At 49.8% G+C, this 71,415-nt stretch overlaps 1 protein-coding gene across 6 annotated transcripts; it reads right to left on the minus strand.

The window, feature by feature from the left end:
- Window positions 1–5,057: 5,057 nt before the first annotated feature.
- On the minus strand, window positions 5,058–55,779 carry SLC25A48 (solute carrier family 25 member 48). 6 transcript variants are annotated; one of them, XM_082836994.1, is made up of 8 exons: window positions 55,599–55,779; window positions 51,399–51,442; window positions 47,884–47,955; window positions 45,645–45,903; window positions 29,653–29,910; window positions 26,991–27,124; window positions 9,185–9,314; window positions 5,874–6,019 (listed from the first exon to the last, which is right to left on the minus strand). In XM_082836994.1, the coding sequence occupies exons 1-7, from the start codon at window positions 55,642–55,644 to the stop codon at window positions 9,192–9,194; spliced, it is 936 nt and encodes a 311-aa protein (XP_082693120.1). In that variant the 5' UTR covers window positions 55,645–55,779; the 3' UTR covers window positions 5,874–6,019; window positions 9,185–9,191. The 6 variants fall into 6 exon arrangements, with proteins under 6 accessions (XP_082693118.1, XP_082693120.1, XP_082693121.1 ...); XM_082836995.1 differs by having other exon boundaries at window positions 5,894–5,981; XM_082836992.1 differs by lacking the exon at window positions 9,185–9,314 and having other exon boundaries at window positions 5,058–5,981.
- Window positions 55,780–71,415: the final 15,636 nt, after the last annotated feature.

Raw genomic sequence — 71,415 nt, forward strand, 5'->3', positions numbered from 1 at the left:
TATGGCAGACAGGAACCATATGGCCAGGACCAGATGGGAATGAAGATGCTTCCACAGAAGCCACCATGGAGGGAAGGCCATGCCCCAGGACTAGACAGGAAGAATGCTAGCACAGGATGGAGCATCTCCCAAGAGCAAGACGCCTCTCCGTATACCCCAAACCCTGAGAATCTAAAGTCACCCCAGGAGAGGGCGAAGAAGGAGAAAATCCTGAACTGGCTGTATTTAACTTGGAATTTCTGAGTTTTACATCTGAAATGGCAAAATTACTTTTTTTGCCACCAGGTAGAATGGAAGCTTGAAAAAAACTAAATTAAAAAAAAAAAGCAAGCTTCTTTTATTTTTTGTACACCTGAGGATGTGGCCGAGTCAATCAACAAACACCAGTAAAGCACGCAAGGAGTGCCAGGTGCTGGGCTTGGCACAGCGGTGAGTAAGACACAGTGGTATCTTCATAATCTACAGGTGTGGAGGGGAGTGACACCCAGCACAAGGCAGTTAGGGGTGGGTCCTGTGACTGGTGAGGGTGACTGGGCCCAGAGCACGCTGGCCTCTCCCCACTCTCCACCAGCAGCCGGAAAAAGCACACATTCTCTGGATGGTTTTTCTGGCTCCCAGGTGCTCACGGGTTGGACTCCTCTGCTTGACCAAATGTTTCCTGGAAACTTCATTGATATCAGCCTGTCATAGAGAGGCACTGGGAGTCAGAACCCTGGAGGACTTGAATCAATGACTCGACAGATATCCTGGGCATCAGAAAGGTCACATCAGCATCTGCATCCACCCCCCACAAGCATGCATATCGGAGGTCTACTTGGGGGTCCAGAGGCCTAGGAGCCAAGCATCTGTAGAAGTCAGAGTTTTAGAGGCAGAGACAAGGCTCAGGGACCACTGATGCAGCCACTCTGTGTCACCCCATGAAAAACGCCAACAACCCAGACTCAGAGAGAGGAAGACAGCCTGAAACTGAAACAGGAAAAATCACAGAGTACCCAACCTCCACCACATTCCTCTGACCCCTATGTTTAGCACTTCACAGTTTAGAAAACCACTTTAGCAATAGAGTCTTACTGAATCCCTGGAAGATAGGTAAGGGAGGTCCACCCAGTGTGGCCACTTTACAGATGAGGAAACTGAGGTCCAGGAGGGCCAAATCTTGCCAAGTTCATGCAGGTAGCTGATTACAGACCCAGAGCTGGAACCCAAGGCAAGGTTTCCCTGGTCTGAAGTTAGTTCCACCACAGAGAAGTAAAAGAACAATGACAACAACGAAGATGATGAGACCCAAAAAAACAGGAAGAGAAGTGTCATGGGCCCCAGATGCTCTAACCACTGAAACCAATGTCACTAGGTAACAGAAGTCGCGACCTGCGGTGCATTTAGTTGACCTCTGCTGCCACGTAGTGGCTATTCTACAGTTCATCAGCCGAGAGCGCTTTTGGGTGACTGATTTTGTTTCGTAGAGCAGGAGTTCTCAAAGGGAGACCCGTGCTCAAAACTGTTTTCATATGACACCAAGATATTATCTGCCTTTTTTATCCTCACATTATCACAAGCTAACAATGGAGTTTTCAGAAAACTACATGGCAAGGGATATCGCAGCCAACCGAAAGCAGAAGCAAATATGGGAATCCAACTGTCCTCTGTTTAAGCCAGACATTAGGAGATTTGCAAAACTGTAAAACAGTGCAACTTTTCTCATTATTTATTTTTGTTTGGAAAGAATAACTGTTTTCATTAAAATATGTGTGCTAAAATGTAATGGGCTTATTATACTTTAAACAAATACTTTAAAAATTCTCAGTTTTTAGATGGCTAAAAGGTGTTTAACATTACTAATTATCAGAGAAATGCAAATCAAAACTACAATGAGGTATCACCTCACACCAGTCAGAATGGCCATCTTCAAAAAGTCTACAAACAATAAATGCTGGAGAGGGTGTGGAGAAAAGGGGACCCTCCTGCATCGTTGGTGGGAATGTAAATTGGTACAACCACTATGGAGAACAGCATGGAGGTTCCTTAAAAAACTAAAACTAGAGCTACCATATGATCCAGTAATCCTATTTCTGGGAATATATCTGGAAAAAAAACATGGTTCAAAAGGATGCATGCATCCCAACTGCAGTGCTGTTTACAATAGCCAAGACATGGAAGCAATCTAAATGTCCATTGACAGAGGAGTGCATAAAGAAGATATGGTACATACATACACTGGAATATTACTCAGCCACAAAAAAGAATGAAATAATGCCATCTGCAGCAACATGGATGGACCTAGAGATTATAATACTGAGTGAAGTACTGATAAGTCAGACAGAGAAAGACAAATATCATATGATATCACTTATATGTGGAATCTAAAAACATAGTACAAATGAACTTATTTACAAAAGAGAAATAGAGTTACAGATGTAGAAAACAAACTTATGGTTACCGGGGGGAAGGGGGGGAGGAATAAATTGGGAGATAGGGATTGACATCTACACACTACTATATATAAAATTGATAACTAATAAGGACCTATTGTATAGCACAGGGAACTCAATACTCTGCAATGACCTATATGGAAAAAGAATCTAAAAGAGTGGATATATGTATTCATATAACTGATTCACTTTGCTGTACACCTGAAACTAACACAACATTGTAAAATTTCTGTTTTAATTTCTGTAAATGTTATAATCTACATAAACAAAAATTCCTCGCGGCCCTCCGTAATTTTACAGAGTGAAAGGACTGCTGTGGAGAGCCTCTGCTGTAGAATAATGGTTATTGGTATTCTTTTTGCCGTCCCCAGAAAGGCAAAAGGGCACGTCTGAAGTTCTTCAAGACCAGGATACAGGCACCAAACCTGGTGCTTAGCATGAAATTCTGTTCTGTCTTCAGCCTCTCTGAAAAATGGAATTCTGGGGCTTCCCTGGCAATCCAGTGGTTAAGACTCTGCAGTCCCAATGCAGGGGGCACAGGTTTGATCCCTAGTCGGGGAACTAAGATCCCACCTGCCGCAAGGCTCAGCCAAAAAAAAAAAAGAAAACAAAATGGAATTCCATCTGTAAACATATTCCTGATGATGACACAGATCAGCCTGCACGAAGGTTCCCGAGGGCAGGATCCCTGCCGTGGTCACCCAGCATGCCTAGCACAAGCACCTGGTACAGAGTCAGATTCAACACACATCTTTTGGGTTGAGTGTATGACGTGTGGACTAAGGAAAACCCCCAAACTGTTGGTCCCAATTATTCCACAAGATTATCTCCTCCAGGAGAATCTAACAGGAAGTGGGGCCATTGCTGGTTGACCCCTCCCAGTACTGGCTACACATGAGGTTTGTCTGGGTTGGGGTCGAGTGCCTTCATTAAGGTTGAGGCCCATCCTTTTGCTGTCCAGGTGTTCCTGTGTGTGTGTGTGTGTGTGTGTGTGTGTGTGTGTGTGCAGAAAGTGTGCTGCAGGCTGTGTATAACTGGCATGGGGGTGGGCAGGGCAGGCAGAGGAAGGGCTGTTACTTAGAGCCTGAAGTTGGCCTGTGCAGCTGAGCCAGCGGGAGCCCGAGAAATAAGTGCCCAGCATGGAACCCAGCTCTGCAAATAGATGTGGCTTTATTTTTAAAAATTATAAAATCAATATATGCTCACTCTAAAAGATTGAAACACTATAGTGGTGCACAGAGAAATCACCATCATCATCAAAGTAGAAATTGAAAGCCTTCCCCCAATTCCATATTCCCAAAATAGCCACTATTAAGTTTGGTGTGTATCCTTCCAGATTCTTTTCAATATCTATATAATTATGCATAATTAGAATATATTTATATAACATATATATATTTTAAAAATTAATTTATTTTTATTTTTGGCTGTGTTGTGTTGCTGTGCACGGGCTTTCTTTAGTTGCGGCGAGAGGGGGCTACACTTCGTTGCAGTGTGTGGGCTTCACGGTGCCTTCTCTTGTTGCAGAGCATGGGCTCTAGGCATGCGGGCTTCAGTAGTTGTGGCTCACGGGCTCAGTAGTTGTGGCATGCAGGCTCAGTAGTTGTGGCGCACAGGTTTAGTTGCTCCGCGGCATGTGGGGTCTTCCCGGGCCAGGGCTCGAACCCGTGTCCCCTGCATTGGCAGGCGGATTCTTAACCACTGCGCCACCAGGGAAGCCCCAACATGTATATTTTTAAAGGAGTAACAGCACACATTTTAACCTTCCACTTCATTTTTGCACTTAATATACGGCCAGCAACATATTTCCATGTTAACTTACCTCCTTAAATCACGCAGAGGAGCCAAGATGATCAAAATAAACTGGGAGAGGTTCTGACACCTGCAGAAGGTTGTTGTGGCTCTCAGCTCATCAGGAGCACCCAGCAGAAGACCCCACCTGGCCTCGTGAATACAACACTCTTCTGAACAAACTGGCAACCAGCAGCAGCGCCAGGAAATGGTCTAGCTGAGGAGGACTTAAGAAACATGTTCTGGGTTGTGCTATACAAAACATCTCAGGTTCCCCCGGGAATGAACCAGATGCTAGTCAGCCTCTCTTCACCAGCATCCATAGTGCCCGCCGGGCCCAGCGATGCATGCAGACCCATCTCTCATGTAAACAGAACCGTCTCTAACACGCCAGAATGGAAGTACCACAGGGGCCCCTCATGGCTGTCCCCAGCATCAAGGACAGCGTCTGCATGTAGTAAACGCTCAAAAATGTTTGATGACCGAAGGAATGAGCAAACATCCTGCTGCTAGCGGGGTGAAGAGTTTAGACCACAGCCTACGGAGCTGCCCGGGGACCCCGCAGTGCCAGGGATAGTAAAGGAGAAAAATCAAGGAGACCACACTGAGGGTTTTATTTCAAGCAGGGAACCCTTTGCTACAGTAACAGCATAAGCTGAGGAGACTGAACACTTTCAACTCGGTGCCAGAGCCATGCTTTGTGTTGGTGCTGGGTCTGCTGGGGGAGGGGATTGTCAGAGACATTCTCCAAATCACTCAAGGGGGATGGGAGACAGTGGAAAAATCAACGAAGACCCTTTCAAGGGGGAAAAAAGGGGTGGTGGGGGGGGAATCTAAGGATATTTTCCCCCCCAGGATTTAAGCCAGGAATAGATGCATCACGCGGGCTGGTGGCGGCTTCCCAGGGCCCTGTGTTGAGAAGGATTCGGGAGCTGCATTCAGCTCACGAGGAAGGGGCTGTATGACTGATTAGGGATGCTCTTGGGGGCGTGGAAGTGGCAGTGACATCATGGACACATAACAGCAAAAGAGCAGTGGCCTCCCCACGTGGTCCCAGGGAGAAGAAAAATTTAGATTAGTGACATCATAATGGAAATCAGACTGTAGACAAAGAGTTCATTTTGTTCTGTTTTGTCCTCCATGTGAAAATAAGGCCCAGAGAACGCCCACCCAACCTGAGCTCAATGCCACCATCCCGGAGACGTTGCAGCCGCGCATGTCACTGTCCGGGGAAGAGAAACCTGCTACAAGGCTTCCCCGCCGCCCTGCCCACCTGAGGCAGCTGGGGAAAAAGCAGCGAGCTCGCCATCTGAGTTCCTCTCCTCACCTGTGTCGAGCGGGCTCCCCTCTGGGCAGGTGACATCCACAGGGGTCTAAGCAGAGGGAAGAATGAGGGTGGTCAGTCTCTTGGAAGCCAGGCGGAAGCATCTGATACAGAAATGTTTTTATTTGGGAGCTTCGAGACAACTCCAGCTCCTCTGTGAATTCCCAGTGAGTTTACAGCAGTCTTGGGGGCAGGGTCCATTTGATCCTGCTTGATATCAGGTGCCAGTGAGGATCTGCAATAGATGGTCATGAATCAAAGGTCCTTCCAAGGCAGCAGCTCAGCGGCCCCAGCCCAGAGGTGAGGAAGAGTGCTTGCAACTGGGAAAGCAGGGATTCCGGAGGTGAGACCGGTTGGCTGAGGGTCGGCGGGGAGGCGTTCTTTCTCTTCAGTAAATTCGCTACCGCAGGTTCTAGAGATGCCGCCATCAGTATCAGCTGTAGCAGAATGAGGCCCTGGTCAGGTGATGCTGGCTCTGGGAAGAAAGAGGAAAGGTGAGACTTTCATCTAACTGGGGTTATCAGTCAGCGAGATCCAGGAGTCAATCCATCTGAAAACTGTTTTAGTGAAGCAACACTGGGCAAAGTATCGCCATGAGAACAGACTGGGGAAAGGCTATGAGGTTGTCCGGGGTTATCTGTACAAGTTCGATAAAAGATATTGTAGGAAAACATGTATCTTCCTGCCTTGAAAGATGAATTTTCCTGAAGTTGAAAGTGGGCCAATGAAGTTTGAATATCACAGCAGAGGGCGGACCAGCATCATTCCAGGAATTCTGGGGGCAGGGGGTGCTGGCGGGCCGGTGGGGATGGTGCAGTTGGATTCACAGGCCTCGGACCTGAGAATTCAGGTCAGTGCTTGGATTCACAAGCGCTGACCACTGAGCAGTGGTTGGGACCCCACTTCTACCACCAAAGGTCATCTTCCTCGTACAGTCTGATCCTGGTTTCTCCATGTGAACAGACAAAACTAACCACATCACAAAACCACCACCTTGTGCGGTATTTACTGGGTTTCAAATGATCCTTGGGTCACTCATATGTGTGATCTGGGAGCGAGATAACTGAGTGGATGAGTGAGAGGGAAGTGCTCTTCCTTCCCAGGACTTCGTGGGAGCGGGGGTGGGGGGGTGGTGGTGGGGAGGGCTCTGTATACAGTGGTTGGAAGGGGGCTGGAGCTGTTTGGGGCTAGACTCTATTCCCTGCAGGCACCTGGAAACAATTCCACGCCGTTCCCACCACCTGTGCCCAGGAATCGCGATAGACAGCGTCCCACCACTTTTTAGGCTCCCTAATTCTCTAGCTACCTCATCCCACTCTGTCCTCAGTCTAGGTTACGAGGCGGGCACTGGCTGCCTTGTCTTCAAAGAGTGGGTTTTACTGCTGCCTGGGGCATGACCTGCCCGAGACCTCAGTGCGACTTGATAAATTCAGATCCAGGACTCATTAAAGGGCTTTGGTGTTCTTGGATTAGAGGAGGAAGTTGAACTTGGGTGAGGCTTGTTCAAGACGAGGCTCCGGAAGAGTCACTGGGAACGCCCTCCTCCACCTGAGAGGCACCAGCCCCCTTGCCACCCCAGCAAAGAAAAGGCACACAGACAACTGTGCCCCTTGTCCTATCAGAGCGCTTTCAGAAGGAAAAGCTTCCAGTTGGGGCACTGCTCCGAAAGGTCAAATCCAGGACAATCAGGATGGGGCTTGCTAGCAACGCCTTCTTCCCTCCTGAAGCAGCCAATCACCAGGGTGGCCACAAGTGGCAGGGTGCCACGGCTCAGGCAAGCGTCCAGTGACTCTGGGATCTGTGAAGCCTTGGCATTAAACCCGCTTTGCGGCTGAAGATTTAATGACATGGAAAAATGGTCCTGAACTAGTAAATGGGAGGAGTGAGTTATAAAATACTGAGTAAAGTTGGATCCCATTTGGGGGATAAAAAAGTTGGAAGAATATTAACAAGGTCATGAGATTACAGGTATTTTTATTTTGTTCTTTCTGTTTATTTGTATTTTCTATTTTTTCCTACAATAAAAATGCATTGATTTTATGATAGGATTGTTTTAAAGTCACTTTCATCTGTTAAAAGGGGGATGTGGCCAGTATCTGAGCACAGCTTTAAGAACCAGACTTCTCTTCCCTGTCTTGGACATAACCCAAGTTCAGTGACTCTTTACCCAGGATATTTAATTATGCAAAATGTGTTGCTGCCCTTTTCCTTTAGTAAGAGAGGGCAAAACGCCAGCAAAAGCTGCGGATATAGGTGCTTTAGTGAAAAGCTCAAGCATGTTATTTAAAGCCAGCGTCCAGGGCTGGGTCTGGGCTCATTCTCATCCATCCTTCCCTTGGCTCTAGGGTCTGGCCCCATCCATGCATCCTAGCCAGACTCTGATGCCCCAGGGCAGTCAACAGGGAGGTTGGCTAGACCTTCCTAATGAAGACAATCCTTTCTGAGAGAATTTGCAGTCAGCACGACTGAAGCAAAATGGTCTCTTGTTTTCTAGAAAATTCAGTGACTCATCCCACTTTGTCTTCTGAGCTCTGCACACAACTAGTTTGGGGCTAGAGAAGGAGAAACAGGGAAGGAAAAGAAGGGGAGGAATTGAGGGGATATTGGAAGTTGATCATCCGTCTACTCAACGGTGTTTCTGAGTGGCCACTTGTGTGCCAGGCTTCGTGAGAACCACTAGTGATACAGAGGTGAAAACATAGTTACAGCTCTCCTGGGACCTTCGTGCTGCCTGGGGAGTGAGGAAAGTCGGCAGGCAGTTATAATGCAAGGGCACGTGGTAGGGACACAGCAGAGCCTATAGCAGGCACACATCCTCCTGGCTGAGACATCAGGGCAGGCTTCCTGGAGGAGGAGACCTCTACACCAAGGCTTGGACAACAAAGAGGAGTTGGTGAGGCCAAAAACAAGAGGAAGGCCTGAGAAGAGGGTGTTAGGCAAGGGCGGCATGCACAAAGACCCAGAGGCGAGAGTGAGGATGGTATGTTTAAGATGCTGGTGAGAACGAGGCTGTTAAGGACCGAAACATAACCTAGAGGGCAATGGGAAGCCATTGAGGACACTGGAGCAAGGGAGTCACTTGTTCAGATTTCTGTTTTTAGATCCCTTTGGCTGCAGTGACCTTTCTACAATGAGAACAGGAAAAGGAGAGGGTGAGGGAGGCAGGGATGGTATAGCAGAGGCTGTCCTCTAGAGCTCTGGGAGCCTATCCTCAGACCTAGACTGAGTTCAGTAGGGAGGTGGGGAGATGCTGCCTGTGTAACAGGCTGTGGGTACCCTGGTTCAAGTCCTCAGTCTTGAGCCTGGGTTATTTAAATTGTACAGTGAAGCTAAACACGTGTCTCTTCAAGGGCTGTTGAAGCTACTGAATGGGAAACAAGATAGGTGAGCTCACTATAAACAGGTAAGTTCTGTGTCGACCTCAGTTACTGAGCGTCCAGCTCACCATCAGCCACAGGTGGGCATTTCAGAAGGGCTTTTTGATGACAAGAAGGGTGGCAATTCTAGCCCAGAATTAACATAGATTAAACAGGAAACAAATGACAGAGGGATATTTCAGAAGGCCACACCATTTTCACCTCAAAGAACAAAGTTTTAAGCTCCAGGAGGGCACAAGCGGCTGGGAAGGAGGTGCACTGACCTTGCGCTCAGGGGCTGGTCGCCACGTGGTCCCCGCGGATCGCCTGCAGCGAGAGCTCGTACCCAAGGAACATGGCCGCGCTCATGGGGAAGCCCCGCACGGCATTGACCGTGATGCCTCTGAAAAACACCTTTGGCAGGAGGCGGCGTTATCACAGGGCACTGACCTGCACCTTTCGCAGGGCTGCTACCGAGGGCAGAGCCAGGGCCGGCGCTGCTGCCCACCCACACAGACCCCGGTCCCAGGCTGGACCCTACAGAGCCCAAAGGACGGGGAAGGTGAAGACCCTCCCCGCTCAGCACACACACACACCAGCCACGCCCCCGCCCTCAGCCACGTCACTTCTGAAGGCGCGTTCCTTCGCAGGCCCGGTACGCATGCGCTACATACGATGCGCCCACAGGTGAGTCCCGCGAACACCACATACACTCTGCTTAATTGTTGCGCTCTCTCGTGAGCATGCGCACACATGCTCGGTTCTCGGGACTCTGCAAGTCAGAGCTCCACACGCTTTGCAGTGGTAGAGCCCCCGGCCATGACCAACATCTGTGACAGGTGCTTCACAGGATGTCCCCAGAGGGGCAGGGTAGGGGGAACTCAGGCCCTGCTCAAGGTGACACACCTGGAGTCCAGGTACAGTTTGCCAGTTAGTAGCTGTGTTACTTGGGAAAATAGCAAAGTCTCTAGAAGTCAATTTTCCCAACTGTCAGATGGGGGTGATAATACCATTGACCTCCTACAGTTTTTGAGGGAATAGATGAGACGTTGCTTTTAAAGGCATTTTCACAGTGCCTGTCCAGCAGTAAAGCACTCCTTAACTGTTGACAATCACACCACCATCCTTATTATCAGCAGTCACCACTTCATACAGAGTAAGCACTCCACTTCGCTCATTAGTGCTGAGGTGTGTTAGTACCAGTGGCCTAAACCCGGCCTTTAGTACAAGAAGACTGTATTTGTCTTCACCCCTAGGGAATATGGTAAGATGCTTTCCTTCCACCCTGAATCTTCCTGCCTGGTGCTGGGTAGACACTGATCTCTGTGATGTGGTTCCAGCCCTTGGGAAGTTGATAACCTACTAGGGAAGATAAGCCCCATTCAGGAGTAACTACAGCATAACTTAGAACATGATGAGAATAAATAAAGGCCTTGGTGAGGGGTGGAATGGGGAGGAGCTGTCATTAAATGTCTTCTCTGGGAAGAGATCACGTGTCTGAAGGCAAATCACTACCCAAGTGTGAATGACCTGAGAACTGTCAGGTGTAAGATGTAAACTTGTTTATTGATGCCTGTATAATTTACTGTTTACGGACTAGACCTGGTATTATAATTTTCAGAAGGTAGAAATCCCTTACATGTCCCCAATTTTCTTAGTTGTTGGACACTGTGATGTCAGGGTAGGTGCAGGCCACTGTCATGGGCCAGGACATCAGGCGACAGACATCCCTTCAGGAGAGGAGCCTGCACCATGGCACTCGTGGCAGCCTGGGACATGCAGCTTTGTCAGGAAGGAGAGAGAAGGCCCTCAGTGTACCTTGGGGGGTGAGGGAGCCTTGGCCCCAGGGAAGGGAGCTTAAGATCCCCAGAGGTGAGCAAGTGGCCCAGCCTAACCCTGGAGCAATTCAGGTAGGGGGCAGGAAGGCTCCTTGTAACATTAGGACTCCTCTCTAATGTCTAACCTTTATGGAATTCCACAGGCTCAGCCAGGGTGACTGAATAGCAGCAAGGAACTGGGTCAGCCTCTGAGAGGAAAATTCCATGCCGGGTGCACAGAGAGGCTCCCGTGTGCACCGGGGTTTGGCTCTGCAAGGCGAGGCAAGCCAGGCAGGACGCAGCTTGGAATGTGACCCTCCTCTCCCATAGCACTGGGCCGTGCAGGAGCCGTGGGCCACTTCAGGCAGCCAGAGTTCATGAATGCATGAACGAACGAACTCCTTGATGTGAAAAAAGAATGGTCTCTGGGGCTGAAAGCATCCTGGTGGTGGTTGTGGTAGTGGGGGATTTCTGGAGTGGAGGGAGGCCTTCAGATCCCCCGAGTGGCAGAACCAAAGAGTAACCAACACTGGTGCCTACTTACCCCTAGCTATGGCCTGCTCTGCTGTGAGGCCCAAAGATGGCAAAAATAGTGCAGAGCTACTGGCTATCACCTTGGCTTTTGGAACACAAAAACAGTAGACAGAGTCTTTCCTCATGAATCCTCAATGGCTCCCCACTTCCCAAGGTCAAGTCCATACCCTTCCCTGGCCTGCCAGGACCCACATGCTCTCTCCTTGCACTGCTCTGAGCTGCCTCTTACACTTGACACTGTGGGCAGTATATTGGCCTGCCATTCATTCCTCCTAACAGGCCAGCTCTCTCTCACCACTGAGCCTCTTCTGGTCCCCTCTGCTGGAATCCTCCCCAGACTCGGCTATAGCCTCTGGTAGCCCTGCCATGGCCACCCCAAGTAGGATTATGGCCCGCTGTCTTCTGTGCCCTCAGTATCTCTGCCATCACAGCACTTCTCACACCATCCTCCAATCACCTATGACTTGTCTATCCCTTCATTAATAGTCCCAGTCAGAACTTCCCTGGTGGCGCAGTGGTTGAGAGTCCACCTGCCGATGCAGGGGATGCAGGTTCGTGGAGCGGCTGGGCCCGTGAGCCATGGCCGATGAGCCTGCGCGTCTGGAGCCTGTGCTCCGCAATGGGAGAGGCCACAACAGTGAGAGGCCCGCGTACCGCAAAAAAAAAAAAAAAAAAGTCCCAGTCAGAGTAGTGACAACAGGGCTGTGTGTGTGGCTCACATCTGAATCCCCAGCATCTGCACGGTGCTTGGACTAGAGGATCCTCTATAAATCTTATTAAATGAATCAATGGATGGATGGACAGGCAGATGAATGAAGGAGTGAATGAATGAATGAATGAATGAATGAATGCATGAACGAACAAACTCTTTGATGTGAAAAAAAAAATGGTCTCTGGGCTGAAAGCATCCTGGTGGTAGTGGGGGATTCCTGGAGTAGAGGGAGGCCTTCAGATCCCCCAAGTGGCAGAACCAAAGAGTAACCAACGCTGGTGCCTACTTACAAATGGTCCCCCCCATCTCTCCTCAGAGTCATCCAGTCTCATCCCACTGTCACAAACCCCCTCACAACAGTCACCTCTGTGGAGCTAGAGGACATCAAGTCACTCCTCCAGCCTCCTTATTGCAGATGACAGCTCTCCAAGTGTGAGCCATGCTCATGTGGTTTAGGACGATCCTCGCAGCAGGCAGAGAATGGATCCAAAACTACCCCACTTTCTTCCGTTCTGACTTGGGAATGCCCCAGAAGTCCATGGACTTACTAGTTCCCCTACCATAAAGACTGCTTTACTGGTAATCACTGAGTTACAAGGGGCTACTAAGATTGGGTACCACTGCCATTATTTCACTCCTTTCCAGTTCTTTACTATCACTGAGTTCTTCTTCCATAGGGAAGTGAGAATAGGTTGCAGCCTCAGTGAGCTGCAGTAAAACTGTTTGGGAATGCGTACTCCACAAAGCCAGCACTCAAGCTCACTAGGATTGGAGCCATCCCTCGGCCTTGGGAAAAGATGCTCCACCTGCCGCAGCTGGGGATCTGACTGTGAGACCACCCAACTTTCCAGGGCTGTATAAGACTATTTTTTTAATCATGTTACTATGTATGTTTATATGCAAGCACATATACAAACATACATAAATACACATACACACATATATGCTTGCATAGGCTGTGAATATTTTGAAAATATATCACAAGAAACTTATAACAGTGATTGCCTTTGAGAGAAGACTGGCAGGGGGTCACAGGAGGGACATTTAGACAGTATATCCTCTTATACCTTTTGAAGCTTCCTATGTTCACATACTACCATTTTTTTTTTTTTTTTTTTTTTTTTTGCGGTACGCGGGGCTCTCACTGTTGTGGCCTCTCCCGTTGCGGAGCACAGGCTCCGGATGCTCAGGCTTAGCGGCCATGGCTCACGGGCCCAGCTGCTCCAGGGCACGTGGGATCTTCCCGGACTGGGGCACGAACCCACGTGCCCTGCATTGGCAGGTGGACTCTCAACCACTGCGCCACCAGGGAAGCCCTACATACTACACATTTTTTAAGCAACTAGTAAAAAATAATTTCAGTTAACGATGTGGTTAATCAAGTTGAATATTGCTATCTCTGCTTAAAACCTGTCTCTGACTATAAACTTTGGGTCAGACACTTTTGAGGTTAAGAAATCAATCATCTGACCTCAGTTGTTTTCTAGGACTTTGCTTTTAACAGAACACAGTAAATTTTTGGAGGAAATAATATCAGCAATATATTTTGCTTCTACAGGACTTATTGGAAAAATGATACATTAATATTTGGGGAAATAGAAAAAAAATCTCAAATAAAAACTGAGCATCTCTTTTGAATCTCTCTTATGTGTCACTCTGTATTTGTTGGTTGAATCACAAACTGTGCTTCTGCTAAAAAAATACAAAAGACAATTGATTCAACATCTATTTATGATAAAAATAATAAAGGTCATATATGACAAGCCCACAGCTAACTTCTTAATCAATGGTGAAAGGCTGAAAGCATTTCCTCTAAGATCAGAAAGCATTTCCTCTAAGAAGATCCACTCTTGCCACTTTTATTTAGCATAGTATTGGGAGCCCCCACAGCAATCAGAGAAGAAAAAGAAATAAAAGGAATCTGAATTAGAAAAGAAGAAGTAAAACTGTCACTGTTTGCAGATTACATGATACTATACATAGAAAATCCTAAAGATGCCCCCCAAAAACTACCAGAACTCTTCAATGAATTTAGTAAAGTTTCAGGATACAAAATTAATACACAGAAATTTGTTGCTAACAATGAACTGTCAGAAAGAGAAATTAAGAAAACAGTCCCATTTACAACTGCATAAAAAATACCTAGGAATAAGTCTAACTAAGGAGGTAAAAGGTACTTGGTAAACTATAAGACATCAATGAAAGACACTGAAGATGACACAAACAGTTGGAAAGATATAGCATGCTCATGGATTGGAAGAATTAATATTATTAAAAAGACCAGGGGGAAGGCGGAAGATGGCGGAAGAGTAAGACGCGGAGATCACCTTCCTCCCCACAGATACACCAGAAATACATATACACGTGGAACAACTCCTACAGAACACCTACTGAAGGCTGGCAGAAGACCTCAGACCTCCCAAAAGGCAAGAAACTCCCCACGTACATGGGTAGGGCAAAAGAAAAAACAGAGACAAAAGAATAGGGACGGCACCTGCACCAGTGGCAGGGAGCTGTGAAGGAGGAAAAGTTACCACACACTAGGAAGCCCCTTCGCGGGCGGAGACTGCGGGAGGCGGAGGGGGGAGCTTCGAAGCTGCGGAGGAGAGCGCAGCAACAGGGTGCGGAGGGCAAAGCGGAGAGAGTCCCGCACAGAGGATCGGTGCCGACCGGCACTCACCAGCCCGAGAGGCTTGTCTGCTCACCCGCCGGGGCGCGCGGGGCTGCGAGCTGAGGCCGGAGCGCAGGGAGAGGACTGGGGTTGGCGGCTTGAACATAGCCTGAAGGGGTTAGTGCACCACAGCTAGCCGGGAGGGAGTCCGGGGAAAAAGCCTGCACCTGCCGAAGAGGCAGGAGACTTTTCCTTCCCTCTTTGTTTCCTGGGGTGTGAGGAGAGGGGTTTAAGAACGCTGCTTAAAGGAACTCCAGAGACGGGCGCGAGCCGCGGCTAAAAGCGCGAACCCCAGAGACGGGCGCGAGCCGCGGCTGAAAGCGCGGAATCCAGAGACGGGCGCGAGCCGCGGCTGAAAGCGCGGAATCCAGAGACGGGCGCAAGCCACGGCTAAAAGCGCGGACCCCAGAGGCGGGCGGGAGACGTTAAGGCTGCTGCTGCCGCCACCAAGGGGCCTGTGTGCGAGCATAGGTCACTCTCCACACCCCTCTTCCGCGGAGCCTGTGCAGCCCGTCACTGCCAGGTTCCCGGGATCCAGGGACAACTTCCCCGGGACAGCGCACAGCGCGCCTCAGGCTGGTGCAAAGTCACGCCGGCCTTTGCCACCGCAGGCCCGCCCCGCACTCTGTGCCCCTCCGCCCCCGCCGGCCTGAGTGCGCCAGAGCCCCCAATCAGCGGCTCTTTTAACCCCATCCTGTCTGAGCAAAAAACAGACGCCCTCCAGCGATCTACACGCAGTGGCAGGGCCAAATCCAAAGCTGAGCCCTGAGAGCTGTGAGAACAAAGAAGAGAAAGGGAAATCTCTCCCAGCAGCCTCAGAAGCAACGGATTAAAGCTCCACAATCAACTTGATATACCCTGCATCTGTGGAATACCTGAATAGACAACCAATCATCCCAAATTGAGGAAGTGGACTTTAGGAGGAAGATCTATGATTTTTTCCCCTTTCCTCTTTTTGTGAATGTGTATGTGTATGCTTCTGTGTGAGATCTTGTCTGTATAGTCTTGCTTCCACCATTTGTCCTAGGGTTCTATCCGTCCATGTTTTTTTTAAATTTTTTTTCTTAATAATTAATTTTAATAACAATATTATACTTTACCTTCGTTCTTTCTTTCTTTCTTTCCGTCCTTCCTTCCCTCCTTTAGACAACGAATCATCCCAAATTGAGGAGGTGGTCTCTGACAGCAAGATTTAGGATTTTTCCCCATTTACCTCTTTTAGTGAGGGTGTATGTGTATGCTTCTGTGTAAGATTTTGTCTGTATAGCTTTGCTGCCAACATTTGTCCTAAGGTTCTTTCCGTCCCTTTTTTTTTCTTTCTAAATAAGAATTTTTTAATTCAATAACTTTATTATACTTTATTTTATTTTTACTGTATCTTCTTTCTTTCTGTCTTTTTTCCTTCTTTCCCTCCTTCCTTCCTTCCTCCCTCCCTCCCTCCCTCCTTTCTTTCCTTCTTGCCTTCTTTCCTTCTTTGCTTCTTTCTTTCTTTCTTCCTTCCTTCCTACCCTCCTTTCCTTCTTTCTTTCCTCATACTTCTACTAATTCCCTCTACTTTTTCTCCCTTTTATCCTGAGCCGTGTGGATGAAAAGCTTTTGGTGCTCCAGCCAGGAGGCAGGGCTCTGCCTCTGAGGTAGGAGAGCCAACTTCAGGACACTGATCAACAAGAGACCTCCCAGCTCCACATAATATCAAATGGCGAAAATCTCCCAGAGACCTCCATCTTAACACCAGCACCCAGCTTCACTCAACGACCAGCAAGCCACAGTGCTGGAAAACCTATGCCAAACAACTAGCAAAACAGGAACACAACCTCACCCATTAGAAGAGAGGCTGCCTAAAATCATAATAAGGCCACAGACACCCCCAAACACACCACCAGACGTGAACCTGCCCACTAGAGAGACAAGATCCAGCCTCATCCACCACAACACAGGCACTAGTCCCCTCCACCAGGAAGCCTACACAACCCACTGAACCAACCTTAGCCACTGGAGACAGACATCAAAAACAGGAGGAACTACGAACCTGCAGCCTGCAAAAAGGAGACCCCAAACACAGTAAGATAAGCAAAATGAGAAGACAGAAAAACACACAGCAGATAAAGGAGCAAGATAAAAATGCACCAGACCTAACAAATGAAGAGGAAATAGGCAGTCTACCTGAAAGAGAATTCAGAATAATGATAGTAAGGTTGATCCGAAATCTTGGAGATAGAATGGACAATAGATTGGACAAAATGCAAGAATCAGTTAACAAGGACCTAGAAGAACTAAAGATGAAACAAGCAACGATGAACAACACAATAAATGAAATTAAAAGTACTCTAGATGGGATCAATAGCAGAATAACTGAGGCAGAAGAACGGATAAGTGACCTGGAAGATAAAATAGTGGAAATAACTACTGCAGAGCAGAATAAAGAAAAAAGAATGAAAAGAACTGAGGACAGTCTCAGAGACCTCTGGGACAACATTAAACGCACCAACATTCGAATTATAGGGGTTCCAGAAGAAGAGAAAAAGAAAGGGACTGAGAAAATATTTGAAGAGATTATAGTTGAAAACTTCCCTAACATGGGAAAGGAAATAGTTAATCAAGTCCAGGAAGCACAGAGAGTCCCATACAAGATAAATACAAGGAGAAATACGCCAAGACACATATTAATCAAACTGTCAAAAATTAAATACAAAGAAAGCATATTAAAAGCAGCAAGGGAAAAACAACAAATAACACATAAGGGAATCCCCATAAGGTTAACAGCTGATCTCTCAGCAGAAACCCTACAAGCCAGAAGGGAGTGGCAGGACATACTGAAAGTGATGAAGGAGAAAAACATGCAGCCAAGACTACTCTACCCAGCAAGGATCTCATTCAGATTTGATGGAGAAATTAAAACCTTTACAGACAAGCAAAAGCTGAGAGAGTTCAGCACCACCAAACCAGCTTTACTACAAATGCTAAAGGATCTTTTCTAGGCAAGAAACACAAGAGAAGGAAAAGACCTATAATAACGAACCCAAAACAATTTAGAAAATGGGAATAGGAACATACATATTGATAATTACCTTAAATGTAAATGGACTAAATGCTCCCACCAAAAGACACAGATTAGCTGAATGGATACAAAAACAAGACCCTTATATATGCTGTCTACAAGAGACCCACTTCAGACCTAGAGACACATACAGACTGAAAGTAAGGGGATGGAAAAAGATATTCCATGCAAATGGAAGCCAAAAGAAAGCTGGAGTAGCAATTCTCATATCAGACAAAATAGACTTTAAAATAAGGACTATTAAAAGAGACAAAGAAGGACACTACATAATGATCAAGGGATCGATCCAAGAAGAAGATATAACAATTGTAAATATTTATGCACCCAACATAGGAGCACCTCAATACATAAGGCAAATACTAACAGCCATAAAAGGGGAAATCGACAGTAACACATTCATAGTAGGGGACTTAAACACCCCACTTTCACCCATGGACAGATCATCCAAAATGAAAATAAATAAGGAAACACAAGCTTTAAATGATACATTAAACAAGATGGACTTAATTGATATTTATAGGACACTCCATCCAAAAACAACAGAATACACATTTTTCTCAAGTGCTCATGGAACATTCTCCAGGATAGATCATATCTTAGGTCACAAATCAAGCCTTGGTAAATTTAAGAAAATTGAAATTGTATCAAGTATCTTTTCTGACCACAACGCCATGAGACTAGATATCAATTACAGGAAAAGATCTGTAAAAAATACAAACACATGGAGGCTAAACAATACACTACTTAATAATGAAGATATCACTGAAGAAATCAAAGAGGAAATCAAAAAATACCTAGAAACAAATGACAATGGAGACACAACGACCCAAAACCTGTGGGATGCAGCAAAAGCAGTTCTAAGGGGGAAGTTTATAGCAATACAAGCCCACCTTAAGAAGCAGGAAACATCTCGAATAAACAACCTAACCTTGCACCTCAAGCAATTAGAGAAAGAAGAACAAAAAACCCCCAAAGCTAGCAGAAGGAAAGAAATCATAAAAATCAGATCAGAAATAAATGAAAAAGAAATGAAGGAAACAATAGCAAAGATCAATAAAACTAAAAGCTGGTTCTTTGAGAAGATAAACAAAATAGATAAACCACTAGCCAGACTCATCAAGAAAAAAAGGGAGAAGACTCAAATCAATAGAATTAGAAATGAAAAAGGAGAGGTAACAACTGACACTGCAGAGATAAAAGAGATCATGAGAGATTACTACAAGCAACTCTATGCCAATAAAATGGACAATCTGGAAGAAATGGACAAATTCTTAGAAATGCACAACCTGCCAAGACTGAATCAGGAAGAAATAGAAAATATGAACAGACCAATCACAAGCACTGAAATTGAAACTGTGATTAAAAACCTTCCAACAAAGAAAAGCCCAGGACCAGATGGCTTTACAGGCGAATTCTATCAAACATTTAGAGAAGAGCTAACACCTATCCTTCTCAAACTCTTCCAAAATATAGCAGAGGGAGGACCACTCCCAAACTCCTTCTACGAGGCCACCATCACCTTGATACCAAAACCAGACAAGGATGTCACAAAGAAAGAAAACTACAGGCCAATATCACTGATGAACATAGATGCAAAAATCCTCAACAAAATACTAGCAAACAGAATCCAACAGCACATTAAAAGGATCATACACCATGATCAAGTGGGGTTTATTCCAGGAATGCAAGGATTCTTCAATATACGCAAATCTATCAATGTGATAAACCATATTAACAAATTGAAGGAGAAAAACCATATGATCATCTCAATAGATGCAGAGAAAGCTTTTGACAAAATTCAACACCCATTTATGATAAAAACCCTGCAGAAAGTAGGCATAGAGGGAACTTTCCTCAACATAATAAAGGCCATATATGACAAGCCCACTGCAAACATCATCCTCAATGGTGAAAAACTGAAAGCATTTCCACTAAGATCAGGAACAAGACAAGGTTGCCCACTCTCACCACTATTATTCAACATTGTTTTGCAAGTTTTAGCCACAGCAATCAGAGAAGAAAAGGAAATAAAAGGAATCCAAATCGGAAAAGAAGAAGTAAAGCTGTCACTGTTTGCAGATGACATGATCCTATACATAGAGAACCCTAAAGATGCTACCAGAAAACTACTAGAGATAATCAATGAATTTGGTAAAGTGGCAGGATACAAAATTAATGCACAGAAATCTCTGGCATTCCTATATACTAATGATGAAAAATCTGAAAGTGAAATCAAGAAAACACTCCCATTTACCACTGCAACAAAAAGAATAAAATATCTAGGAATAAACCTACCTAAGGAGACAAAAGACCTGTATGCAGAAAATTATAAGACACTGATGAAAGAAATTAAAGATGATACAAATAGATGGAGAGATATACCATGTTCTTGGATTGGAAGAATCAACATTGTGAAAATGACTCTACTACCCAAAGCAATCTATAGATTCAATGCAATCCCTATCAAACTACCACTGGCATTTTTCACAGAACTAGAACAAAAAATTTCACAATTTGTATGGAAACACAAAAGACCCCGAATAGCCAAAGCAATCTTGAGAACGAAAGAAGGAACTGGAGGAATCAGGCTCCCTGACTTCAGACTATACTACAAAGCTACAGTTATCAAGACGGTATGGTACTGGCACAAAAACAGAAAGATAGATCAATGGAACAGGATAGAAAGCCCAGAGATAAACCCATGCACATATGGACACCTTATCTTTGATAAAGGTGGCAGTAATGTACAATGGAGAAAGGACAGCCTCTTCAATAAGTGGTGCTGGGAAAACTGGACAGGTACATGTAAAAGTATGAGATTAGATCACTCCCTAACACCATACACAAAAATAAGCTCAAAATGGATTAAAGACCTAAATGTAAGGCCAGAAACTATCAAACTCTTAGAGGAAAACATAGGCAGAACACTCTATGACATAAATCACAGCAAGATCCTTTCTGACCCACCTCCTAGAGTAATGGAAATAAAAACAAAAATAAACAAATGGGACCTAATGAAACTTCAAAGCTTTTGCACAGCAAAGGAAACCATAAACAGGACCAAAAGACAACCCTCAGAATGGGAGAAAATATTTGCAAATGAAGCAACCGACAAAGGATTAATCTCCAAAATTTACAAGCAGCTCATGCAGCTCAATAACAAGAAAACAAACAACCCAATCCAAAAATGGGCAGAAGACCTAAATAGACATTTCTCCAAAGAAGATATACAGACTGCCAACAAACACATGAAAGAATGCTCAACATCATTAATCATTAGAGAAATGCAAATCAAAACTACAATGAGATATCATCTCACACCAGTCAGAATGGCCATCATCAAAAAATCTAGAAACAATAAATGCTGGAGAGGGTGTGGAGAAAAGGGAACACTCTTGCACTGCTGGTGGGAATGTGAATTGGTTCAGCCACTATGGAGAACAGTATGGAGGTTCCTTAAAAAACTACAAATAGAACTACCATATGACCCAGCAATCCCACTACTGGGCATATACCCTGAGAAAACCAAAATTCAAAAAGAGTCATGTACCAAAATGTTCATTGCAGCTCTATTTACAATAGCCCGGAGATGGAAACAACCTAAGTGCCCGTCATCGGATGAATGGATAAAGAAGATGTGGCACATATATACAATGGAATATTACTCAGCCATAAAAAGAAACGAAATTGAGCTATTTGTAATGAGGTGGATAGACCTAGAGTCTGTCATACAGAGTGAAGTAAGTCAGAAAGAAAAAGACAAATACCGTATGCTAACACATATATATGGAATTTAAGAAAAAAAATGTCATGAAGAACCTAGGGGTAAAGCAGGAATAAAGACGCAGACCTCCTAGAGAACGGACTTGAGGTTGTGGGGAGGGGGAAGGGTGAGCTGTGACAGGGCGAGAGAGAGTCATGGGCATATACACACTAACAAACGTAGTAAGGTAGATAGCTAGTGGGAAGCAGCCGCATGGCACAGGGATATTGGCTCGGTGCTTTGTGACAGCCTGGAGGGGTGGGATAGGGAGGGTGGGAGGGAGGGAGACGCAACAGGGAAGACATATGGGAACATATGTTTATGTATGACTGATTCACTTTGTTATAAAGCAGAAACTAACACACCATTGTAAAGCAATTATACCCCAATAAAGATGTTAAAAAAATAAATAAATAAAAATAAAAAAAAAATAAAAAGACCATACTCCCCAAGGCAATCTACAGATGAAATGCAACCCCTATCAAAATATCAATGGCATTTTTCATGGAACTAGAACAAATAATTCTAAAATTTGGATGGAAAAACAAAAGACCTTGAATAGCCAAAACAATCTTAAGAACAAAGAACAAAGCTAGAGGTACCATGCTCCCTGATTTCAAACTATACTACAAAGCTACAGTAATCAAAACAGTATGATACTGGCACAAAAACAGACACATAGATCAATGGAACAGAATAGATGACCCAGAGATGAACCCATGCTTATATGGGCAATTGATCTATGACAAAGGAGACAAGAATATACAACGGGGAAAATAAAGCCTCTTCAATAATGGTGTTGGAAAAACTGGACTACTTTCTCACACCCTATATAAATGCAAAGTGGATTAAAGACTTAAACTAAGACCTGAAACCATAAAACTTCTAGAAGAAAACATAGGCTATACATTCTTTGACATCAATCTTAGCAATATTTTTTGAGATCAGTCTCCTCAGGTAAGGGAAACAAAAACAAAAATAAACAAATGGGACTATATCAAACTTAAAAGGTTTTTCACAGTGAAGGAAACTACCAGCAAAATGAAAACGCTGCCTACTGAATGACAGAAGATATTTGCAAATGATATATCTGATAAGGGGTTAATATCCAAAATATACAAAGAACTCATATAACTCAACATCAAAAAACCAAACAACCCAATTAAAAACTGGGCAGAGGACCTGGAAAGACATTTTTCCAAAGAAGACACACAGATGGCCAACATACACATGAAAAGATGCTGAAAATCACTAATCATCAGGGAAATGCAAATCAAAACCACAATGAGATAGCACCTCACCCCAGTCAGAATGGCTATTATCAAAAAGACAAGAAATAACGTGTGTTGGTGAGGATGTGGAGAAAAGGGAACCCTTGCACACTGTTGGTGGGAATGTAAATTGGTGCAGCACTATGGAAAATAGTATGGAGGTTCCTCAAAAGAAATTAAAAATAGAACTACCATACAATCCAGCGATTCCACTCCTGGGTATTTACCTAAAGAAAATAAAAACACTAATTAGAAAAGATACATGCACTCCTATGTTCATTGCAGCATTATTTACAATAGCCAAGACTGAATTAAATATTGACATTTGTGAAAACATGGATGGACCTAGAAGGTATTATGCTAAGTGAAATAAGTCAGAAAAAGACAAATACTGTATGATTTCACTTACATGTGGAGTCTAAAAAACAAAACAAACATAACTAACCAGAAACAGAGTGATAGATACAAAGAACAAACAGGTTGTTGCCAAAGGGGAAGGATGTTGAGGAGGAGAGAAATAGGTGAGGGAAATTAACAGGTACAAACTTGCAGTTACAAACTAAATGAGTAATGGGTATGAAATGTACTGTGTGAGGAATATAGTCAATAATTATGTAATATCTTTGTATGGTGACAGACGGTAATTAGACTTATCATGGTGATCATTTTGAAATGCATAGGAACATCAAATCACTGTGTTGTGTACCAGGAACTAACAAAGTGTTGTAGGTCAATTATACTTCTAAAACAAACAAATAGAGAAAAAGAGATCAGATTTGTGGTTACCGGAAGTGAGGGGTGGTGGGAGGGGATGTACAACATGTAATGTACAACATGATAAATATAATGAACACTGCTGTACATTATGTATGAAAGTGGTTAAGAGAGTAGATCCTGAGTTCTCATCACAAGGAAAAAAGTATTTTTCTATTTCTTTAAGTTGTATCTATGTGAGGTGATAGATGTTCACTAAATTTATTGTGGTCATCATTTCATGATATATGTAAGTCAAATCATTATGCTGTACACCTTAAACATCTACAGTGCTGTATGTCCATTATATCTCAATAAAACTGGAAAAGAAAAAAAAACAACTGAGGTGAGAATTCTAGGAACATGGCAGAGTAGAAAATACCAGGACTCTGTCTCCTCACCTAGATAAATATTACACAGACAGAATTTGTCTGATGTAACTACTTTAGAACTCTGGAGTTTACTGAAGGCTTCCAACTTCCAGGAGAGGGTTTGGGCAGTGGTTAATTTCAGTCAATGTCAGCATTTAGCACAGTAGCATCTACCCATCCCCCATCCCAAGCCCTTTGGCAGGCAACTATGCACATGTTCCTGGAGTAATCTGCACACAGCTTGTGGGAACCAGGGTGGGCAATGAGAACCTTGTCCTCCAAATACTGGACATCTGTGTTCTGGTCACTGATTGCTGTTTCTGATCATGAGGTGCAAAGAGGAGGGCAGTCATTCTTGTTTAACCTCCCCCTCCATCTTGCAACTCCCTTGTTCACTGGCTGAAGTGACTTCCAGGGAGTTTAAAGGGATGGTGCCCCTTTCCCTTCCCTTCATTTCTCTCTTTTTCCTCTTTTGGGAGCCAGACATTAAAGACTAGGACATTCAAAAGCGACTGCATGTATGAGGAAAATTAGAAAGTGACTGCGTATGCCCAGGGAAAGGCACAGGCTCAGAAAAACACTGAGAAAACCTTAAGTTTACACCTCAGATTGATCATTGGCACAGAGATAGTCTACAGCAATCAAAAATAATAACAAAACCCACCATACCCTGGGGAAGAGGGAGAATTGGATTTCTAGAGTTACCACATTATTAGATTCAAATGTCTAGTTTTCAATAAAAAATCACAAGGCATATAAGAAACAGGAAAGTGTGGTCCACTCAAAGAAAAAACATCAAAATAAAATGTCCCTGAAAAAGACCTGATAGCATATCTACTTGACAAAGACTTTAAAATATCCTTCTTGAAGATGCTTGAAGAACTAAAGAAAGATGTGAAGAGAGTCAAGAAAATGATATGTGAACAAAATAGAAATATCAATAAAGAAATAGAAAACCCAGAGAGAAAGCAAACAAATTCTGGAGCTGAAAAGCACTGAATGAATAACTGAAATGAAAAATTTACTAGAATGATTCAAAGGTTTATTTGAACAGGCAGAGGAAAGAATCAGCAAACTTAAAGATAGGGCGAGAGAAATTATTGGGTCTGAGAGACAGAAAGAAATAACATTGAAGAAAAGTAAACAGAGCCTAAGGGACTTGTGGGAAACTATCAAACAGAGCAACATATTCATTGTGGGAGTCCAAGGAGAAGAGAGAGAGAGAGAGAGAGAGAGAGAGAGAGAGAGAATATATGAAGTAATAGGGCCAAAAACTTCCCAAATATGATGAAAAACATGAATATAAACATCAAAGAAGCTCAATGAACTCCAAGCAAGATGAATTCAAAGAGACCTACAAGAAGACACATTATAATAAACTTTTGAAAGACAAAGAGAGAATCTTGAAAGCAGATAAAAAGTATCCTCTGTAAGACTTTCAGCAGATTACTCATCAGAAACTTTAGCAGCCAGAAGGCAATGGGCGAATATATCCAAAGTGCTGAAAGAAAAAGAACAAAACTGTCAAGAAAGGATTCTATATCCAGAAAAACTATCCTTCAAGAGTGAGAGAGAAATCAAGACATTCCCAGATAAACAAAAGCTGAAGGAGTTCACTACCACTAGATCTACCCGGTAAGAAATTCTCAAGAGAGCCCTGCAGGCTGAAATAAAATCACTAGACAGTAACTTGCAGCTGTATGAAGAGATATTGTAAAAATCTCACAAAAGGTAAATACATGGGGAGAGTGACACTAGCATCATGGCAGCCCCAAATGTCCCTTATTTTGTCCTCAGTTCAACAACAAAAATTCAGCATCCATCCATGAACAAAAGTGCCTCTGTGGGAGTTGTGGGATCCAGCACCATACACCAAGGGACCCAAGAGGAGTCTTTCCCACCTGTGCATCAGCTAATAGGCAGACAGACCTCAGTACTGGCAGCGAAACCTGCAGTAGCCTGTGAATTGGCTCCAGCCACTCTTGGCTGTAGTCCGGGAGCAGCTGGAGAACACTGACTTGGGAGGTCACACACAGATGAGAGAGCCTTTGTGGAAGTCCAGTTTTCCAGAGGACAAGCTCTGGCACTCCATTGGAGCAAAAAAACAGAAGTTTGGACACACTGGAGTGGCAGTTAGTAAGGATTGGAGGGCTTGGGATGAGGCAAGGCCTCACAGGTCAATAGTAACATTAACACTAATAAAACTACTAATACTAATGCTAATGATAAACAGATGACTCTTTCTAAATGTTCTCTACGTGTTATACATTAAACTGAGCACTTTTTATATGCCTAATTTAATTTAACCTACAAATATCTCTGCTGCTCATGGTAGGGGTGATTATCATTGGAGAAATTGAGGCTCAGAGAGGGGAAGCTTGCCTGAATTCCCCCAGTTCACAAGTAGCCAGACCTGGCTTTGCACTTAAGTCTGCTGACTAAGAGGCATGCCAAGAAAGCCAGGGGCCCATTCAAGGAAGAGCAAGCATGAGGATACTAGGGGGTATAGTGGGAGGCAAGAAAGATGGGGATGTTTATAACTTTGGACACTAGATGTGGAAAACTGATCTTCATTCTGAGATAGTTTAGAGGCAAGTAGAGGCTTGGGTTTAGGATAAGTCCTTTAGGTTCAGGAGAAGGAAGACAAGGCCAGCCTGGAGGCTGCCTCAGTAGCCGAGGCCAGAGGTGATGGGGTCTGGACTTGTGTGGGGTGGAAAGCAGAAGACAGATCAGGGAATTGGAACCTGCAAGATGTGATGATTGAGGTGGTGCTGGGAATTCCCACTTATAGGAGGGGTGAGGCTGAGGTGCTAAGCAGGGAGTGAGGAAGGAGCTCCTCGCCTTTCTGGATGAGGAGGCCAGCTTTGGTAACACAGATGTGGGTCCAGACCCCGGCTCTGCCACATACCAGCTGTGTGACCTCAGGTAGGTTACCGGTCCTCTCTGAACCCATCAGCTGGGTGCACACCCACTTCTTCCTCCAGGCCGGGGCAAGGACTGGATGAAACAAGTGCTTCATAATTTAAAAGCCAGCACCTCGGTTTCCTGATTCTCTTCTCTGTAGTCTCACATCTTCCAAAATCTCTGACCCTACCTTCCAGGGACTGACACTGACCCTGCATGACTGCTGTGGGGCTTACTTTAAGACCTTCCTTCTGGTAACTCTGGGAGATACAGTCCAGGACACCTTTGTATTTGTTTATATAAACCCCGTCAGCTTGCAGTCGACTCTTCACGACATCCATAGGAGTTGCTGTCCCCCAAGAAATTGCTCCTGTTAAGAGAGAGACAAATAGGTATCAGGGGCTGGCTGGTTGGGGTCTGGAGGGGACCCGGCTCCCTGCAGATTTCCACCATTCAGAGGCTTCATATGCTGCTGGGGGACGTGGAAACAGCTCAAGGTCAGGACCTATGAAGGAGGTTCTTGATCCTCCCTCGCCACTGGCTGTGGGACTTTGCAGAAGTCTCCTGCCACCTCTAGGCCTCGAGTTTGTCTTCTGTAAAATGGGCCAGCAGCACCTATCTTCGTGGGGTTGCTATGAGGACAAATAACCTGAGGCATGTGAAGCATTTAGCACAGGGCCAGGTCCATCGCTAGTGCTTCCTAAGCAGAAGGATTTATCAGCAGCTTCTATTGGAGGAACAGGAACAGGCCCCATAGTACTTTCCGGGCACAGGGGAGGAAGACCGGGGTGAGGCCTGAGGCTGAAGGCTGGCAGCTCCCCAGAGGCAGGATTTACTCTGAACATGAAGAAGACGCTAAACAAAAACTTTCCCATAGCCTGCTTGCCAAGGAAGGGTCAGCTTAGGGATTGCAGAGAAGAGCAGGGTCAGGTCTTTAAAAAGCTCTTATCTTTTCCAGTGATGTGGAATAGAAGCCTTAGGACCATGTGCCGCTGGGTCATCTTCATTGGATAAGTTCAGGTGTCCTGGTTTGAGTACTTTGTGACTTTAACGGACTCTAAGAAAACGCCAGGTTATTGTATAAACAGAGAAATTGGCACATTCTTTGATGGGGAGAGAAAAACAAACCGATGCCAAAGTCCAAGGCAGCTGGTTTGCAAGGTTTTGTAACTGCGGCCCAGCGGCTCCCAAAAGAGGCCTTAGCCTGTCCCCAGCCCCCTGCCCATCCCAGCCTCCTGCCCTTGGTCCTCTGGGAGCCCTCTGGACCTCTCGTCCCTCCTGCCTTCTTCCAGGATAAATGGGGCCGCTTTTCCCCTGGAGTCAGCCCAGGTGCTGCCCTGGCACACTCCCCTGTTCTCAGCCCATGGGCGAGGGTATTACAAAACCAGGTTTGACTGCCAGGCTACACGCATCTGCTCTCACCAGAAATGAGAGCAGCCGGGGCCTGTCTGTGTTCTCAGTCAAGAAGTACTTACTGAGCACTTACTGGGAGCTGGCACAGGCCAGGCCTCAGGCACAAGGCGGGGAATGGGAACACTGGGGTCTGGTGGCTAAGATGTGGGCTCTGTTATGTGTTTCCTAAGTTTCAAGCACAGCTGATTAGATAATGAGGAGGAGGGATGACAATTTTCTTCTGTCCAGTGGATCCTTCCCATCAGCATCAAACATACCATGTTATCTGCCTTTTTTTTTTTTTATTGGAGTTTGGTTGCTTTACAAGGTTGTGTTAGCCTCCACTGCAGAACAAAATGAATCAGCCATACACATACAGACATCTCCTCCCTTTTGGACTTCCCTCACACTTAGATTACCACCGTGCATCAGATAGAGTTCCCTGTGCTATACAGTACGTTCTCATCAGATATCCGCCTTCTTGAGAAGCAATCCTCTCTTGACTTCCATACCCCTCTCTGACTACAGCTGTGTTTCTCTCTCTCCCGATACAGCACATTCAAATCTCTCAGAAGTGTTTTTTGTCCTTGGGTTCTCCAGTTTCTTTCATCCCATTCTCTCTTGATCCCACTTCAATCAGGTTTTCACACCCTTCTCTTCATCAAAATGGGTCTTGTCAAAGTCCCTGGTGACCTACTGCATTGCTAAGTCCAAGCAGTGGGAATAGCAAATGCAAAGGCCCTGTGGTGGGGAGAGAGCCAGGCACAGTCAAGTTTCAGGAAAGAGACCAGCGTGGCTGGAGCAGAGCAAAGTAAGGGGACGGTAGCAAAAAAAATGAGTGCGGAAGGGTAACAGGCAGCTGGAATGCTGATGGTCTTGAAACCATTGCAAGGTCATTGACTTTTACCCAAGGTGAAATGGGCATGCAGCGTGGGTTCTGAGTAAGGAGGTTAAGTAACCAGTCCATGGTCACAAAATGACTAAGTGTGGATTTGAACTTGGATCTTTCTGACTGCAGAGTCCCTACTATACTGTCTGCATTAGCTGTGTGACCTTGAGTTGGTCACGCTGAACCTGTTTTCTCACCTGAAAAATAGGGAGACTTATTCCTACCTTCTGGGGCCAATGAAAATCTCACATTGGAAAGGTTTGCAGGGTGCCAGTATTCAAAAAAGGTGAGCCATGATAACAGAGTTTCTTTTCAAAGCTCAGTGATACCTGACACAGAGTAAGTGCTCAAAATATACCTTCCAGCTGAAAGCTGTAAGAGTCCAAATAGGGACTCAGAGAGAAGGGGATGGGAGAAAGAGGGGGGACCATTCCCCATTCCTAGCCCTTTGTCTGCCTGGCTAGGTCTGGCCATAGCAGGTACTTAACAAAGAATTGTTGGATGAGTGGCTGGATGAACCCTGCCCTTCCCCAGGGCTGAGAAGGGTATGGTAGGCTCCCCAGCTGTCTTGCTGCCATGGTCAGCACGGGGGCAGGGATCAGCCATGCCGCCCTTACCTGCCATGCCTCCCGCCAGCCACACAGCACAGGGGCTGGGGCCTGTGTGGGCCTCGGGCGTGATCCAGTCACTCAGGAACAGATAAGGGATGAAGTAGAGGCAGTAGCCCGGGACGTCCCGCAGCAGCATGGCACTGGCGCCCCGGTACAGCCCTGCCAGGCCTTCAGTCCGCACGATGGTTATGATGCAATGCACAGGCCCCTGGTAGGCTGGCTGCTCCCCAAGAGCTGCCACCCTGGGCTTCAAACCGAGGTTGGCTGCAAAGACAGTGCAAAAAGATAGCAAGTGACCTGGGGGCAAGAGAATGACCACTGTCTGGCATTGGAGTCAGCCCAGCCCATTGACAGTTCCCACTCACGTCACCAATTGATTTTTACCAAAACTTCTGACCGTCTTGGCAACTCAAATGGGTATTCTGAAGTCCCAGCAGGGAGCTCCTGCCAGCATGTTCAGCCAGACTGGACAAAATCCCAGCCAGGTGATAAAGCACCTGTTGCCTTAGAATGCCCAGAGGTTCTCGGTCAACCATCACTATGTCTTTTTAAGTAAATGTGACTGCACGATGCCTTGGATCAAATATGCTGAGGCATACCAAGCTCCTTCTTGAAGCAGAGGCTGGAAAATCCAACACCCTGTGTGTGTGTGTGTGTGTGTGTGTGTGTGTGTGTGTGTGTGTGTGTGTATGTGTGTGTGTACTCATGCATAGTGTGGTAAAAAGCGTATGAGATTTGGACGCAGACTGTTCTGGTTCCAAATCCTGGCCCTGCTTACCAACTTTCTGACCTTGGTAGGCACCTGTTTAGCCTTTGTTTCCTTACCTTTGAAAAGGGGACAGGCCAATACCGTATTGTATACTTGAAAGTTGCTAAGAGAGCAGGTCTTAAACATTCTCACCACATACACACACAAAATGGTAACTATGCGAGGTGATGGATGTGTAAACTGACCTCATCTTGGTAATCGTTTCACTATACATACATGTACCAAATCATCACATTGTGCACCCTAAACTTACACAAGGCTATATGTCAACTGTGTCTCAATAAAGTTGGAAAATTGTATTTTTTAAATAAAAAAGAGAACAGGCTGTTGTGAGTATCAACAAGGTAATACCTATAAAGAGCTCAGCATGGCGCTAGGAACACTGTAGGGGCACAATGTTATCACCAGATTATTACTGAGACCAAGTTGACTGGTGTGAGTTGGGTGCAGGATGCACTGGCTGGAGGGCTGGACATGTTCTCACTGACTCTCTCCAGCCCTGGCCAGGCTGTGCCCTGAAACAGCTGTAGGGCAGTACTGGTGCCATTGGCCCTCAAAGTCCAGGGGCACAGGGTGCTGTCTCCTTAGCTGACCTCTGGGGTCTCTGCTGGCAGATCATCAGTTGTTATATCAGTAGCTTCTTTACAGGACGTGTGTAGACAGCAAGTAGTGACTCTGTCTGTCCCTCTAATTCTTCCATCGGGCTTCTTCCATCTCCCTGCCTCATGCCTGTCTACTCTGCTACGGACCTTTTATTTATTTATTTATTTATTTATTTATTTATTGCGGTACGCAGGCCTCTCACTGCTGCGGCCTCTCCCGTTGCAGAGCACAGGCTCCGGACGCACAGGCTCAGCGGCCATGGCTCACGGGCCCAGCCACTCCGCGGCATGTGGGATCCTCCCGGACCAGGGCACGAACCCGTGTCCCCTGCATCGGCAGGCGGAATCTCAACCATTGCGCCACCAGGGAGGCCCCTGCTACGGACCTTTTAGCACAGCTTTGACTCATGGCCAGAGAGACCTCCTAGTCCCAGTGCAGATAAAGCGGACTCATGTTCTCAACTTTCCCTTCTTGAAGAACTAACATGACATGGCCAGGACAGAAACAGAATGAAGCTTGCCTGTGACCACATGCGTATTTTGCCACCTGGGTTTAATGCCCTGTAAGCACCCTCTCAATGGGGTTTTACACATGCTGGCTAAGAGACAGATCACTTTTGCTATATAGGTGAACATCCAAGCCCCCTACAGAGCCCCATCTTTATCAAATGAAGATTAGGAAAAAATACTCAGCTTCATGATGCCACAGCCCAAACCGGAGATTTAGGAGTAAAGTACAACCTGTCCTTTTCACTCAACCCAGAAGTAGGCGAGGTCCAGGGGGAGGTTCCTATTTGCCTGGAAAGTATGCTTGAATAAACTAATCCCGTATTTTCTTTCTATGTTGGGGGAACAGAGGCATCCTGGTCACGTACATTAGGCCAACTACAGCGTGGGCAGGAGGCTGAGTCTCATTCTATAGTCTATAGCAGGGAGTGAGCAGGAGTGGTGGCCAATTTTAGGGGCACATGGCCCGCTGAGCTCAGAGCAAGATCAGACACTGTGGTCTTTGAGAATCCACTGAGAGGTCACTGAACACCCCTTTCTCTCCCAAATCCACTATGAGACCACCAGGGTCATCCTGGGAAATTCTGACATTAGCCCACATAGATGTTAATTGTCCCAACATATAAACTTTGCCTGGGCCATGCTCATGTCAAAGTAACAGTGATCTGTCCCAGGAGTCAAGGTTTTCATGAATCAACTGTGGGTATGATGTAGCTTTCAGAAGTTACTGATTGAAAGAGAATGTCCTGATAACATTCTGCTTGTGTGGGGGACAGATGTTGAAAAAAAAACTTGTCTAACCTCCAACTGACTTTGTCAACAAAAAACCTGTACTTTTTTCCTTTTCTTTTCAGGATAATCAATAAGGAAATTCTCTCACATTCTCCCAGGGTTGTAACATAAGTGATCTAGCTTTTATTGCTTGAAAATGATCCACTTACGATTATTACAGCAAAAGAATTGTCATGGTGACCTGGAATACTGACATGAGTCTGAACTGGTGGCCAAGGCCTTCTGGACACAAGTTGATACTGTGAAGCCCTTGGAACTCCTTCCAGCTCCCTCAACCCCAATATATTTAAAGAAACTTTTTATTTGGAAATAATTTCAAATTTGCAAAAAAAAAAAAAAGTACAAAAAAGGAAAACTGTACACAGAACACCTTTACCCAGATTCACCTATTGTTAACATTTTACCTTATTTTTTTTTATGGTTTGTATGCTCTCTCCCTCCCTCCCCCTCTTCTCCCACTCTGCCCCCTCACTTTTCACTCAAACACGTGTGTGCAATTAAACTGAACAGATGCCTTTGTCCCAGTGCCTAAACTTTGCCTGGGCCATGCTCATCTCCAGGTAACAGTGACCTGACTTGGAGTCAGGGTTTTCACGAATCAGCTGTGGGTACAATGTGGCTTTCAGGAGTTACTGATAGAAGGAGAGAATCTGATAAAATTGGAAAAACACTTGGCCAAACGAGAACCGGCCTTGACATCAAGACCCAAACCAGAACCAAATCTGTACTTTCATTTTTTTCTCCCAAAATAAGCAATAAGGAAATTCTTTTGCACACACATGCATACATAATTTTATTCTCTGACCCATTTCAGGGTGAGTTACATACAAAATGGTCCTTTACCCCTAAATACTTCAGTCTGTGTTTCCTAAGACTCGGGATACCATTCTACATACTGTGGGACAACAGCCGGGTTCATAATCTACATGGACAATACTTGTATCTAATGTACTGTCTATGCTCATACCTTCCTGTGATCTCGTGCTGACCTTTAGAGTGTTCCTCCCCAACCCCCAGGACAGGATCTAGTCTATCATGTATTATATTTAGTTGTCAGGTCTCTTTAGCTTCCTTTCATTTGGAGCATTTCCACAGCCTTTCTTGGGTTTTGTTTTTATGACACTGCCACTTTTCAAGACCACACCACCCCCTTTCTTGTTAACAGAACTTTTCTTATCTGAGGCTTGTTTGATGTGTCCTTGTTATTACATTGAGATGATGCATTCTTGGCTGGACTTCTTCCCTGTTCTTAAGTCTCACCTTTTTTCCCATGAAGACCAATCACTCTTAATAGCCCTTGTCTTCTCCTCTGGCCTCCTCTGCCTGTTGTTATTAGTTTGTTTTTTTAACTGAGGTATAATTTACATTCCATAAAAGGTGTAGCTTGTAAGTGCACAGTTGGTGAGTTTTGACCATGGCATGCACCAGACACCATATCCTACTGAGAAAATGACGTCTTAGACTTGAAATAAACTGTTTTGGTTACTCAGGCAGAGCAAAGAAGCCTACCTAGCCTCTCCTGCTTTTCAAGGCAAAAGGATTCTGTGACATCAATGACGTGTCACTCAATGAGAAGCAAATCTCTGTTATGGGCCCACCTACTTTAGCAATAGTGGTATGGACAATTCATAAGGGACCACAAGGCAGAAGACCGCTGGGATTCTGATCAGTTGCTCAGACCACAAGATGCTCTGTGGCTCAGCTGGGGAAGGAGTTGCCCAGGAGTCTTGGCAGCTAGACTTAGAAAAGCACCGAATCAGAGCTTCTGGTAACTCTAGCAGTGGACCAAATTTAGTTTGTGTAAAACAAATTTTGGTGACCCTTAAGAACTGACTTGGGAGGTTGCTGGCAAGCAGCTCTTGGAAATATGCACATCTGATACATGTGGATTTGTCTTTGTGCAAGGAACCCAAGGAAGGAAGTAGGCACCCTGCTCACACTGAACCATTGCCCCTCAGCCTGTTGTTCTAGAACCTTCAGGGCTTTGGCTTGGGGTGCACACATGCAAGTGAAGGGTTCACATTAGGTATATTTCCTTCTAGAATGAAATGTATTTAGTTTCTCTAATGAGAATTTTTTGTTCTAAAATGAGGATAAGATGATGAATCAAATTCTGATTATTTCTTATCATGAGCACTTTGTCATTAAGGCCATTTTTTGCTGTACTCTCTAAATCAAGAGTCTTTTACTATGATAGGTAGAGTTACACTCAGGATGCCTGTGGTTTTCTTTGTTTTCCCAAATTCATTTAGGGTCAACTCAAGCGCCCTACACCGAGACAAGCAGGATGTTCAAAGTTGATAAAATTGCCCCCCACCCTGCTCCTAACCTTCACCTAGGAGCTTAGGAAGGCCTACACAGTTCTAAAAAGACCCCTCCTCTGGGCTCCCCTGCCTTGTCCAGCTCAGTCCCCGCCATCGCTCCTCGGAGCACACACTGTGGCAGTCTGGCTCCACCGCTCAGCAGCAGTGTCTGCTGCCTTGCTTGCTGGCTCCTGCCTGGGCCAGGAGGTCCCTCTGTAGGCAGGTGCCTCTGCAGGGAGCTCTGCAGAGAGTACGGGTGTCCAGTTTGGTCAGTTCTAACAGGTACACATGCAGCCACTCCTTGGGGGGTCCTCCTACCTCAGAGAGGCTGCACTGGCCCAGATGCAGGCTGAGGTCCCCACAGATCTGCCACTAGTGCCCCTCTTCTCAGAACCCAGGGTCCTGTCACTGCCTCCCGCTGTACCCTTCCCAGACACAAACACGAACAAGTTTCACTTCTTTCCTTTTTCAGGCAATGCTGTTCAATTTCTTCAGTGGGTCATGACCTTGGAAACAGGAAAGTCAGCTGAAACACAGTGACTGGTCACTGATCCACTGAGGTAAGGAGGGCCCAGGCCTCAGGAGCCTCTCTGGAAGGGAGAGCGCCACCAATCCTCCTCTGTGTGCCTATGTTAGGGTGGGGTGGAAATACAACATCATTTCTCAACAGGTCACTTTCTCCAGAAAATCCTTAACAAGTCCGCCACCCACTGATGAGGTCCTGCTGGTCCCCAGTTAACGACATGCAGGCTCACCAAGTGTTCTGTGCTCGAATGCCTCTGGGTCAGCAGGCTCTCAAATGGAAGGGGGCAGCATGGGGTTATTTCAAGGGACCCACCCATCCACAAGCATTATAGATTGACAGAATTCCTGAAATATCTCACATACATGTCTGGCCATTTTTCTCATATGTGTAGGTGCTATTGTGGGAACACAATAACAATTACTTAAGTACACTGATGATCCATGGTAGCTTCTTGTCATATGTGTTTTCTTAATCTGTGGACACAAAGTGAACAGCCGTTCTATGGGCTGGTCTCCATCGTATATATGTAAAAGGTACTCGTAGAATAAGCTGGCACCCCTAGTCCATGCCAAGGCTGTGCCCCTGCCGTGGTCTGTCCTGGCTGCTGCTGTTTCCTGAGCACGTTGTTTTGCCTTAACCGTGAGTTCAGTGAGTTTCCTGATGATAGGAATCACACACTGTGGCCTGTCCCAGGCACTGTGGCCCTGTGCCTGACACTGTGGGCCGTATGTGCCTCAACATCCGTTCAGTGAACACTTGAGCATCTGATCGGCAGCTCTAGCACCGGGGCCTCCCAAAGCTTCACCTCCTGTGCTCGGCATTCCTCCAAGCCCAGCCCTGTCTGGTCCTTGTGCCAGAGACTACAGATGCTAAAAGAAACTTCCAAATCATAAGCTGCCACACTTGTCGAAGATGTCATGGAAGCATCCAGTAATGTGGATGGACATCCTCCAACAAACAGGTTGGGTATAACCTCTGTGGTTTGGGTTTCAACAAGCTGAGGGACCCCTCAGTTCACTTCCCCAGGGTATTACCAACTGGGAAGCTCTGGCCCAGTTCCTGTTTCTAAAGAGTCCAGCAGTTTTCTCATGATCTAAAGAGTCCATGATAGGCAGATGGTTTAGTAGAAAGAGCCCTGGATTAGGAGCAGCTGGGATTTGCTCTGTTTCTCAGTTTCTATTTACTGTACAACCCGGTGCAAAGGACTCAACCACACTGGGCTGCAGTTTCCTCATCATACACAAAAGGGGAAGAATCAGTGGCCTGTCCACATCATTCGGCTTTTGTGAAAGTTAACTGAGAATGTTGGCAAATGTACTTTACTAAAATGTGTGTTGTGCAAATGTACTTTACTTGAGGCAAATAGTTATCATTCCTGTCTTTATTACCTTGCCCTGATGTGACTTCAGATTCCGGAAGTGCTGGACTTGCTAATCTCAGGCAGCCATGCCCTGCTGTCACCTGCCATGACCTGCCAAGCCTACTGTGGAAAGATTGTAGATACTGACCCAGCTCTGAGAACTACCAACACTAGTGTCAAGTCTAGAAATCAGGACAATATTTGCCCTTGTCAATTGATTGAAAGAACAAATGGATGTATCCCCACTGTATGTAACTTACACAACGGTGTGTTATGTTGTGTACACCTTCATTAATCTTGGCAAGCTATGTGGGACCACAGTTTGAAAAATATTCAGTCACACTGCCCAGAACTCAAGGGCACCTCTTGAACTGCATGGCTATATGCCTGGCCTCTTCACAAACCTCCTCCCTCCACTTTTTTTTTTTTTTTTTTTGCAGTATGCTGGTCTCTCACTGCTGTGGCCTCTCCCGTTGTGGAGCACAGGCTCCAGACGCACAGGCTCAGCGGCCATGGCTCACGGGCCCAGCCACTCCGCAGCATATGGGATCTTCCCGGACCGGGGCACGAACCCGTGTCCCCTGCATTGGCAGGCGGACGCTCAACCACTGCGCCACCAGGGAAGCCCCTCCCTCCACTTTTGGGCTGCCATTGCTCCAGCCCTCACTTCCTACAGGCACACAGCCTACTTGAGAAGAAGGCCCCGACTGTACGGTCCTGGCTAGTCTCCAGGTTTTTGTGCCCCTTATCACATTCCAAGGGTTCCTGCCTTCCCAGAGGCTTCCTTCTTTAGGAGCTGAATGGAGCAATGTGTATCTCTTTACGGAGCTTAGCATCAATAATTCCTGCCCTGAACTGGGAAATTCTTAGAAAGTCCACTGTATCAAAAGGCTAACCTGCCTGGAGATAAGTATGCTTCTTGGCAGCCACACATCTTTATGGGAGCAATAAAACTGTGTTGCCAAAGAGACAAACTGATGTAGTCAGGGCCTCTGAGGCACAGCTGTTGACCTTCTCAGCCAGACATTTCAGAAGATGCAGGGAGAAATGGTTTTGCCCCATTCTGTCATCATGCAGATTCTTGAGCTCAAACGGGCTTTGTGTTCAGGTGTGTGGCTGACGATCTTACTTGCCCAGATCACCCCTCAGCTGGCACTCCCACTGTGACCATCCAGTCCAGCTTGTCTCCTCTCGGCATGTCCAGATATTAGGACCTTCTCCTCCTCGAATCCTGGCCACACTCTGTCCCTTTCATTCCATCAGATTATCTTAAGTATGGTAGAGTCAGGCTTCCTCAACTTCCTTCCTCTTGCCTCAAAATTCTCTCGCAATCGTCTCTTGCCTTCTCCCCTCCCAACTTGGAAAAGAAAGTCTTTTTCCTTCTTTGCCCATTGGTCTCCGTCCCCACTGTCACCCTGACTTCAGCAACTCTCCCTTCTACCCTCTCCTTCCCCACGTTGGTGACATGAGTCTCTCAGGACTGTGTTCCCAGGGTGTGGAGCTGCATGGCCCGGGGCGGAAGAGCCCAGGGAGCATGGACAAGTCACTTAAGCCCAGCTTCAGTTTCCCCACCTGTCAAATGGAGAATGTGCGGATTTCATAGAGTTGCTGTGGTGACTGAATCACGGGATTTGTGTTAGCACAGAGCACATGGCTGGGGCGCAATACTTGTTAACTACAGCTATTAGCATCAGTATAGTTCCCTCCCGAACTCCTTTACAGCGTTTTCTCACTGACGTCTACCCAGGTCTTATTGCAGCTCACCTTGGCATTTGCATCTAACGCCATGACTTCAGCTGTCACTTCTATGTCTGTCGCACCCCTGTCTAGACCTCCAGCCCTGACATTCCATTTGCAGTCCCTCCCTCGACAGGAACCAAGGTCAAGTCCCCACAGTTCTCACTCGAGCCTACCCCTCCAGCCAGGGTCCAAACCAGCAGCAGCAACGATGAATATGTGTGCTCCACTCCACGCCAAGCTCTGTCTTGCATGCTTCATCTGCTGGTGAATTCCCTGCGTGGGAGGTACCACCTCCCTCATCGCCACCCAACTTTGAAATCCTGGGTCATTTTCGACACTTTCCTCTCTCCTGCTGGGCCTGTTGGTTCTACGTCATCAATGCCTTTTCCATCTGCCGCTCCCCTCTGCTCCCAAAGCCCACGGCCCCGGGTCTGGCGTTCCCAGCCTCTCGCCTGGTCTGTGGAGCAGCCTCCAAATCAGACTCCTCACCTCTACTATTCCCACCCCCTCCCATCCCTTCTGAAGGCCAGGTTCACTTCCTACCACACAGCTGTGCTCAGGTCATGCTGCTGTCCAAGACGCTTCACTGCCTGCAGAACAGAAAGGAAACCCATACTCGGCTAAAAATCCAAGCTCTTCACAACTGACCCTGCATCTTCCACCCCTCCCCCCTCATCCTGCCACATGCTTGCCTTTCCTGCCACTGACTCTTTTTTTTTTAAGATTTTATTTTTAATGTGGACCATTTTTTTTAGCATCTTTATTGCAGTATAATTGCTTTACAATGGTGTGTTAGTTTCTGCTTTATAACAAAGTGAATCAGCCATACATACACATATATCCCCATCTCTCCTCCCTCTTGCATCTCCCTCCCACCCTCCCTATCCTGCCCCTCTAGGTGGTCGCAAAGCACTGAGCTGATCTCCCTGTGCTATATGGCTGCTTCCCACTAGCTGTCTATTTTACATTTAGTAGTATATATAAGTCCATGCCACTCTCTCACTTCAAATGTGGACCAGTTTTAAAGCCTTTATTGAATTTGTTACAATATTGCTTCTGTTTTATGTTTTGGCTTTTTGGTTGCAAGACATGTGGGATCTTAGCTCCCCGACCAGGGATCGAACCCGCACCCCCTGCACTGGAAGGTGAAGTCTTAACCACTGGACCACCAGGGAAGTCCCTTGCCACTGACTCTTTCCTTACATCGTTTCTCAGTCTGAAACAGCTCTCCCTCCCTACATCCCCACCTCCAAATCCTAGCCAGTATTCAAACACCCAATGAATAGCCACTTCCTCTCTGGAGCCTTCCCGGTCTGCAGAGCCAGATTCTGAGGTTCCAGAGCCTTCCTGGGGCCCTTCTCATTCTGGTGCACAGCTGATTCCCCACCAGACTGAGTGCTCTATGAAGGCAGGGGCTGTGCGTGTCTGATACCTGGTTTACCTACTCTGCTTGGCTCAGAGCAGGGCCTCGGGAAACGCTAGTGAATGAATGAATCAAAGAGTGAATTCAATCAAGTGTAACCCTCAGCCCTTTGCCTCCAGCTGGGCCTGGTGAAATTACTCTGATGGTCAGCACAGAGTTAATGCTGAGTCCTCCTCTGATTCCGCAAACTCTGGCCTCCTGTGGTGTTGAGGGCTTTGTGATCTGCACATTAATTAGGCTCTTAATGAAAACACAGACCTGAAAGCTCCCAGATGGGGGAGGAGTGAATGTCATTGGCCACCGGGCTCCAGGATGTGACTTGGCCCAGGCAGCAGAGGGCCCTCACCCCTGAATTCCAGCTCGGGCCCAGCAGGGTGCCTAGTGAGGCTCATGCCTGGGCGAAGGGTAATGATAACTTGAAAACGGCACCTTTACAGGCACCTTACTGTCAAGGCCAGACCTGAATTAGTTCAGGCCAAATGACAGAGGCCCCAGGAGAAAACCTCCGTGAAGTTGGAAGAGTTTTCACGAGGATAACTGCCGTCTAGCATGTACTGGTAGGCAGCGCCCAACGGACACTCCCTTTAAACTTTAGCAACTGCCTATGTAATTTGGTAAAACCCCTCTGTATAACAAATTTCACAATATGTACCAAGAATCTTAAAAATGACTGTACTCTTTGGCCCAGTCACGAATCAAAGAGCCCACACATTTGGGGAAATGACTGTAAATGAAGGCAACTCTTTATGGACAAATTTGCTGATCGCATCACTATTGTTAGAAGAGGAAAATCTGTAAACAACCTAAATGTTCACTAGTAGGAAGACTTCTAACTAATAAGTTTAGTTGCATAGCTAACATTTATTTCGTGTTTTCAACGTACCAGACACTGTGCTAAGATCTTCCTGTGTTACATGTTATCCCATCCCATCCCAGTTATGAAGGAGCTACTCCTGTTACGCCTTTTATGCATATGAGTAAACTGAGGCTTGGCGACAACAGGTGGGGGTAAGATTAGAAACAGGTGGCCTAACTCCAGAAACTGAATTCTCACTACACTGTATCATCCCTCTCAAAGTGTGTGTGTGCGTGTGTGCGTGTGTGCGTGTGTTTATTTGATGGAATATTGTACATCTATTTTAAATATTATCCATCTATTTAAATTTTATAATTCTATTTTAGTAACATGGAAGATGCCTCTGTTTTACGTTGAATTAAGAACAGGATGTGAAACTGTCTATATAACATTAGTACAACCTCTTAAAACATTTAATCCATGCATATAGAACAGAAAAAGGAAACATATTAATGTGTTAACGGTGACTGTATTTGGGTGGGTGGGCGCTTTCTCCCTCCACATTCAGACAGTGAGGATGAACTCAATGGCTTTATATTTGCACGTCTCCAACGTGGCGTAGTCTCTCATAGCCCGTTGTCACCACCCGGGGAAGTGGACTGGCAATTCTCGGGTAAAGCCACAAGCCACGAGCAATCCCACAAGCCCTGCACAGGGTAGCCTGCAATTACCCATCTCAGCCCAGTTATCAGGGAGAGCGGGCCTGACTCAGAGCAGAGACCACAAGCTCGCAGCCAACCACAGCCCCACACTGTCCAGCCCACACAATGCTTTCGGCTGCATGGTGTTACATTGGTTTGTGTTTGGTTTTGTTTTTACTTGAATTATCTGACAATTTCCAGTTGGAAGACCCTGGGAAAATCTAGCTTTCTGCCTTCTCTTAAAAAGAAGATCCAGGCCACATGGCAACAGTCAGCCAGAGCCGGGTTGCAGCCACCCCTCCCACAGGATCTGGGCAGCTTACAACTGTGCGCACCACTCCCGACTGCCTTCCCAGAACCAAGGCTGACACATGTGCTTGAACTGCTGTGTTTCTAACAGCAGAGTGATATGGAAAGTGAAGTATGTTCTGTGTTTCAATAAAAAGAGGAAAAATGAAACACAGGTTAGGAGGGCTGTAGGTGTCCAAAAACTGGAAAAGGGTACATTTTCCAGGTACCTGTGCTTACTTATGTTACCTCCCTGGTCCCAGCGAGCCTTTGAGTTTTCTATCTCTGGCCAAGAGGGTTCCCGAGGAACAAGTGAAAGATAACTACACCCTTCCTCATCTTCTGGAGAGATTCCTGGCAGAAAGTACTGCCTGATGACCCACTGCCTGCCTCCCATGCTTTATCCCCAATAGTTGATCCTGACCAGCACCTGTAGTCGCCAAAGCCCTTTCCCCATGCATCTGGGGGACAGGGGAAGGTAAGGAAGAGTGGGCCACGCAGAGCGGAGCTGCCCAAAGCCACAGAATTCAGACCCATCCCTCGAAGCCCACAAGCTATGTCCACTACTTGAACACTGTCATTTTGGAGACATCCTCCAAGTCCCCTTTCCTCCCGCAAAGTTTGCAACTGGTTTTGTACATGATGATTTTGTGCAAAGGCCCAGATATTACCAAAGTTGTTGTAGCCTCAGCTTCTACAGAACCCTGGGGCAGAAGCAGAAACAGCATCAGTGGGCTCTGAGTCAGTTGCCTGGGTCTGTATCCCAGCTCCACCTTCCACTAGGGCAGTGACCTCAGGCGGGTGATGGAATCTCTCTGTGCCTCAGTCTCCCCTTTGTAAATGTCTAGGAATTGGGTTGTCGTGAAGATTAAACACACACCAAGTTCTTCGCACAGTGCCTGGCACGTGGTGAGGGCTAAGTAAATACTGGCTGCTCGGCCCCCATGGCTGTGACTCTTCTGGGTTAGTCCAGATCAGAGGCTCTAGGGGCACAGCTGAGGCGGACCCTCCAGTCTCGGTTTCTACCTTCCCTCCGCCCACTCAGGTCAACCGTTTTGTGTCCGCACTGCCAGCTAAGCCCCTGGGATCAGGCGCTAATGACTTGGAGCTTTGCAGGGCTGAGAAAAATCTGTGTGCAGGACCTCCCTTGGTCTCTTATTAAGAGCCTTCCCTGAGCTCCCCAAAGATCAGCTTCCTGGCACACACTGGGGAAGACAGAACAAACACATTTTCGTTTTCTGTAGCTGCCTCAAGCGGTTTACTTAAGAACCGGTTTCCTTCTTGCGCCACGCGGATGAACTTACAGCCTGAGGCCATGGTCCCGTCTGGACAGGAGTAGGGTCACGGAACCGCCTCCCGCCCAGATGCTGGAGGAGAGGGGGGGGCACACCATCCCCATGTTCTCCCTGCTCAGCGGGCTTCTCCAGGAAACAAGGCTCCAGAAGTGTCCCGACTTCCTGGACGGGCAGTTCTAGAGAGTCCCAGCCCAGGTGGGCTGTGCCTCAGACTCCCATGGCCCAGGAGAGCAGGCATGGGTGGCCCTCGGTGCTGCCCTAACCAGGTGTACCGTCCTGACCTCTACGCTCTCCTTCCACCCCTCCCACCACCTGCCCCGGAGCCCTTCCTGACCCCCAGCCTGGCTGAGAGCCCAACCCACTCCCTGCCACCCACCCTATTTGGAGTGGCCCAATTCCTGTCTGCCCGTCTGCTGGACAGAGCACTACAAGAGGCACGGAGCCTTCTGTTCATCGCTGTGTCCCCAGCACCTAGCCCTGAGCCTGGCACACAGCAGGTACATAACTATTGTGCGTTGGGTAGATGAACAGGGCTAACAGTCATGCTGACCTCCCACTGTCGGGTGGATATTAAATGAGATGATGCACACACAGCGCTTAACACAGTGTCAGGACACGATGAACACTTAGGCAGCTGCTCATGGAGGCTGCTCAGCTCCCTAAAAGTGAGGCTCCTGCCCTGGCTGTTCTGCTCCTATCCTTCCTCCAGTCTCCGGAGGCTTCTAGCCTGGCCTCAGGACCCCTGCAGCTCAGGCCTTAGCCTGCCAAGTCAGCCACCATTCTAGAACCCTCTGCAGGAAAAGTGTAGGTGGGTGAGGACAGAACAGAGAATGGAAGCAAACACGGTGAAGAAAGTTTACCCATTAACTTGCCTCCAAACGTCCCGGCATTTATTGAGAAACACCTTCCTTGGTGTCTAGGCTGGCTGAGGGCCCCCCCACACGTACAAAGCATGCCTACTCCTCTCTCTTCCCCTTCCATGGACAAGGTGCCCTGGTTGTGAAGGAGGTGGGGCTGCCCCCAGGAGCCTCATCACCGAGACTCTTGCAACATCTGGACCCCAAAGAGCTTTAAGGCTTATGGAGAGATTTCCTCTGCACCCTAGACTAACACAGCTTTTTGGAAGTAGACAGGATAGCGCAAAAAACCAGCCTGGGGGCCAGGACTCCTGGGTTCTAGGCCTGTCCACGACGCCCTTCATTTCTCTACATCTTTGTTTTTGCCTCTGGGATAGGACCAGATCAGCGAGCTCCAGACTCTTCTCAGAGGTGTGACCTCTTTGGTCAAACTGAGCTGTACCAAGACACGATTCAGTATGTCAGATGGATGGAGGTAAGGACCTGCCTGCCCCGTGTCTCCCTGGGCGGCCCCCATGGGAGTATGCTCCGTGACCCTCTGGGTGAGCCAACCCGCTTGTCGCCCTGCATCTCCCCTCATGCTGACAGGGGCCCTGAGCACCCAGCAGGTGTGGCTCATGTTCTTGGGGTAGCAGGGACCCCTGTGAGGCGTATTAGCATTGTGCTCGGAGTGTGTGCAGACCCGCCCTAGACCCCTCCCCGGCGGAGCAGGGAGTGCAGGCTGAATTGAGGAACCTGGGTTGGGGGCAGGAGAGGCACTGGCCTGGGATGCTCCTGAGCGAGCTTTTGGGGCTTCAGCCATGGGGCAGAGCCGACCCCCCCGCCTCTGTGGGCAGAGGGTTCCCACGGAGGCCGTTCAGGAGGCTGCCGGGGAGAGGGGTCTTACCCATGAGATCTGTCAGGTATATATCTGAGGTGAAGGAGGGACCTGGGATGCAATCCTTCCATTATACAGAAAAGAGACTGAGGCCCAGGAAGGGATAATATCTTCCCTGAGGAGACAGAGTAAAATGAGAGCCAAGGACCAAACCCCAAGGTACTGAAATTTGTCCAAGACCCCCAGCTCATCCCTCCTCTGGAGCTGGCGCTATCTACTCTGCACAGCAAGTACCTTCCCACTCTTTCCATCCTCCTTTATCAAAACTGCTCCAGGAGGAGTCAGAAACCTCTTTGCCAGCAGGGAGGAGATGAGAGCTCCAGCTCGCGGCGCAGGAGTAGCTACGCAGCACATAAGAAATGAAGCTCTGGGCTTCCCTGGTGGCGCAGTGGTTGAGAGTCCGCCTGCCGATGCAGGGGACACGGGTTCATGTCCCGGTCCGGGAAGATCCCACATGCCGCGGAGCGGCTGGGCCCGTGAGCCATGGCTGCTGAGCCTGCGCGTCCGGAGCCTGTGCTCCGCAGCGGGAGAGGCCACAACAGTGAGAGCCCCGCGTACCGCAAAAAAAAAAAAAAAGAAAAAAAGAAATGAAGCTCTAATGGAACACCAAGGGTGAGGGAGGGGCGGCCCGCTTCATGGCCCTGCAGCCAGTTCAGCTTGAGGCCTCCCTGGCTGCACTCCCTGGTGTGGGGGGGGCAGGTGTGGGTCTGAGACCTGGGCAGTCACACAGGGCCCCTCAATGCTCTGCTGTCGCCCTTTTAAAGTTCTTACTAATTTGTGATCAAAAGATCGCATTTTCATTTCACCCTGGGGGGCTGCAAGTTATGTAGCTGGTCCTGACTGCCCAGTCATTAACTGTGTGTCCTTGAATAAGCATCTTAACCTCTGGGAACTTCAGTTTTCTCATCTGTAAAATGGAAAAAATCACAGCACCTGCCTCAGAGAATTGTGCTGAAGACGAATTAAGAGAACCCATGCGGGGCTCTTTGCAGGCACCGGGCGCGTAGAAAATCCTTAACCAGTGAGAGTTACCACTACAGATAAAATGATTCAACATAGATGCCCTGCTCCATAAAAAGATTATTAATCAAATCCCAGACCTGGGAAACCAGGAAAGGGTCACAGGTCCCCAGACACCAGCCCACTTCCCCTGGCCGCTTACCTTCCCGAAATGGCTGTGTTTGCATCTGCAGCCGGATCTTGATGAGGTCCACGGGCGCACCCAGCCCCACAGAGACCACGCCAGCCACCATGCTGGCCAGGAGCAGGTCAGACAGCACGCGGGGTGAGCCGGCCTCGGGCTCCTGGCACCGGTGGTGGCTGAGGAACCTCTGTGTGTTGCTGAAGACCCCAAACACCACTGAGTTGTAGACAGCGATGCTGGTGAGGGGGAAGGCCATGCCCTTGAAGAAGCCAAACATCTGTGGGGAGACCCAGGGGGAGGAAGCATGAGGGCCTATGCTGCCCTTGGCAGAGACCTTGCCCTCCTGGAGCCTGCGGGCTGGCAGGGGAGACACCATAGGAGAAGCAAACCAGTACGTTGGTGGAAAGAATAAAAGAGGATGCTGATGTGAGGGGAGAGACAGGGGAGGGCGAGAGCATCCTTAACCCGAGGAGGAACCGGCTTCTGCATGAAGCTTTGGTTCCTGAGCCGTGATGTGCTGGGCCTGGAACCTGCATTTGTCACTGGAGTGGCAGTGTTCTTGGGCTGTGGCTGAGGGCAGCCCATGGAGCCCCAGTGGGTAGTGGGCTTACCAAGCACCACACACTCTTTCCTCATGTGTCACTCCAACAAAAGCATTCTCTGGGCACGTGCCAGGCCCTGGAGGACAACAAGAAAGACACACTCTCCGCTCTCACTGAGCTCACAGTCTGGGGGCAGGGGAGGGGGGACCCAGACAAACTGACAGGCAATTAAAATATAATGTGCTAAGCCTGTAGTGATGGGGTAAGAAGGGTCCCCCAGCATCCCAGGGGCACCTGGGCCAGCATGTAGCTGGGTGCCCCGAGCATGGGAGTCTATTGGAAAAAAGCCAGAGGGGGAGTCCCCGGATGAACAGCACGATGTGGCTTCTGTCCATACACACTGCGTTCTCAGCAAACACCACAGATGCTCCACTGAACCTGGAAAATTCCACAGGCTCTTCGAGGAGTCAGTGCAGCACACATGGCACCAAAGATGAAGAAGCACCAGGAAGCCATTGTAAAAACTCCAGGCTGTGCTCAAACCCACTAATCCCGACCTGAACGCATGCCCCCTGTTTGCAAGGGGCAGGACACCTCCTCACACAGGCGTCCACACACGCATGTGCACGCAAACACATATGCACGCACGCACCATGCTTCAGCCTCTTCCTCTACAACAAGGTCCCTCAGATAACTTGAGACATCACTTAGCTCTGAGCTGCTGTGTGTCAGAGGAACACCCACAGTCCCCACAGAAACCCCAGAGCGGAGATGCAGGCTGGCAGACACTGCGGAGAACATGTGCCAAAAAGGAGGCTCAACAGCTGCCGTTCAGGGGACACAGGAATCGGACATTACCCCGGAGCAACGAGTGCTGGGTTTACAGCGCTCCCCCTGATTTTAAAGCAGACGATCAAGAGAGTCAGAACAACACCAGGACACAAGACATATTCTGACTGAAGAGAAGAACCTCCAGGTGCAGGCAGGAGGCTCCCGAGCTCCAGGGCACTTCCTAGGATGGAGCCTGGGCGGGGACAGCAGTCAATAACGGGGCCACATTTCCAGTGACTCAAGGAGAAGCCCAGGGCTGCCACAGGGCTTACACCCGACTATTTCTTTAAACCAACAGGTCATTTCATTCTAAATTTTAAAATTTATTTTAAATTCCCCAAGGAGGAGCCTTGGAGTCTTCCAAAAGCACATACTCATTCTCAAGAAGGTCACCTGATGCTTCTTCTACAAAATGCTATTCAGAATTTCCCCTTCGCAGAGAAAACCCCTGGGTCCATGGTCTGGAGCGACCTGGGGTGCAAGCCCGTTCGGGGTGTCTGGGATCAGAAGAGCCTGCTCCCCGCACCCGCCGCCCCATGCTGGGATAAAGGGAGCCTGTGAACACATGGTTTACCGCCACACATTAGGTTTTGAAAACCTGGCAGGTCCTCCTGTTTTTGTAGGAATTTTCCACATTGTGGTTCTAAATGCCTCCGAATTTCTCCAGAGAGGTGACGCCAAACCAGTTTTTTTCCTCAATAACATCCCACTTGGGGGCAGGGTTAAGTTTAGGTAACACATAATATTTGAGGATGGTGTGAGACGAAGAGAGAAAATTGAGCCGAAGGTGATGAGCGGAATAAACAGGCCTCCTGCTGGGCGTGCTGGTGTGAGGGGCTGTGACCTCGGTCCCCAGGAGGAGACCCCACCCCGGGAGCACTTACACTCTCCCTCCTGTACACAGTGCGGATGCAGCTAAGGGTGCTCCCGTAGCCAGTGCCGGCCTGCAGGCGAGCCTGCGGAGAAAGGCAAGGGCGTGAGGGCCAGCCGGAGACAGGTTACATCCCCACCTCCCTCACGGCGCTGGGCTCCCAGCACTGAAGCCCAGAGAAGGGAAGGCCCTGCCCCAGTGACCCCGTCAGGAAGGAGGCCTGGACTTCAGTCCCGGCCTGGCTGGCCTTGCATCCTCTCCCTGCACCAAGTCCCGTTCTCACCTTGCTGAATGCAGCAGGAGTCCCCTCGGTCTGAGAGAAGAACAAAGGCCAGTTTGGTGTGCAAAAACAACGCTTGTGTGGGAACACATGATGCTGCTGCACCTTGAGTACAAAGAGCTAACCCGTGGCTCTGGCCCACCTGCTGTCCGTCAGTCTGCCCTCCTAAATACTCCCAGGAGCAACCTGCTCTTCTCATCTCCAGAACCCCTGCATCTCTCACCCTGATGATGGGCTGGGCCCCTCGCTGGCCTCCTGCTTCCCCCACCCCAACTCCTCTGCCTGTGTCTACACAACAGTCAGACTAATCTTTTCCAAACAACGATGAATGTTTGTCACTGCTGTTTCAAGCTCTCCAGTGGCCTCCCACCAAACTCAGAATAAATTCCACCCTTAACCAGCACCCAGAAGCGTGACCTTCACCACCTGCATGTCATTTCCTCCGCACCCGTTGGGCCTGCCACGCGGCACGTTCCTGGACCCTGGAGCATCCGTTGCTTCTCACTTCCAGAACGTTCCACCTGCTTTCCTCCCTGGAAGGCTCTTTCTCCAGCTTCTGCTCATCTCTTGGGTCTGAGCTTACATGCTGCAATGATGTGATCTGTTTGTCTGTTTACTTAGGGTTTATTTGGGCTCCCCCTCCGGGGCAGGGCCGTCTTGTATTTCCCTCTCGCCCCCGGAGCCGAGCGTGGCTGTGGCACTCGGCCCTTTGCACTGGCTAACCGAGGGGCCGGAAGGTGAAACTGTGGCATCCTCTAATGGAGGCTGGCTCTGGTGACTGGGGGCATCCGTAGACAGGCAGAGGGTCTGAGAAAAGCCACAGAAGAGCCCAGGGCACACCTCACTCTGGGTCTAGACCAGAGCAAAAGTCTGTCAGCTCTTGAGGAAGCTGCCACCGAGGCCAGCAGCACAGCTCAAGCCTCTAAGGACTCCAATTGCAACAGGAGCTAGCATTTAGTATGCACCAACTGCATACTTGGGAAAACACTGGAAATCTTATGGAACTTTTCTCACAGAATCCCACAAATGCTCTGAGGCATGGATACTATCCCCACTTCACAGATGAAGAAAGCTGATTCCCTGTACATGTTTCCGATTGCTGCTGTAACAAATTATGATAAATTCAGTGGCTTAAAACAATGCAACTTTATTCTCTTATCGTGCTCTAGCTGGGCCATAGAGAGCTGAGCCCTGAGTAGAAAACCCTGGTCACATTGCATCAAACATAAACTTTAAATGCACCAGCTGTGCCTGGAGCCAGCAGTGCATCGTGACCCCAGCTCTACTGCCACCAAGTAGCCAGTGCTGGCTCTCCCACCTGTGGTGAGGCAGCTGCAGGCAGGGAATGAGTCTTTGACCCAGGTCAGCAGCCCAGATCCTTCTAGATTGGCTCTCCCAGGGGCAAGCCTGGGAACCAGGAACAAGTCACTCATCTGCCTTCCCACACTCTAATGTGTGTATTCTTCAGGACAGGAGGGGATCGCTCACTGCTCCATCCTCACTGCCACTTGACAATCCTCATGACAGCCCCACCAGGGAGGTGCTCTTTGCCCATTTTACAGACGAGGAAACCGAGGCTTGGGGAGGTTAAGTGCTGTGCCCTAGGCACAGGAGAGTATGTGGGAGGCTGGAGCTGTACTCCAGGTTATTCTGACTCTGAGGCTCTTGCCCAGACCTTTCTCAGTGAACAGGAACTCTAGAGAAAACGCCAGCCAGAATGAAGGAGGATGTTCTGGAGAGAAACAAGGGCCCCAGGCCACAGCCCCGGGCTGGACCCAGAGGCCAGCCATGTAAGCCAGCATCTTTAGGCTGGGACCCTCAGCAGAGAGGTTCTCAGGCTGAACAGAGACAAGATTTTATATATCAGGAAAGGTTCCCTGCAGAGGCTCAGGGGGCAGAGTGGAGAAAAGAAGGAGAGTCCTGGTCTTTACAGATGACATGTGGCCAGGCAAATAGTGGCCAGGCTTGCCTGTGCCAGGGGCAGGGGGTGAGGATGGGGGTTCCAACAAGCTCTATCCTCCCCTAACCAAGCTGCAGGTGAGGGAAGGATGCTCTACCAGGGAGAGACACTGGTTGCCTGGGTCAGAAATGTGGCTGTTAGGCCTGCCGGGGCAAGGACTGGACTTGCTTTGTCCACCGCTGCTGCCCTGCCAGCCCCACAGTGCCTGCACAGAGAAAGCATCCAAGATGCATCTGAGGTATGAGCAGAAGGCTGGGCCTGTGTGAGGGGCCAGGAAGTACCTTTAACTATTTAGACACATAGGCTGACCTCGCCATCAAGAAGAGAGCAGGCCTGGGCTCTGACTGAGGAGGGGCCCACGGCCACGCAGGGAAGAAGATGGGGAGAAAGGGGACCACAGTGACCACTGGAGAAGGGCCTGGCAGGTCCTCTTTGTGCACGATCCTGGCACAGCGTTAGATACAAATGTGGAAGTCAGGGTGAGGAGGCGCCATTTGCAGCCACGTTCTCAGGGTACAGCTGTGAGTGCTGGTCCACCATGGGGACAGGTGGCAGGGGTAGGGGTGGACCCAAAGAATGTCCCTTTGTAACATCTCACTCCTCAATGCTTCGATTTGTTGTATGACCTGAGGTGACACCCTTCCCCTTTCTGGGCCAGTTTCCACACGTGTAGAACAAGAAGCGTGGATGACCCCAATGCCAGGTGGCTTTGCTGGCTCCGTCAAGTTATAACGGCTTCCCATTCCCAGCCTAAGTCTAGAGTCCTAACCTGAAGGTCAAGGCCTCCAAGGATTGAATGCCAACCTACCCGTCCTGGATTCTGATCCGTAGCTGCTTTCAGAAACCTGATGCATCAGCAGAAGTGGCCGTGTTGGCCCTTCCAAAGCATGGCCCCCCCGGTGGTGTCCCCACCTCACTGTCTTTGCCCGTGCCATTCTCTGTGCCTGGAGTATCTTTTCCAATGGCCCAACCTTAGATTATGGGCCCAGATTCTGGTTCCTTCACTCCATAGAGGCTTGCAGGAGAGCACTCACAGTGCCCCATCCCTCCCCTGCAGCTCATGAGAGCCTGGAGGCAGAAATGGAGCTTCACAAAAACAAAATCACTGCCCAGCAAGGACGGGGGAGCATTCCAACTGGGCCTCCTAGTGCTCCGCCCCCGTGGACTGGCACAGAGAGCCTGCCCTGCGCTGGTGGCTTTCTGGGGGTCAGAAACAGCAGGCACATTCCCGGAGTCAGACTCACTCCAGGCCCCTTTCCAAAAGGTAATGGCAACATGGCTATCGTACCTTGACTGTGTCCAGAGGGTGGCCGACGATGACGCTTGCTGCACCTGTGGATCAAAGAGGACGGCCTGGTTACTCAGTCCCTGGACTCCTCGCTTGTACTGGCTGGTTCTTAGGACAGAACAGAGGACTCAGACACTTACATTCACTTATTCAGTCAATGCCCAGTCACCAGAGGGGACAACCCCCACCCAGTGTGTTAGGCACAGGCTCACGCATGGAGGAAGGCAAGAAAATGGAGTAAAACCTGGACCCTGCCTCAAGAAACAAGTACCCTAAAAAAAGGGAGGTAAAGGTGCTGGGATAACTGGGTACCCACATGCAAAAGAATAAATAGACCTCTACCTCATACTATATACAAAAGTTAAAAGAAACCAAAGACCTGAATGGAAGCACTGCAACTACAGAAATCATACGCTAAAATATAAGGGGAAATCTCCACGAATGGAGATTTGCAACAGATTCTTACATATGACAACAAAAGTACAAGCAACATAAGAAAAATTGGATAAATTGGATGTCATAAAAATTAAAAACGTTTGTGCATAAAAGAACACTCTCAGGAAGGTAAAGAAACCTACAGAGGTGGGGGGAATATTTGCAAATCGAACATTTGATAAGGGTCAAATATCCAGAATATGTAAAGAACTCTAACAACTAAAAAGAAAAAAAAAACCTTTTTAAGGGCAAAGGACTTGAATAGACATTTTTCCAAAGAAGATATACAAACGGCCAAGTACATGAAAAGATGCTCAACATTATCGGTCATTAGGGAAGTGCAAGTCAAAAGCACTGTGAGATTCTGCTTCACACCCACTAGGATGGCTATAATTAAAAAAGAAAGAAAAGGAAAGGAAAATAACAAGTATTCGTGATGATATAGAGAAATTGGAACTTGTATATATTGCTGGTGGAAATGTAAAATGGTGCAGCTGCCGTAGAAAACAGTTTGGCTTATTACAAAGTTAAACATAGGATTACCCTATAACCCAGGGATTCCACTGTTAGAAATATACCTAAAAGAACTGAAAACAGGCACTCAAACAAGTACATGTTCACACATGTTTATAGCAGCACTATGCAAAAAAGCCAAAAGGTAAGAACAGCCCAATGTCCACTGCTGGATGAATGGCTAAATAAAATGTGGTGTATCCATACGATGGACTATTCCTAGACGTAAGTAGGAATGAAGTACTGATACGTGCTGCAGTGTGGATGAACGTGGAAAACATTACGCAAAGTGAAACAGGCCAGACACAAAAGGTCACATCCTGTATGATTCCATTTATAGGAATTATCCAGGATAGGTAAATCCATAGAGACAGAGAGCAGGTTAGTGATCGCCAGGGTTTGGAGGAGGGGAAATGGGGGCACCTGCTTAATGGGTCCAGAAACTTCTTTGGGCGTGAGAAAAATGTTTTGGAACTAGATAGATGGTTGCACAACACCGTGAATGTACTAAATGTCACTGAATTGTATACTTTCAAATGATTCATTTTGTTATGTGAATCTCACCTCAAAAAAAAGAGGGAGGGTATGAAGAGAAAACCCAGAAACTTTTCAGGTACCTGCAGGTTATTTAGCTTTTCTACGCCTCCCTTGTAGCATGTGTAGTGGGAATAACATTAGCACCTACCTCACGGTTCCATTTTAAGAATGAACTGAAGTAGAAAATGTAAAGGGCCAGCAGAGCTTGGCACTTACGGGATGCTCAAAGGGGCTGCCATCCCTATCGATTTTTTTTTTTAAGAAGGCCTCTTTGAAAAGGTGATGGATCTCTGGATCTTTTCAATGAAAAATGCCCATCCACACACACCTTCACAAGGCCAGACGATTTTGGAGGCAAGCAAGACCGCCCTGAGGCCGTACCGCAGAAGGCAATGATTGTGAGATTGAAGCAGGAGCCATCCTTCTGAGACCCATTCCCCATCGTGCTGATGAGGAAGCAGTGTCTCTGCTGGCAGGAGTGACTGCACCAGGTAGGGCAGACCAGGGGTCCTGGAACATTAGATATCTACAGGGCAGAGAAACCAGCTATTCCAGAACAAATGTTCCCTTGGTCTAGAACCTCCAGGCCCCTCTCAACCCCTCCCTCCCGCAGAACGGGGCAGAGGCAGAAAGATGGTGGGCAGCGGAAAGCCGGGCCATTAACTCTACAGGAACCCCTCCCTTCAGGGGAAGGAAGGAGCTCTGGTCCTCAGGCTCTGGCTGTATCCCTCAGCCCAGGGCAGCAGCCCCAGACCCAGCCTTGGGCCATTATCTCCCTGCACACTCATTAGTCCACCCATCTGAAAGCAGGGATACAAGATAAGAAACAGAATTATCAGGTCAGTGGTTTCCAGACCTTGGGATATTACAGACCAGTAAAATTTCAAGCAAGATGTGAAGGATGTAATGGTGAAAGTTTATCATGACAGGTCACTGAGAGAGAAAACAGCTATAGATGAGTACAGGGCTTAAAATGGCCCTGGTACCAGACTGTCTGGGTTGGAATCCTCATGTTCATCCTAGATGTATGGTTTGGGGAAAGTCATTGAATTTCTCTGAGTATCCATTTCCTCATCTGTCAAATGGGGACGTAATGATAGTAGCTACCTCATTAGAGCTATAAAGAAATATATGTAGACATGAGACCACATATTGTATGATTCTGTTTATATAAAGTGTCCAGAAAACACTAATTTATAGAGCCTGAAAGTGGTTGCCCAGAGAGAGAGGGAGGGGATGGGGTTTAATTGTAAATGGGCATGAGGGATCTTATTGGGGGATGAAATGTTTTAAAACTAGTTTATGGTAATGGTTGCTACACTTGAAATGAGTGGATTTTATGATATGTAAAATAACCTCAATAAAGTTGCTTTAAAGGATCCATGTAGCATTTAAACAGCACCTGACACTTATGAAGCATTCACTGCTACTACATTCGTGTTCATTTCATGGAAGCGAAAACAAAAACAAACAAAACCATGTTGACATCAACAAAGTAAAGGCAATCTCAGGATAAAGGACAACCCACTACTTGCTGTGTGAGTTGGGGAGGGTCTCTGTGCCATCAGAGATTTTGAGCTGCTCTGACAGTCTTACCCTCCAGGACATTTCTCAAACCAAGCCCCTGGCAGCCCTACCCAAGGGAGCCTGTGCAACGGAACTGCCCCCAGGGAGAGGAATCACCTTTGCTTGGGAGGGTGAGAAGCAGGGGCCCTGCAGCCACCTGTCACCTGTGGGGGACAGACATGGACTCCTGCTAGGAGGTGGGAGGGTGCCACCAGAAGGGGAACCACCCGGGATCCTAGCTGGTTAGTAGCTTTTTTTGTTTTTCCTTTTTTCCATTGGGGAGGGACTGCATTCGCCAACAGCTCTTTTCTGATGGTCCTCTTAGACGGAGCCAAAAGAAAGGCTATATCTGACAATAAGCAAAGTCCCTCACCCCCGCCCCCCCCCCAATAGCTGAGCAAAGAGGAGGGATAGACCTACTGGAAAGAGAATAATGGAGAAGCAAGGCAATGGATGCGACTATTGCCCAAGCAAACACACCCCAGGCTCAGCAGAGAGCGTCTCCAGGAGTGGTAGGAAGGGACCGGCGGGCCCAGCAGTGCCCGAGGAGAGGCATGACAGTTGGCTGTGGCTGAAAACGTGAAGGGTTCCTCCTATCTGGCAGCGGACACCTGCAGCCGGTGCTGGGCTCCCAGCTCTGCGCTCCGCTCCCCGCAGCCGGACGCCACAAGGGCCGGCCTGACCGCCAGGCCGGGCTCCGCATCCCGCGCGCGGGGGCGGGCGGCGGTCAAACGCCACCCTCACACACGAGTTCCTGTGAGCCCAGAGTCCCCAGACTCAGGTGCGCACCAGGGCGCCGAAGGGTGTGTACGCGCCGGGACGTTCCATTGGCTGTCCGCTTTGACCATTGGTTTAATCATTACAGGATCAAGTTCCGCGGACCCAAACTTTGAGGCAAATCGCAGGCTCGGGATGAATCTCCCCCGGGGTCGCGGCAGCAGGCGAGGAGCGGCAAGACCAGCTGGGCGGCGGGCAGCGAGCACCCAGGGCGCGTGTGGGCAGCGCCCGGGCGCGGAGCTCCCTGACCCGGCACGGCGTGGAAAGTCCGCCTGCGCAACTCCCGGCTGACTCGCTCTCTTCCTCTCGGGCCGGGCTGTCCCGTCAGTGCACTCACCTCTGGGGGTCCCTCCCATCCGGGGATGCGCTCACCTCCGATCCAGCCCGCCACAAAGTCTTCCAGCTGGAAGTTGCCCATGGCCGGGGCCGCGGAGCCTCGCGTTCCCGGAGCCGGGTCGGTGCCTGTTCAGGGTCTGCTGGTCATGGCCCACGGGCGAGCGCGCCGGACGGGCGAAGTCAGGGACGCGGAGCTACCGGCAGGCAGGTCCTTCTCCACAACGGGTTCGGAATGGCTCGGAATCGCCGAAGCGCGCGGGCCGCCGGGCTCGCGCTCCAAGTGCCCGCGGGCAGCTGACATCACGCCCCCAGTAGACCTTAAAGGCGCAGCGCGCGGGCCGGGCGAGGGAGTGTCCACCGGTAGTTATGGTAGTTCTTCACATCTCCTCCGAGACACTGGAAATGATTTCAGGGACATTTCTCAAAGTTCATGACAAGAGGTACAGAGGAAGGCTTTATCCGAAGTCCAGAAGTATTTGATTACAAACACCAAGGTCTCTCTGTGATAGGATTATTTAGCTGGGTGGACCCATCCTCTTTTTAGCGAAAACAGAGCTGAAATAATTATAATTGAATGTCCAACTATCAACTAAACCAGAAGTTCTCAATTCTTTGAGCTGATTGAAAGCCATGGACAGTTTCTCTATAAAATACAAAGGACACACAATCTTCCATAACAACTTTAGTGGTCAGGGGCTCTTCTTCCGCCTGCACTCCACACCTTTCTCTAGCCCCCAGGTTTCAAAACCCTATCTATTCCTGAATTACTGAAATAATGTGTGGAAAGCACCTAGCCCAGGGGCAGTCTCCAAATCAGCGCTAAGTAAGTACTCGCTCTTAATAATGTTCAACATTTCCTGGGCACTGACATCGGGCCCCCTTCACTGTACCTGGGCTTACCCCTCACAGCAGCCCTGTGAGATGGGTGTTATTATTATCCTCATCCCTAGGGAAATGATTGTATGACACATAGATTTTAATCTTTTAGAAAACTGGTCCAGATTAGGAGACGAAACTTGTCGCACCTGAGTTGTAGGTTTAGCTGTGTGAGGACAGATTTGAGCTTTTTCCCAGGAGATCCAGCTGCCACGGTGGAGAGCCCAGGGGAGACCCCACCCAGACTTGAAGGTCCTGCAGCACCCCCGGCTGAGGGCACACAGCCCCCTGCTGAGAGCACCCCGGGCCAGGTGGGAATTTCCAGAGCCCTGAAAACTCTCAGCCTGCCCCTGGCCAGGCTTTCAGGAGGGATGAGGCTAGCCTGGAAATTTCCTCTGAGAGCTGCCTGGGAGTGAGGTCTGGGTGGCCAGGCAGCACGCTGTGCCTCTGGAAGTGCCTGCCTTGAAGCTCCCCGAAGCCGCTGATGCCCCACCCACAAAGCCCTCAGGGCTCTCTGAGCCAGTCCCCACCCCCTGCAGACAAGCAGACCCAAACCCAGCTCAGCCTCCTTGGCTCGAACACTTCCGACCAGCCTGCAAACGCACTCCCCGCACGCCCCAGACAAGCACAGGGAGCCAGAGCTGCCTTGCCCTGAGGATGTTTTCAAGCCAGAGTCTGTGCCAAGTCTTACTTCCTCACTCCCCCTCACAGCAGCTGTGAGCAGGCACTGGGGGTCATCCCGGCGATGGTCACTTTTATGTGTCAACTTGGCTGCGTGACACTGAAGGGATTCTGTGGAGGTGACGACCAACTGATTTTAAGTCTGGGAGCTCATCCTTGATAATCTGGGTCAGCTTCGTCCAGTCAGCCGAAAGCCTTTAGAGCAAAATGGACGTTTCCCTGAGAAAGAAATGCCACCTGTGGGATGAGCATTTCCAGCCTGCCAGCCTGCCCTCCAGATGTCACACTTGCCCAGCCGGACCCTACAATTATGTAACATAGAATCTCCTTCTGCTTCTGTTTCTCTAGTAGAACCCTAACTGTGTACACCTGTAAAATAGAGACGAGGCAGCTCGTAGGAGACTCAGGGAGGTTTCACGAAACCCTAACCAGTCAGGGGGTCTCATGCCCCCCAGCTGTGAGCTGGTGGAGGAATTCTAGGGACAGCCTTGCTCTGGACCTCTCTCCACACACTTCTCAGCCCACCCTCCACTTTCCTATCCCGCCCCTTGTCCTGAAATGGTGCTTCACGGTGTGCCCATGTCTCCCTGAGCCTGTGCTGACCCCCATCAGCTACGGCCTCTCTCTTCCCTGTCTCACCCCCAGGCAGTGATGCTTATTGACATTCCAGCCACATCCTAGGCCCTGGCCCCAGAGCAGGCAAGACCTGGAAGGCCAGGGTCTGACTCTGCAGGGGCCCAGCTCCCTCCAGGCCCAGGCTCAGCCTGAGCCAGCCCAGAAGGAAGGCAGAGGGGCGGTCACCTCTCTCTCAGACTTCCTCTCTGTAGGCAGCCCTGCACCCAGCCAGGTCCCAGCTGGAGGTCCATGCTTGCTGGGAAATGTGACCTGGCTACGTGGAGGTGCTTTTGGTCCAGTGAGAGCTCCCTGGCCTCCCTCCAAGAAGGAGGAGGACTGGTGTACCTCAGTGTCCTGCTAGTTTCCAGCAGGGGCCCAGCCTTAGCACCTGGGATTGCAAAAAATGGTGAGGGGTAATGTCTGAAGGAAGGGGCCTCTCCCACTGGCACATTTATGTCACATCATCAAGACCATCATGGTGTGGAAGCTGCCCAGGGCTCCTTCTTCCAAAGCAAGAAAAGTTTGCCACTGAGGGTTGATCCAAAAAGGGCTGAGAGGAGTGGGGCTACCAGTAGCATCTCTCCCCCCTCACCATGCTGTGCCCTGCCATGCTTGGGACGTGTGCCAGGACAGTTATGAGAAATGAAAGGTCTCCAGAGGGTGGTCATTGTGTGAACTCACCTTGAAGCCAGTCCACAGGTGGCGAGTCTGCCAGTTCACCAAGGCCTGCCTGCTCTTTTGGAGGACCACCTAGAGGGTGCCAGGCGGACTGTCGTTCCCTCAGTCCTGTGTTGGCACCAAGTAAGAAAGCCTTGAGTTGGCAGGCAGAGGCTCCGGAGCCCTGGGACAGCCTCCCGGGCCCAGAGAGCGGCTGCTTGAACTGCTAATGAGCTGCAGCAGAGCGGAGGGTGTGGGCTCCTTTCCAGAAGGCACCTCTGTGCTCCATTCCCAAATGTGGGCCACAGATCTGCCCAGCAGGCACACCTACAAGGGAGGTAGGGGGAGGACCCAGGTCTGGTCTCGTGGCAGCCGACGGCCTGGCCAGAGAATCCTAGACCCAGCAGAACGCTGGCTCTGGGGAGGGCTCTGAGCCGCTACTTGTTCCTGGCTTCCCTGCTTTGGAGCAGCATTTGTAGTGCTGCCATGCACACTTGTATTCCGCCCTTGGGAGAGAGCAGGTAAAGCAACTGAGGCACAGAGAGGTCAACTCCCTCGGTTGCTAGGGTCAGAAGGAAACCCAATTTCCTTTCTTCTTCAGCTCCTTCCCCAAAGATAACCCCCAGAGCATCTTCCACAGCAGCGGGGATCAGCAGATGGGCGATGCTGACAGTCTTTGATAATGAGTGGCGCATTTCCCATTTCTCATTTGCCCTTTCAGGTAAACAGTTTCCCAAGCACCTACTCTGTGTCAATCTCTGCTCTTGGGAAGGGCTCTGGCAGAGAGGGGACCGTTTGCCTGAGATGCCACATGGGGGCGGCTGTGAGAGCACTGAGGGGAGTCAAGTGTCAGTCAGCAGTCAGGGAAGGCCCCCCACTCCCCCCGGCCCCCGACTCCCGGCCTGCAGCCTCCTGGCTGCACCCTGAGTCTCTCCAGCCCCATGGCTCCACCTCCTTGGCCAAGCCCAGGTCCCCCACCTGCTACACCTGGGCCAGGTGCTCCCACCTGACACCCCATGGCAGAGACCCGGCCCTGCTCCCTGCTCTCCTCTGTCTTCTGGAAGCTTGCCCTCACCCGGTGGGGCGGCCTTTCTCCCTGACTACCGCGCTCTCCCTCGTCTCTGTCCACAGTACTGACTTCCTGCCCCTCGTTCTGTTTGGGGACTCTCAGGACCCTCACCTGGACCCTCTCCCAGCCACACCCATCACCTCTCAGATCACAACCTTGACACCTCATCTCCTACCTGTCTCTCCTCTCCTCAACTCCTCTACTTGAGGAGTAGATGGCCCCGTGTCATCTCTAACTCAGCACATCCTTTTATGGACTCTCTGTTTAACTAACTCTCTAACTATCCCTCCAGTGCCCCACCCAGCTGGCCACCCAAACCAGACGCTGGGCATCACCCTCGATTCTGCTCTCTCCCCCAAGGCCTCATTCCATCGTCCAGGGTCCATCTCCTCCCTGGCCCCGACATCCATCCCACTCTGACGTCTCCCAATGTGGCTCAGCCCAGCCCTGTGCCTCTGCCTGTCTGGATCATGGTGGACAGAAGCCCCTGGGTCCCTCTGCCCCAATCCTCTGTCCCTCCAGCAGCTGCCACAGCGAGCTTCTGAGACCTTGAATCTGTTCCTGCTCTCCGGCTGACAGAACTCCAATGACTCCCCACGGCCTTGAGTCTAGTTCGACTTCCTTAGCTTGGCATGTGAGGGTCTGTGGGCCTGGGTCCGGCTGCCTTTCCACTTCTCACCTCCTACCACCCCAGCCCTCCCCTCGGGCCAAAGCCCCAGCTGAGTAGTATGTGCTGCACGCCCCACATGCTTTTCACATGTGTGCCCGCCCACATGTTCCCTTGCCGGGAACGCCCTTTTCCCCACTTCTTCTCTAGCTAACCCTCACATCTTACTCCTTTGAAACTCAGCTCAGCTTCTCCTGATAGGCCTTCCTTGAAGCACTCACGGCCCACTCCATGCTGGATCTGCTATCTTTCAACTGTATTTCCAGAACATTCCAGGCATATGCATAGCACTGCCGTCACGCTCTACGGATTATAGTCTGCCTTCCCGTCAGGACTGTGGACACACTGAGAAGAGGGCACTGCCTTATTCTCCTCTGGACCTGCAGAGCCTGGCAGAGGCCCGGTGGACATCACTGCTCAGCGGGCCTTAAAAGGGGAGGCCATGGAGACCAAGTCTGAAGGGCCTGCTGACTGCTGGCAGTCAAAGAAGGAGTCTAGATACAAGGCAGAGCAGAAGAGACCAGGGTCTTTCTTGGCATGTCACAGAAGCCCGGCTCCTCGCAGGCCCTCAAAAGTTCCAGATGCTTTTCCAGCTCAGGGCCTTTGCACTAATCGCTCCCTCTGCTTGCACTTCCCTCCTCTTGCCATCCTCAAGGCCAGCTCTACCTCCCTCAGGACTAAGCTGAAACATCCTCTGCAGAGAGGGCTCTCTCATTGCCCCTCTCGAGGCTCCCTGCTTCTTCCAGCCCTCACCGTGTTGGTCAGTCTTTGTGCAATGCCTGGGAGGCCCAGGAGGGTAGGAGCTGTCCGCCTTGTCCACTGCTGCTGCATTCTAAGCCTCTGTTGCAGAGCAGATGAACGGTAATGACTAATGATTGAGTGCGAATGAATGAATGAAGTGGGACACATGCATGTCTTGTCTTTCTTCTTTGGGTGTTTGTACCTGCTGCATCACTCCTGTGCCGGCCTCAGACAATGGGAGCTCTGGGGTCCCTTCCCTGACTCTGATGAGTGCTTTTGAAGGTGCCACTGGAGTTTCTCATTTGAGGCAGGATTCCTCCTTTTACTGACAGTTCTTTGAAAGAGTCTGTTCAGAGCATGTTCTGTATTTGGTCCAGTGCCCCTTCAATTTGATGCTCCAAGTCAAGTAACAGGCGAGTGGCTGTGAAGTGAGGGGGCGAAGCAGCTGCTGGGAGGCTGGGAGGCTGGGCTGCCTGGGCTCTGCTTCTGGTGCTGCTGCTCACTGGGCACCTTGGGCAAGTCCAGGGCTCAATTTCCCCTCTGCTTTTTGTAGAGTAGAGACGGGCCTCCTCAGTGTCCAGAGAAGTCTAAAATTCTGGGCCATGGAGATGCCGGCTGTGGGTGTTTTAAGATCTGTCAGCAGAGGGCGCTGCTGCACAGCACTTGGAACTCCCAGGAGGAAAGGACAGGCTTGGCTGCAGCAGGGGGAGAGGTTCCTGGCCCCGTTTCCCTGGCACTGGGCTGGCAGAGTCAGAGCCAGTATACACTTGGGCAACGGAAGATGCGCTGACACGGGAGGCTCAGGAGGAGTCTGAGGGTGCCAGAGCGGACCTCTGAGGGGCTTGATGTGGACCCATCTGAGGCTTCCTGGAAGCTGACTCTGTACTTGGAGGGAGAGCCCCCAGTAAGGACAGGTGACACCTCCATCTCTTCACCTGCCTTGACTCATCCAGGCCTCAGATTTACCAGGTTCTTTTCCACCTCAGGGCTCCAAGCTGGGCCAGTGCTATATGTTCCTCCTACACTAGCTCATCAAATTCTGAGGCAATTCCCCACTTTGCAGGTGAGAAGAATGAAGTTCAGATTAGTTAAGCAATTTCTCCAAAACCATACAAAACCTCCATGAGTGGAGGATTAAGGCTTCACACCTTTTGTTTGACTCCAGGACCCAGCGCATAACCGAGGTGCTGCCTCCTGGTCAAGCCTCAGAAAGTGGAGGTGACTTTCCCCAAAGCCCTGCCCCCTCCCTGCCCTGGCCCCTGTGCATAAATGTCCTAACTTCTCTGACTCAGCTTCTCCACCATCAGGGAGATGGTATGAACCTTTGCCAACTACGCTCACATTCTTGGAGTTGCTGGAGCAGATGTCTCAGGAATCAAGGGGAGCGCCCCGGGCTGCCCTCAGTCCTTGCCTCCCTGCCAGGGTCCTGTGGGCTGAGACGGCTCTGTGCACATCTGAGAACAAGGCAAGCCTGCCCTTTCCTTCTCAGCTGATGGGCATAAGCGGGCTTGTGCTGAGGACAAGCGGAGGCCGGGCAAGTCGGGGACCAGGAAATCTGGGATTGAGGGATTTCCGCAGGAGAAGAGGGGCGTGAGGTGGGCGATGGCCGGGGGACTCCACTGCAGCTCTTGAGGTCACATCCGGCGGCCCCTGCTGAGCACTGCTGTGTGCTGAACTGCCTGGGGTGCAGAGAGCTGGTGACTCGGATGGTGAGAGAGGAGTCTGTGTTGGGAATGGCGGCCCCATCTCTGCCGCTGTGTGGCGAGTCTCCTCCACCAGCCGGCTCAAACTTCAGGGGCAGAACTCCGAGGGAGACCAGGAAACCTCCTCTCATGCCTGAGCTGAAAAGAAAAGGAGCCAGACTCTGAAGTCTCAGGAAGGAGCTGGTCCTAAAAAGACGATCTGGATTTTGGCCTGCGGAGGCAGTAGAGAGGGCATCCATCACATCACAGGCAGAGGGCAGAGCTGAGTGACCCCAGGCAGGGGAGAGCACGGGAGCCAAAAGAGCTCGCCTGCTGTGGGAGAGGAGGCTGAAGGCTTGGAGTCTGAGCTCCAGGGCCCTGGCTGGCCAGGTGCCTCTGTGGGCGGTGGCATCTGCTGTCTATCGGCGGTCCGCAGTCCTCCTGCTGCCCCTGTGAGTGGACGGAGGACCCATCTGGGGGCTAGCTGCATCTCACCTGGACAGACCTCCCTGGCCCACCCTGAGGCGGGCCTGGGCTCCTTGCACACCAGCCTTGCTTTCTGTGGGAAGCTGGCGGGCTTGCCTGGGAAGGCTGAGGCCTGTGCTGGTCCAGCCTCTCAGAAGGGCTGTGGTGTCCCTTCGCTCCCCTCACCCAGCACACGCACAGCACACTCATCAGCCTCTGGGTGAGGGTGGGGCGTGGGCACGAGAACCAGCGACACGTTCCGTCCGCAGAGATGGCACAGGTCCTCCCACTTGCTGTGCGTCTCTGGATGCACTCTTCTCAGTTTCTCCATCTATTAAAAGAAAGGCCAGACTTAAGACCCCACACCTCAAAGAAAGAGACGGGGTGACAAAACTCTCAGCTTGGAACCCACCCCAAACCACTGCTCTCTGCTCCAGGGTCAGTGTGAACATGGCAAAGAGGAACTTCCTGTTTTTAAGAGAGGGGTGATTTAAAGGACTCCAAGGACATCTCATTTTTGATGCAAGTACAAAGCAAAAACTTAAAAGAACAGAATCTCAAAACCATGTGGATTCAATTTTCTCCAAAGTAGAGATTTCCTAAGTGACAAATCTGTAGCCAGGGAGAAGGCTGAGGAGAACCAGCCTTAAATGAGGTACCAGTCCACTTGGGGAGGGGCGTGCAGAAGGGAAATTGCCCACTGCCTCATGCCTTACACGGTTCTGCTGCAGCCGGGTCTCCCAGCAGAGCAGCCGAGCTCCGGCTCTGCCCCTGCCTGTCACTTCTTCCAGCCCCCTCTCCACCTTCTCCTGAGGAGCTCCACCTTTTTCCTCTTGCATGCAGCCTCCGAAGGTGCCTCAGAATGACCAAGGAGGTTTCCATCCCCCTTCCTCCACTCCTCCCCTAAGTTTAGGCCCCATAAAACCAGAATGTGCCCCCTTTTCTGCCTTTATTGATGCCTCATCCATTCATCCAACCATGAATGCTTGAGTATCTCCCATGAACTAGGCATAATGCTGGGTTCTGGGGATACAGCCCTGTTATCTTAGCACATCCCTCCCAAGTACAGTGTTAATGCCACTTCCCTCTGATGCCGCACCCCAACTCCAGGGCCTGCTTTGGTGAATGAGCCCTCTCTCCCCACGAATCCCCAGAATTTGGCACTATACCTTATATTAGAGCATATGGTAGCCCATCTTCCAGGATGCTCCCCAATGCTTCTCACCATTCATGCCCTTGTGGGGTCTCTTTCTATACTGAATTAGAGCCCACCTGTGTGGCCAACAGAATATGGCAGAGGTAGAAATAGGTGACTTCTGAGGCTCAGCTGTTAATAGGCATTACAGCTTCTGTCTTGGTCTCTGGGATCACTTGCTCTGCAGAAGCCAGTTACCATGTTGCACGGCTGCTCAAGCAGCCTTGTGGAGGGGCCCACGAGGTGAGGAGCTGAGGCCTCCTGCCAGGAACCGGCACCCATTTGCCAGCCATGTGAGGGAGGAAGCAGATCCTCCAGGCCCAGTCAAGCCTTCAGATGACTGCAGCCCTGGCCAACCCCTTAACTGCAGCTTCAGGAGCGATCTCAAGCCACAGTCACCCAGCCAAGCTGCTCCCAGATTCCTGAACCTTAATGCTGTGAGAAATTGTGTTTATTGTTATGTTAAGCCCCCAAGTTTTGAGATGATTTATTACAAGAAAATAGACATCTAATACAAGCATAACAGTGAAGAGCATGGACTCCAGAGCTAGATAGTGTTTAGATCCTAGCTCTAAAGCTTTCCATCTCTGTATTCTTTGGTTGGCCATTTAATCTCCCTGTGCCTGGACATCCTCCTCTGTAAAATGGGGCTGCTAACTGTACCTAACCAAAGTCAAAATCAGTGTGTTAAATCATGTACAGTGCTCAGCACTGTGGTTGGTGCACAGTAAACACTCAACAAAAGTTAACTCTCACCATTGTTCCGGCCTCTGCGTCCTCACGTCTGAGTCGGCACAGAGCAGCTCCTGGCCAGTGCCAGCTGGATGGATGAGAAGCAAATTGCTCTTGCAGAGACGCCCATCCGCTTACCCAGGACCTCTCTGCCCCAGATCCTTCCTGCAAACCACTCCCTCAAGAGAGCTCTCAGTCTTGAAAAGCTCCAGGGTCTCTTCAGCCCCGGCACTTGGCTGCAGGGCTCCCAGCCCTACCTGTGCTCTCACAAGCCCCACACACGGACCGAGGGAGCCGTACCTGGGACCCAGCTCGGAGAACACAAAGAAAGAGTGGCACCCCGCCCTGGTTTCTAACTCACACCCAGACACCTCCCAACTGTTTGAGGGCAGTGAGGGCTCAAGGATGCCAGCCAGCACAGACCCAGCCCAGACTCGGCCCTGAGGAACACACAAGGGACCAGGCCAATTCCCCCACTCCAAGAGCAAAGCCAAGGAGTCTTCCAGCAAAGGCACCTAGATTTCGTCCATCATACTCCCAACCCCAAGTCCCCCAGCCCAAAGGGACGTTGCAGGAAATATCAAAAAGTGGATTTTTTTTAGGAGAAATTCTCCCACGTACCTGAAGTGTGACCGACTGATTTATTTCCCCTCCTCCTCAACTTCCTCATCCTCAGGAAGAGTGGGGAGGAGGTGCAGGCATTGCCCTGGTGCAGGAACAGGAATCAGCCATCAGGCGCGTGTGGGTCATGGAATCAGCGCTGCGGGACAGACTGGCTGTGAAGGTGGGACATGACGTGTATGACTGGGCGCTCAAAGACAGTGTCAAACAGAAGCTGACGTCCGTGTGCTCAGTCCCAGGAGTGGGTGGGGTGGGCGGACACACCCATGTGTCCTCATCCCATCTGCTTCAGCCTCAGGGCCCTCTGCTGTGGTGCGTGGGGGGAACCTGGAGTTGGGGCACCAGACAGCACATCCGCGAAGTCCAAGAAGGCAGGGCCTCGGTAGATGTGTGCTGTGTCACTGTGTCCTGCCTGCTGCTCCAAAGAGAAGGAAGCTGGGGAAGGAAAGGCAGAGGGGCAGTGAGGAAAGGAGAGCTGGGGGTGGGTCCAAGGGAGCCTGGCAGGCAGCAGCTGGCTCTGTCCTTGCCGTGTAAAGACTCACGGAGGAGGGGCATGTGGGGAAGTGCTCAAGCACTCAGCCCCCCCACCCCACCCCCGGTCAGACAGACCTGGGTGTGACTCCCAGCTCCTCTGTTGGTGAGCTGTGTGAGCTCGGGCATGTTACTTAACCTCTCTGAGCCTGTTTTTTCAACTGTAGAATGGCGATGACACAAGTGTATGTCCCTAAGGATTATGGAGATGGTCTCTGTGAGGTGCCTAGTCCATAGTAAATGCTCAATAGACGGAAGCCACAGGTATTACTTCAAAGCATCAAATTAGTGCACCAACGCCAACCCTTGTAGTCGAATGATTTATTTACAAACTCGTCTCTGGTCTCTGCGCCTCCCAGGTGTCCAGCCAGCCCTGCCCCTTCTGCTTAGTGGAGGCACTTTTGGGGCAGCTGCTCTCCACTGGGCAGGTTTCCCAGCTAGGATAGCTGAGTGGAAGCAGCCGGGGTGGGAGGGTCACTTCCTGGGGGTGGGGCCGAACGTAGGGTACAGGCTGAGGTCTCCCCTCTGCTGAGTCACACCCCAGGGTAGAGCCACTGGCTAGCAGGGTGCAGGGTGTTCTTTCCAGCCCAACAGGGGAGCCTGCCGGGGCTTGGAGTCCTCCCGCCGGGGGGAAAATGAAGGCCTGAAGGCTGCAGTCCCAGGCCAGCTCCAGGTCCAGGGCGAACTGAGCTCTGGTAACCTCACCGCCAGCCATTTCACTGCCTGTGTGCTAATCATCAGGTGCTGGGGGCCGTTCTTCGGTCGTCCCTGCCGCCCCCAGCACCTGCTCCGGCGCAGTGAGGCTGCACCAGGCCCGGGCAGCTTCCCTGTGGACTCCTGGCCCCAAAGTGGACAGGCGGGAGGCCCAGGGCTTGTGCGCAGACACTCCTCAGGGCTTCTGTAGTAAGGCACGAATCCTGGAGCACACAGGGCCTGGCCCCCGAAGGCGACGTCGCTGGAGACAAGCGCATCCAAGCCGCTGTCACGGGAGTGCCCTGCTGAGACCAGCAGGGTGGGGCAGCGAGTCGGCGAGTGAGAGAGCCCAGAGATGAGGCCTGGGCCTGCCGGGCCAGCCTGGGTCAGCAGGAGAAAAGATGGTCAGCCAGACTCCCAGGATTGGCCTGTGCCTCCACTCCACAGTAGCGTAGGGGAAGAAGCCAGGGCCGTACCTTCTACAGAAGGGAAGCACTCGGCGATGTGATGTCACTCAGCCCTCCCAGGGCTCCCAGCTGGGATTAGAACCCACGCATCCCACCTCCACCATCCTACAGTCACAGGGCAAGTTGCCGGCTTTGTGGGGCTGGAGTGGCTTTAGGAACTCTGGAGGGCACGGGCTTTGGGTCAAATCCCAGGATTGCTCTTGCTAGCAGTGTCTTTGGCCAAGTCGCTTAACGTCTCCAAGGCTCGTTCCATAAAATGGGAATAAATAACAAGACCTACCTCATAGGACTATTACTAGGAAAAATGAAATGACACACACGAATCATTTGTCTGGGAGCCTAAGGACTAAACAAATAGTAGCTACTATTACTTCCTGTCTTGTATAAGGAAACTGAGGGTCATGAGGCTTAAAACACATTCTCTGAGCAAGTGGCCGAGCTGGGATTGAGGCAGCCTGCCTCCAGGCTCTGTGCCCTTATCTAACAACACGCTGCTCCAGGAGCCCCAGCCGACCTCGGGGGCCTGGTCAAGCCTCCTGGGGTGTGGGGCCCTGGGACAGTGCACCCTGCGCCCTCTGTGGCACCCTGCACCCTCTGTGGCCTCCCCAACTCACAGAACACCTGCCGCTGACTGTCGTCCTGCAGCAGCAGCAAGCCTGCAGCTCCCTCCCGGCGGGCGGGTCACGGGAGCCTGCACACCACCTGCCAGGAAGGGCCAGGCTGGGAAAACGCTCCTCCTTGGAGCGGTAGTAAGGGAAGAAGCCACTGGGTGGTTCTGAGTCCTCCTCTCTGATACTCTGGTCTCCTCCTCGGTCCCTGCAAACCTCGGGCCGCGGGGCCAGCTCCTCCTCAGCCAGGAGCTGCCCGTAGGTGCGAAAGAAGGGCAGGTACTCCAAGGCCACCAGGGGCCCACGGGAGAGGTCAAGGTTGCTGCGGGGCTCACTGCCCCTTGAACCGGCGGCCTGCAGTTGCTGGCACGGGGGCTCTGGGTCGTCCTCCTGCAGGAGGCTCTGAGAGGGCAAGACTCTGGGTTCAGCCTCGCAGCTCTTCCGGGACGTCTGGGAAGAGAAGGGAGTTCCATCTGTCACTGCACCCAACTCCCCCAGCCTCTCCAGCTCCCACCCCAGCTCCTGCCTACATTGGAGGCCAGAGGGGTTTTCCAAATGCGGCTGTCCTCGTTACAACCCAGGGTGGCTCCCATCCAGGGTCGGCTTCCCCACAAGCCTCACCTGCAAGGTCCCCGCGGGACACACCAGCCTTCTTGCCCTTCGTCAGTCACACCACGCAGGTCCCGCCTTAGAGCCTGTGCTCTAAAGACTCTCTTAGACTCTCAGCTCAGAGGAGCCTTCCCAGCCCCTGCCTCCCGCACGTGACTCCGGATCACTTCGCCCTTCACTTCTGCACTGAAGCATTTCTCTTAGTCAGTGGTCTGCCTGCTCCGTGTGTGCGGTGGTCTTTGTCTGGTGTTCCTGGCTCATTGTAGGCACTCAGCCTATGCTTTTGCAACAAATGATCAGTCTAGTCTGCTCTCAGTGCATCGCATAGGCCCTTCACTCTGTCCAGTTCAGCCACATAGACCTTCTCTAGGTGCTTCTTACTTGCCAAGCATCCTCCTGCCACAGGGCCTTTGCACTTGCTAATGCTCCTGCTTGGAATCTCTCCCCTCTCCTTCTTCCTAGTTGACAACTTCTCCAGCTCTTGGCTTAAGGTCTCTTCCTGTAGTCCCCTGGTCTGGTTGCATCACTCTACCATTGACTCCCCCCATCCTGATTCCTCTCATTCAAGGCACCCAGTCCTCTGCTGTGAAACATTTGTCTGCATGATTACTTGATTAATGCCTTTCATCCTACAATTTATAAAGTCCACCAAGGCAAAGCCCATCTGTCTTCCATATCCCTGGAGCCTAGAAGAGCCCTGGCGTACAGTAGATACCAAATATTGGAAGAAATGAAAGGAAGGTTGGAGGGAAGGAAAGAGGAAGAAAGAAAGAGTACTGAACTGAGCTTGGCCAGGAACAAAGTCTTTGCCAGACTCAGTGTCGACAGGAGGGAGAAGCCATTTCTTGTGGGGAGGGTGGGGTGGAGAACGAGGAATTACTTCCCAGGCCCTGAGGGAACACAGGGACCCAGAGCACCTGTCAGTGAAAAGCCAGCCCATGCTCCACCTCTGCCTGTCAGGGCCACGAGTACATGGTGGGGTCCGTGGGGTATATGTGTGGCCTCTGGGCCCCTATTGGAGGACCCTCCCAATAGGAGGGACCTCCTGTGGTCTGGCCGAGGCCTTCTTGATCCTTGATGGGGACTCTGGGCCTGAGTGCCCCTCCCTCACCAGAGGCCATGTGGTGGCACACACTCCTGTGGGCAGCTTGAGCCCACGGTCCCCATCGTAAGTCTTAACCCTTGCTAAATGCCTGCTGTCCTGCTGACTGCAACTTCCTGGAGAGTGGGCACCAGGGCCTCTTCTGAGTTCCACGTGTCTCGCTCACGCCACCTTTGCTGAGTTTCTACCACTCCCCAGACACCCCATGGGCATGCGCTGTGCAGTCCTCTCTCTCCAGGAATCCTAAAGAGGCCCGTGAGGAGAGACTTGCCTTTCCAGCTCGGTTGTGCCAAAGAGACAGGAGAGACTAGTAGCAGTGCTGGGGTTTGAGCCCGAGTCTGCCCTGCTCTGAAGCCTGTGGTCTTCTCACTGTGACTTACACGGTATCGTGGGTTGAACCGTGTCCCCCACAGGAAATGAGGTCCTAACCCCTGGTACCTGTGAATGAGACCTTATTTGAAAATAGGCCCTTTGCAGATGGAACCCAGTTAAGATGAGGTCATCCTGGATTAGAGTGGACCCTAAATCCAATGACTGGTGTCCTTATAAGAGGAGGGGAATTTGGACACAGACACAGGGAGAATGTCACGTGACAATGGAGGCAGAGACTGAAGAGATGTTGCCACAAGCCAAGAAATGCCAAGGATCGCCAGCAGCCATCAGAAGCCAGGAGGGAGGCAAGGAGCAGATGCTCCCTCTGAGCCCCGAGGAAGGAACCCCGCCCACACCTTGATTTTCGCTCCTAGACCTCAGAACTGCGTTGTGTGAAGCCACCCAGTTTGTGGTGACTTGCTTCGGCAGCCCTAGGACACTAGTTCACGCAGGTTGGCTGGATGGCTGGTTGCGTGGATGAAGGGATCTGGCCTAAGGATGGAGACTGGCAGCACTCTCTCAGCCCCACCTGGTGAGCAGCTTGTGGGGAGAGGCCCATCGCCATGACGGCAGCCCCCTCTGTGGGCTGGGCTCACCTAGGCCTTACCCTTCCTGCCATGTGGTAGTGCTGGCCCAGCGTGGACCTCCCTGCCGGGGGCCAGCAGCTCTCCTGAACCGCAGCCTTTCCCGCCTGGGTCCTGGCTCCACTTCACCATCCAGGCCTGGATTGAAGGAGGCCAGGTGTGCCTCAGGTCCCCAGAGGGGCTCGGCAACATGGCACGTGCACAATGCTGCTTGCCCTGTCCCTGGGACACCGCCTCCAGAGGCCGTTCCAGAGTCAGCAGTAGCCCCGAGTCATGACAAGATCAAGTCTCATCTTCACAGTCGGGCTGAAAAGACAGAGCCTCCTCAGCAGGTGCCTTCCTCCTGACCTCCCCTTCCCCCTAGCAAATCCCCCTCTGCCTGTCAGAGAAGATTCCGTCGTGAAGTCACAAGGCCTGGTGCCAGGCAAGAAAGCCAGATGGCTCTGTTACCATGGAGACTCCTGCCCAAGCGCACAACACCTGGGCACATCACCTGCCTCTTAATTCAGCTTAATCCAGCTCTCCCCCAGAGACTCAGGGGGACAAAGGGAAGGCGGACATCTTCTGTAATCAGATCAGTTCTCCACGACGGGGCCAGTGAGTTTGCTCAGGGACTTGTGCCCCGAGGCTTGTGGAGTCCCCCAGGGCCTCTGGCAGGAGGTGAGGAGGAGTCCGAAGGACTGCCGCCCAGGGCGTCTGGACGTCTCCTTACCTGGGGGCCCCAGGCCCCTCGGGGATGCAGCCGAGACCTGGATCTCTGCTCTCCATCCCAGCAGCCCCTCCTGTGTTGTCCTTCCCTGGTCACCAGTGAGCACAACGTGAGACGGCTGTGGAAGGACTGATTACGCCAAATGCCTGCTTTCTCCCATGGAGCCAGCAGCCCCGG

Source organism: Leucopleurus acutus (genome assembly GCF_964270905.1).
Source record: "Leucopleurus acutus genome assembly, chromosome: 3".
Lineage (NCBI taxonomy): Eukaryota > Metazoa > Chordata > Mammalia > Artiodactyla > Delphinidae > Leucopleurus > Leucopleurus acutus.

Coding starts and splice junctions, on each gene's coding strand:
- SLC25A48 (XM_082836991.1), bottom strand. CDS start 55,644: ATGGGCAACTTCCAGCTGGAAGACTTTGTGGCGGGCTGGATCGGAG. Junction 29,911..45,644: donor AACACAGCCATTTCGGGAAG/GTAAGCGGCCAG, acceptor CTGTCTTTGCAG/CCAACCTCGGTTTGAAGCCC. Junction 27,125..29,652: donor GCTGGCGGGAGGCATGGCAG/GTAAGGGCGGCA, acceptor CTCTCTTAACAG/GAGCAATTTCTTGGGGGACA.